This window comes from Trichomycterus rosablanca, chromosome 4 (assembly GCF_030014385.1).
Source record: "Trichomycterus rosablanca isolate fTriRos1 chromosome 4, fTriRos1.hap1, whole genome shotgun sequence".
Lineage (NCBI taxonomy): Eukaryota > Metazoa > Chordata > Actinopteri > Siluriformes > Trichomycteridae > Trichomycterus > Trichomycterus rosablanca.
Window position 1 is genome coordinate 46871257 of NC_085991.1, and position 72089 is coordinate 46943345.

The 72089-nt window shown below is 40.5% G+C and overlaps 1 protein-coding gene across 1 annotated transcript; it reads right to left on the bottom strand.

Annotated features, from left to right (window-relative positions):
- Window positions 1-4784: 4784 nt before the first annotated feature.
- On the bottom strand, window positions 4785-47974 carry LOC134311965 (desmoglein-2-like protein). The gene is made up of 14 exons (XM_062993617.1): window positions 47945-47974; window positions 47423-47551; window positions 44637-44792; window positions 43702-43843; window positions 40893-41056; window positions 40153-40293; window positions 35025-35210; window positions 33599-33864; window positions 25777-25919; window positions 23607-23828; window positions 18165-18392; window positions 15915-16042; window positions 13466-13741; window positions 4785-5582 (listed from the first exon to the last, which is right to left on the bottom strand). Exons 1-14 carry the CDS (start codon window positions 47972-47974, stop codon window positions 4785-4787), a joined length of 3009 nt encoding a protein of 1002 aa, XP_062849687.1.
- Between the last annotated feature and the right edge of the window lie 24115 nt (window positions 47975-72089).

Sequence of the window (72089 nt, forward strand, 5' to 3'; positions counted from 1 at the left end):
TGGTCCCAAGCCCAGATAAAAAGTGCATTTGGTGTAAAAACTGTAAAAACTGCATCTTAATGCAAAAACATATCTGTTATCACAATTTACCCCAAATCGCTTATAAATCAAGTAGTTTCATTAAACTTAAGTAAATTTTCACACAGTTAAAGCAGTATGCATAACAAAAACTAAATAAAACATAAAAATAACAGTTTACATCACGAGTGGCACGGTGGGTAGCACTTTCGCCTCACAGCAAGAAGATCCAAAAACATGCAGTCAGGTTAATTGGAAACACTGAACTGCCCTATAGGTGAATGTGTATGTGTGTGTCTGACCTGTGATGGAGTGGCATTCCGTCCAGGGTGTTACTGTGTGCCTTGCACCCATTGAAAAGCTGGTATTGGCTCCAGCACCCCAGCAGAAAGTGAGTGAGTGAGTTTACACCACTGTAAAATGCGCTGGTGGTAGCATCAGTTTGTCAGCAGAAAGGTTAAACAACAAAATGCAACCAAGAATAAATAAATAAAACCACACAGAGCAGCCAGATTTCATACAAATAAGGAAGTTTATTATTTGTTTTTCAAGTTCATAAAAAGGATTAACCTGCACCAACAACAAAGACAAACCTTCCCAGTTTATTATTAGTATTAGCATTTAGGTCTGAAAGTAAATGATAAAGCTGCATGTTTGGTGTTTATAAGGCACAACATAGTCAGGTTAAAGGTGATGATTATCTTAGGAGACCACTTTGGAGGGAACCCGAAGTAATATTCTTTCAGGAGAACAAACCGCTGGGCGTTTGTATTGATCTAAGCACCTCCGTGATCTCTTGATGTGATTTAGGAGCATTTATGATTTACAGAGTGGAGTGAATGTAAATCCTTTTTACACAATAAACACAATTAACGTTTCAGGTAAACATTGTACTCGGTCAGAATTACAGCAGTCAGACAGATCATCAAGCAATATAAACAAATCACACAGTAACACAAAATATAAAGACAGTGAGTAGTTTTCTTAAAAACAAAAACCCTAAATAAGTGTGTGCCTATAAGGTTGGGCCAGAAAGTACTGGTGGCTGTGTCCCAAATACATTCAGTTAGAAAGCTCATTAATCTGAATCCATTTTGGCCACACACATATAGCACACTTGGTCTAGAGTCACATGTTTTAATAACATTCCCAGAGAGCACTGCTTCTCCAACGTTTTGCGTATGTTTAACTGGGCTGAGAGCTGATGGTTGCAAAGAACGTTTTTAATTGTCCAGGGTGTCATCCATCTGTACACAAGTCCCACTGTTTTCCAGTGTTACTGGTTTCTCTGATGGGTTACAGAATCATACCCACATACCATGCCATTATGACCGGTGCAGATAATCAGACAGTCTCTGCACCTCATCGGTGTAAATTTACCGCAGCTTGCTGGGAGAGCTCTTTAAATACCGGGTTCATTGGCCTCCTCGCTGTAGGGTCAGTTCATTGTGCTGTATGATGTTCATGCCTATCTGAAACCTGTGCATGGTCTCCCTAAGCCACTCATAGAAGAGTGTCAACCTGGTTTTATGTAAAGCAGCTTTGTTCGATGGTAAAAATGCCTTACAATACATACAATGATATTTATATCAAAATTATTTAGAGCTACAATATTTAGTATGACTTTTTTCTTGGAGACCCTATGGAGTAATATCAAAATATGCACATGCATTAATGTATAAAAATAACAGGCCTATAGTATAGAACAGCAGTCCAGACCTCCATGTGTTTTGGGTTGCAATTGGCCAGTGACCTTTATTAAAGTGTCTTCTATAAATGTCAAAGCAGGAACATTTAAAGATCAACAGAACAGCTAATTACACTGAGATCTAGTAAGATCTACTTTGTAATATTCAAAAGCAAATTCAGCAAATTAAAATATTTGGTTCGTTCAATTCAACCGATTTAAATAAACGCACCTTCCGGCGTTGAATTATTAGTATCAACAGATAACTTCAGCATTGCTCGCTGAAGTTGAAATCAAGACATTCCCTTTTCCTTTGCTGTTTGTCAATTTTAGTGCATATTACATTTTTATTTTATTTCTAATTAAATTTTTTTCTGTTATAAAAAAAAAAAAAGTTAACATATGCTTAAGAGAAACAAGTCATGGCAACCTTGAGATTTAACATTTTCGTGCAACTGTTCTTTTTCTGTGACTTCTTAATTTTCAATAATTATTTTAGAATTTATTGTGGGTTTCCTAAGGATTGCCTGCTAGGGGGCACCCATCCGACCGTTAGCAGAGCTGAGATTCGAATTCGGAAACTTCAGAACCCCTGCTCTCATGTCCTCGATCAGGGGTGTCAAACTAATTTTCACCGAGGGCCACATCAGCATTATGGTGGGCCTCAAAGGGCCGGTTGTAACGTATCCTGCTGTGATTGCAGTCTGCCTGTTAAGTCTTGGACAATTTGTTGTTTTTCTTGGAGGCAAAATTCTGTGTTTGGTGTCAAAATGCCAAATTTATATTGTATATTTATACTGTATATCTACATTTATATTGTACATCTTTAACACAGACATGGCCTCATAACACAAGAGACGTACCGGTTTTTCTTCTTGAAGCACCCTCCTTCTGCTTCAATTTTCTCTTCTTGTACATTTTGGGATTATTTGTAAATATTTCTCAACATCACTTGTTGGCAAACTGCCTCAGTTAAACGCTGTTGTGGAAACACTGCCATCTAGTGGCGGGATGTGGTCACTTTGCGGGTCACAACATCGGCATGCATTGTGGGAGGTGCAGTTTATGTACGATTTTACAGTCTATTTTAAGACAATCATACGTCTTTTAAGCTCTCACAGGCCACAAAAAATGACGTGGAGGGCCGGATTTGGCCTGCGGGCCTTGAGTTTGACACGTGTCCTAGAGGAATATCCTGCTGCGCCACCTGGCTGCACAAACTGATTTTCACAGTGTTCTCAATGCCCATGGTAATGTATAGTTCACTTGACCATGGACAGTTTCAGCACGCATGGACATTTCCACCAATTCTCATACAAGGCAAATGTTTTTGAGTGTGTGGTTGAACTAGCCTTATTTACACGAGCAAAGAAAAGACTCCCAATGTAGTCAGTCATAATAACTAACAAGATACTAGTAGGTCATTAAACAGGAAGTTAAATGACAAGAACTTTCTACACCATCAAATTAAATACAAGAATATTTTAGTATGCATATATTTGACACCTCAGATTTTTATAAAACCACAAAAAAACTGTTTATAAACATAGTTACAAAAAAAAGACCAGTTGCAGAAATGCTTGAAATCCCAAGATTGCCCTGATGTTACCCTGTAACCTGTAGCTAAAGGTGTTTTGTACAGACATGGGCCTGTTAATAGTAGTGAAGTAGAAGGTGGGTTACATGGTACATGCTGGGAGAAGGGGTGTAACTAATTAACAGATTATGAAAAACCACCAAAGAAGAAAGAATTGTGTCATAATGGACTTTGAACCCCTGACAAACAGTGAATCTATCATTACCACAAAGTCACTGGTAAATAAACTACATGGAGAAATTATCATACATAACTCATAAAATTATCTTCCAACAAATTTAATTAGATATTTAACCTTGTGCTCCAATACACACCGATCAGCCATAACATTAAAACCACCTCCTTGTTTCCACACTCATTGTCCATTTTATCAGCTCCATTCACCATATAGAAGCACTTTAACAAAGCACTTTCTCTACATGCTTTGTTAGCCCCCTTTCATGCTGTTCTTCAATGGTCAGGACCGCCACAGGACCACCACAGAGCAGGTATTATTTAGGTGGTGGATCATTCTCAGCACTGCAGTGACACTGACATGGTGCTGGTGTGTTAGTGTGTGTTGTGCTGGTATGAGTGGATCAGACACAGCAATGCTGATGGAGTTTTTAAACACCTCACTGTCACTGCTGGACTGAGAATAGTCCACCAACCTAAAACATCCAGCCAACAGTGCCCGGTGGGCAGCGTCCTGTGACCGGTGATGAAGGTCTAGAAGATGACCAACTCAAACAGCAGCAATAGATGAGCGATCGTCTCTGACTTTACATCTACAAGGTGGACCAACTAGGTAGGAGTGTCTAATAGAGTGGACAGTGAGTGGACATGGTATTTAAAAACTCCAGCAGCACTGCTGTGTCTGATCCACTCATACCAGCACAAAACACACTAACACACAACCACCATGTCAGTGTCACTGCAGTGCTGAGAATGATTCACCACCTAAATAATACCTGCTCTGTGGTGGTCTTATGGGGGTCCTGACCATTAAAAAACAGGGTGGACTACAGTCAGTAATTGTAGAACTACAAAGTGCTTCTATATGGTAAGTGGAGCTGATAAAATGGACAGTTTTAATGTTATGGCTGATCGGTGTAAAGGAAGGCGAGTGCTGATCATATAATACTAACACATTTCTTTATTTTTATTTAAAATTTAACATCTATTTAATTAGTGCATTTAGCTTTAACAGACTGCTAGCTTCTGTCTGTATAAAATACTGAACGCTAGCTCTGGTCATGCCATTTATGTTCATGTTGCTGTTCTACATGACTGTCGCTCTAAGCCTTTTTGACATGACATGAAACCCACTGATATGTTTAGTATTAAACAGTTGACCAATGATGGTCAGTTATCGTTGCACCGTTCTTGCCATCCAATAACCCCTTCTAACCAATTACAAAAATGTAGCTTTTAAGAAATATTTGTTGTTGTTGACTTCATGAAAATTGCTGTATGCATGTAGCATGTGAGTTTGGGGTTACATTAGGTCGCAGAAGTGGACTGGAAGCTTTTCTTAACCACAGAAATTATCTCCTCTCGCACCATTTGGTGAGTGCCATCAGTTGGCACAGTAATCTGTGGCACATCGTGCTGCATCAGGGTGAGGGTGGCAGATATCCCTGATGCGTCCCCTAATGTAGCGAAGACGAAGCCTCCGAGTTGCTCACCGGTCTGCATGCTCTGACCCTTGCTGATGCTGGAGTGTGAGGAGCTGTGAACGACCTGAACCGGCTCGACGTTCTGCACTCGGTCGCTCCTGACAATCCGAACGCTGCTGGAGATGCCACCCTGAGCCTGAGAGACACCGGAGATGTCCTGCAATGAGGCTGAGCCGCCCTGCACCACCTGTAAGTTGGTCTGTCCATGCAGTAGGCCCAGCCTATGAAGGGTGTTCTGGTCTGAGACTGCCATGTTGGTGTCAATGATCACGTTGCTCTCCTGGGGGCCCAGTATTGGTTCGGTCACCAGGAGCAGAGTGGGTTGAGGCTGCGGCTCTACCATGTACATCGGGTAGACGGTCCCCTCTCGGTAGCCGGATGAGACCGTTTGTGAAAGCTCAGAGGTGGATTTGACTTCATGGTCAAAGCTGGAGCCGGAGCAGAGCTTGGCCAGTGTCTTGAACTGAGGCCCGAGGTCGTCGAGGAAGGCCAGTCTGTTTTCCTCCTCCTGCATGTCGTCACAAATGTTCTCCAAGGAGCCTGAGGGAGAGTTACGGCCTTCATACTCGTACTGAATCGATAAGTCGTCTTCAGCTTGCTGCTGCTTTATGTATGCCACCTTCTGCAATAAAACACAGGATATCAGAGGGTCTGTTAGTGAGCTGCCTTGCTGCCTACTACCTACCTGGGCAGCTGCCTCAGTAGAGAGGATTCTAATAAGACTTCGACTTATAATGCAGATTAATCTTACTAGTGATTACTTAGCGATTACGTCAAGCTAACACAGTTAGCCTCAGACCATTCAAACCAAAGGGCTGAGGCGGCACAACCCGATAGCACGCCAGCTAACATCTCCTTCTGTGTACCGAAAACGGTTAAACTGTCTCTGATGAGCCCAAATTTACAAATAAACAACACTTGTATAATTGCACCTTTATACAAATTAAAAATCAGTGAGAATTTATTTACATTTAAAAAGAACTCTGTTAGTTGCTCTGCATTCGTGCGGCATGTTTGTATTTTTTTTTGTAAGAAAGGTTGTGCTGCACTGAATGCTGGGATTGCCTTCACTGCTAAGGAAGCATCGGACGCTCCCCTGTTATTCAGTCAGATTATCACTCAGAATTAAGGCACCTCAGTAAGAGCATTTTAAGGTTTCTAAGAATTTAGACATGCCCTCTTCTCAGGAGCGTAGGATGGCGTAAAATGCGTCTATGTAGAGAGAACAGTAGGTCCTTATGCCATTATGCCATCTTAAAGGGAACCACTTGACTTTTTTTGAATACCGGACCATAACAGGCAAATCAACGGTCATTTAAAATTGAGTATCATGTATATAGTCATGATGTAGAACACATTAATTCTGTAAACCAAGCACTGCCTAGTCATCACTATCTGGCTCTTGAGCAAGGCCCTTGACCCTCAAGTGCTTAAACTGTATCTGGTCATACTTGTTGATCACATTGGATAAAAACGTCCGCTAAATGCTATAAAAGTGATTGTTAAGAAGGAATTTGAACCCATTTTTAAATAAAAACAACGAATTATTGGTTTGGGATAAAATATTTAAATGAGTTTAAAGACACCTGACGATGAGCTTGTTGATTCAAAAACAAACTTTATTAGAATAAAGTGACCTCTATGTGATCTTTTCGGCTATAACAACAGCCAAGAGTTTGACCTGTCTGTGTGGATTTGATAAGATAAGATAAGATAAGATGCCTTTATTCTCATTGCACAGTGTTGAGTAGCAATCAAACGGTGCTTACACATACAATAAGTAAAAATAGAAGCAAAAAAATTATATATATACTATATACACCATAAGAATCTTAAATATAAAGAATAAAGACTAAACTATAAAACACACAGCATTGTATGGTAATGGTATTGCACATGCCCTGATTGGCTTAGGATATTGCACAGAATAAATTGCACGTTCTAAAAAAAAACAATAGTGCAGCCATAATAGATATAAATACTGTCAGAAAAAAATGAAGCATTGGCCATGTTTAAAGAGAGTCCAAAGTTCAATGTTTGTTTAGTTTTTTACTTGTGCAGTGATTTATAAGAGTCAGTCAGTTGTTAGTGTGTGGTTTGGGAGTGTTCAGTTCCTGTATGGCCCTGGGGTAGAAAATGTTTTTTAGTCCCTTTGTCTGGGCTGTGATAGACCTGAAGTGTTTTCCAGAGGGCAGCAGGTCGAACAGATGATGTCCATGGTGAGATGGATCTCTCAGTGACAGTGGGCAGCCGATGATCTTTTGGGCTGTGTTGATGACCCTCTGAAGATATCTCTTATCTGCCGCTGAGCAGCTGCTGTACCATGTTGAGATGCAGTATGTCTGCACACTCTCGATGGCGGAGAGGTAGTAGGACACCAGCAGCTTCTCCTGAAGGTTGTTTTACCTAAGGATTCTCAGGAAGTAGAGTCTCTGCTGTGCCTTCTTCACTACTGCCATGGTGTTGGTGGTCCAGGAGATGTCTTCAGAGATGTGTGTGCCCAGAAATCTGAAGGAAGGGACAATTTCCACGCAGTCTCCATCGATGATGAGAGGTGCAGAGTCTGCACGCTTTTTCCTCAAGTCAGTTATTAGTTCTTTTGTTTTTGATGAGTTCAGGGTGAGATTGTTCTGTAAACACCACTCAGACAGTCCTTGAACTTCACCCCTGTATGCGGTTTTGTCTCCTCCCCATATAAGTTCAACTACAGTTGTGTCATCTTTAAACTTGATGATGGTGTTGCTGGAGTGGGTGGGGGCACAGTCGTAAGTGTACAGAGCATAGAGAAGTGGGCTTAGCACGCATCCCTGAGGAGCACCAGTGCTAAGTGTGATGCTGGAGGAATAAAGGCGGCCTAATCTAACAGACTGGGTGCGGTTTGTCAGAAAGTCCTTAATCCAAAGGCAGGTGGCTTGAGTTTCATCACCAGTCTGCTTGGTATGACTGTGTTGAAAGCAGAACTATTAGCTTTGTAGGCAAACTGGTGTGGATCAAGAGCAGGTGGGAGACTGGCTCTGATGTGATGTAGAGCCAGTTTCTCAAAGCACTCCATTATGAACTGAATGGGCACTTCATTGTGCCCATTTAGACAAAAGATCGCAGCATTTGTTTGGCTGGGCACTGATGTTGGTTGAGAAAGTTTTAATTGATGTTCCGGTTCATTCCAGAGCTGTTCAGTGGTGCTGAGGTCTGGGCTCTGTGCAGGACACTGGAGTTTCTTTTTTTTCTATTTTATTTAAACATTTTTTCCCAATTCAGCAAAGTCAATTTATCTTCCACTGCTGTGGATCCCTGATTGCAGTCGGGGTGGGTATATTGCTGCTTACGCCTCCTCCGACCCGTGCGCGGTCCTTAGCGGAACCCTTTTTTACCCATGCATTCTGCACAGGCGCCTCATTATCTGCTTAATCAGGGTCCTTACACAGCGTTTGAAGACCCCACCCACATAGTCCGGTCACCCCGCCCTAGCAGAAACGTGTCTGCTGCAGGCACTGCCAATTATGCCCGCTAGATGGCGCCCAGCCGACCGGTGGCAACGAGTTTTTTTAAACTGAGATTTACTTCATGTCTTTATAGAGCTTGTTTTGTGCACAGGAGTACAATCATGCTGGAACAGGAAAGAGCCTTCATTAATGTCAGAAGCATATCATTTTCTTTATACAGTATAATTATACTTGTTAGCAATTGCTGTTGCTGAAAGACAAGAATTCAAAAATTAAACGTGGTGTCACAACACTTTTGTCCATATATAGTACATACGTAATGCTGTGCTATGTGTTGATTTCTCGTTATACAATGCTTGACAGAAGGTTTGACACTTTTATTCAAACGAAACTAGTTCATCTAGTCAGTTGACACGAAAACAGCTTCATTAACCAAACAAAGAATCTTGCTTTACAAGCTGGTAAAAGGTTCACTAATCTTTCTGGAAACATTAATTAAAAGAAGATAAAAGCAGGTGGTTCAAGGTTTTATATCCACCCTTTTTGTGCATTACCTAAAACATGTTTGGATTCGTGCTTCTGTATATCACTTAGGTTTGAGGTCCTTTTTCTGGCACACCTTTTAAATAGTTTGTTGGTGTGTAGATGTACAAGCTTGGTGACCCCAAAAGGTTTTAATTTTTTGCAAATCTCAGTGATCAGAAAATGTTTTGCCTCTTAACCATCCTCCTCACTCTGTGTAGAGGGGAAATACTTTTTCACAGCTTGGAATATTTTTATTTAAAGGTGTTTTATAGTCTGTTTTATATCATTTGCCTGATTTACGAAAATCAACAAGACAAAAGACTTTCTAGACAAAAGCATTGAGGCGACCTTGCTAATTATTTCAGCCACAATAACTGCTACCAGGTATAATAAAAATTATTTAAAGGAAATCATATGCTTTCAAATTTTAGCAACAGTTTAGGGAAGGCCTTTTCCTGTTCCAGCATGACCGTGCCCCTGTGAACTTAAAACACTGTTGTGTTTTGGAGAATGGTTTTAGAATTATAATAATTTTATAGCCATAGTGAGAATTCCACACCACATGGAATAGCTTGCTGAAGTCCACTCCACAGGTGTATTGTTTTCTTTTACACAGGAGCGCTCCCCCCACACACAGACACACACAGCTATGCTGTACTCAAGTAGAGTTTCCAACCATCCCGGATTTTCCTGTCGACTCTGTTAAAGCTTCTTTGTTTCTGAGAATTAAGAAAATTCACATTGTCTGAGATTTGTTTTCCCCTAAATCACTGGGCGCATTGCAGAAACACACCCTAAACTGGACATAAATCCATCACAGGGCCTCGCAACCCCCAACCCCCCAAGATCCCCCCCCACACCAGACCTGTCTGACCGGCCGATAGCACAGCTTGGGATTCAAACCCTGGATCCCAGTGGTAGTGGCCTAGCATAATGCCACCCAGTGCCCTACAGTAGATATTTAACGAGGAATCTTCAAAAAGTATGCCCACTTTTATATTTTGGTTGGAAACAGTGAGGGCGGGGGGAGTAGTAATCGGTCGTGTCTAAGAGACTGAGAGAGAGCTTGTAGTCTGGATTTAGCTCCATCTGATTTCCATCTTTTTGAACCACTTAAAGAAGCTTTCAGGCTTTTTATATACTGTGTATTTTGTTTATAGTATATAATTTATTACTATTACTATTATTAAATATTACTGTTTTTTATTTTATTTTTATTTAATTTTTTTTTAAATACAGTGGTACCTTGTAACTCAACGTCCCCTAAACTCAAAATCTTTGATCTTTGAAATTTGTACCCTTAAACTTAACGTTTCCCTTAAACTCAACGTGTTCAGTTTGTTTTTTAAAAATGTATTTATTTAATTTCAAATTAACAATGAATAGTCACTTTGTTCAGTGCTCGGCTTGAGCAGTTTCGGTAATACCTCATCATCAACTCAATCCCAGAACCAATTGATGTTGAGTTTCAAGGTACCACTGTATTTTCTAAACATGTTACTAAACTTTGGTAATACGAATGTCCATACTTTGTCATGCCAATAAAGCTACGTTTGAGTTGTATTTTTTAAGAGAGTGTGTGTGTGTGTGTGTGTGGTTTATGCTGAAATAAACATTGGACAGCCTGGAGCTTTCATTGTTTATCTTAAACAGTAGGAGGTTATTAGATATCAGTTGAAGGCAGTGAAAGTAGCAGACAGTTACTGTTGTATTTGGATAAAATCACATCTTTTGTGAGACTTTCTTAATGCTTAATAAAAATAAAAAGCTTAGTGCGACCTATTGTACCAAAACCATTAGCTACATTATATGGACAAAAGTAAGTTCTATAAAGTAAAAGCAAGTTCTATAAAGACATGAAGAAAAGCTCGGTTCAAAGACCTCGGTTTATTGCACCTTGGGACACCCTTTCTAATTTCCTAAATTTATATACAGTATGTGTTTCAGGTGTAATAAATCAATTATATTCCTAACTTTCTTAGGAAAGTCATCTTTTTGATGACTGCTCCTGTAAGTTTGCAGGAGCAGCAATTTAAGTGGACAAAGTAAGCTCTACGAAAACATGAAGAAAAGCTGGATTTAAAGAAACAGTGGGCAGTGGTAGATTAGTGGTTAAGATGCTGGACTAGTAATCATAAGGCTGCCGTTTTAAGCCTCACCGCCAACACTGTTGGGCTCCTGAGCAAGGTCCTCAACCGTCAATTGCTCAAACTGTATTCAGTTATAATTGTAAGTCGCTTTGGACAGAGCTCTGACCTCAGTCCATACTGTCCCAAATTTGTTTGTAATCAAAAAAACTACAAACACAAATTCTTTGGAATTCTTTAGGAACAGGGAGATTAGACACAGAGTAACAACAAACAACTGTCCAGTCGAAGAGGGAGGTGTAAGTTCATTATTTCCTTTTATACAGCAGGTAGTCCTGACAAAACAATCTGATATTTGATATCTGTCTGATATCTGAATTATCTGATAACAGTATGTTTTCTTGTACCACACTTGTGTCACTTTGCTATAAAAATACACTATATGGACAAAAGTATTTGGTCACCCCTTCTAATTCTAAATCTATGTGTTTCAGTCACAACAATTATTTTACGAGGGTTCTTCAAAAGGTTTCTGCACTTTTTAAACTATTTCAAAAAATTTCAAAACAAATCACATCACGTCGTACCAACGTTTTTAATGCTATCAGCAACAAAATGTTTTTGTTTGGAGGGCGTGATAAGTCGCTAACACACCAGCGCCGAGATTCTGAACTCCCAAATTCGAGTCTCAGCTCTGCTACCGGTCGGCTGGGCGCCCTCTAGCAGGCATAATTGACTATTGCCTACAGCAGACAAAATTGGCCTCCAGTCTGCTAGGGTAGGAAATGACCGGATTTAACAGAGGGGTGGGGCTGTGTAAGGATCCTGGTTGCCCAGAGCACCTGCACAGTGGTGGAGGAGCGCAGAGGTCGGGTTTTGACTACGCTAAATGAAGAGAAAAAGGGGGAAAAGAGCAATGCTTATAATTTTTCGGATTATAAGCATCTCTCTCAGTCTCTCATACACAACCAATTACTACTTCTCCCACCCTCACCATTTCCAACCAAGTGTAACACTGAGCTCCTGTGTGCCACGCCCCCCTCTCCATGAGCACACTGTGCTCCAGTGTGCCACACCCCTTTCTCCTGAGTCTCCAGCCTATGCCCCCTTTTCCATTGGTTCTCCTGGACTAATCACCTTCAGCTGCTCCTTATTTAAGGAGGCAACTTTTGTACAGAGTTTGGGAACTATTGGACTTCAGTTGGACTTCAGTTGGACTTCAGTTGGACTTCAGTTGGACTTCAGTTGGACTTCAGTTGGACTTCAGTTGGACTTCAGTTGGACTTCAGTTTGGTTTGTGTGCTTTGTTTGGGGTTTGGTATGGTCTTTTGTTTCTAGGTCTTGTGTAGCCATGTTTCTAGGTCTTGTTTTAGCTATGTTACTAGCCCTTGTGTTTAGCTCTCGTTACAAGCTATGTTACTAGCCCTTGTGTTTAGCTCTCGTTACAAGCTATGTTACTAGCCCTTGTGTTTAGCTCTCGTTACTAGCTATGTTACTAGTTCTTGTGTTTCGCTCTCGTTATTAGCTATGTTACTAGCCCTTGTGTTTAGCTCTCGTTACAAGCTATGTTACTAGCCCTTGTGTTTAGCTCTCGTTACTAGCTATGTTACTAGTTCTTGTGTTTCGCTCTCGTTATTAGCTATGTTACTAGTTCATGAGTTTAGCTTGTGTTAGTAATAAAACCTTTGTTCTATTTTACATCTCTGTGTATGTGTCCGCCCCGCCGTGTCTCGGCCGTTAGCCCCCTCGTGACACCAAGATATAAAAGTGCGGAGATTTTTGAAGATCCCTCATATTAACAGGTGCAAAAAATCCGTTTTTTAAAGGAAATGATCTGCTTTCAACTGCAGATCTGTTGGTTTTTTAGTGCAACTCTGCAGCCTTTACACCTGACACCAACACCTGACCATGAGCTTGCTGGACATCCCATTAAATAAACAAATGGTATTGAAATAGGGACCTCCATTTGAACTTTTTAGCTATAACAAGTATAACTCACAAGATTTTCAAGTTAGTCTGTGGAAATTTAAGCCCATTCAGGCAAATTAGCATACGTATGGATGGGCACTGATGCTGGTCAAGAAAGCCTCAGTTGATGTTCCAGTTAATTCCAGAACTGTTCAGGGGTGCAGGACACTGGAGTTTCCTTAAACTTAGCCTATCTTTATGTCTTTTTAGAGGTTGCTTAAAGCACAGGAGTGCAGTCATGTTGGACCAGGAAAGGGCCTTCCTTAAACTGCTGCTGCAGATGGATTGGAAGCAAGTAATTTCCTTTATATAACTAATTCATTAAACATGTTAGCAGTCATGGCTGAAATACATAAACATAATAATTGAAAGGTGTGTCCCAATACTTTTGTCCATATAGTGTGCTATTAATGTACAGTATGACATGGTATAATTTTGTATTCTGCATGTGTTCTGTGTACAGATGTAAAAAATTTACCAACCTTTGAGTAGTAGCTTCTTAGGAAGGCCTCAGACAACGCAAGCCAGTCATTTTGATTCCAGAATTCAGAATGTCCCCTGATTAAAGTGCTGCCGTGCTCACCATGAACGTATTTGATGTCATACATTCTCTTAAGGCGACGGTATTCTTTTTTCTGGTACTCTTGAGTTTCCCATTCCAACTTTTTTATGACCTCTCTTCGAGATTCCCACGCACTGTCCCGTTTTTTGCCGCCCTTAAGGTCTTTATGTTCAGCAAACCGCAGCTCTCCTAATGACTGCACAGACACAGAAACACAGTTAGGTCCGGGAACTGGACTAAAACACACCTGCAGACTGTAAATGTAATCTTAAGGTGTTCTGTCAACAACAGTTATCTAATTTAAAAATTAAAGCCGCTCAGGTGGCGCAGCAGTAAAAACACACCCTGCAACCGGAGCTGGATTTCAAATACATTGTATCGAATCTCAGCTCTGCCTTACCGGTCGAGGCTGGGCGGCTATATGAACAACGATTGGCCTGTTGTTCAGATGGGCGGGACTAAAGGCCGGAAGTTGGTCTCTCTCTGTCAGAATGGTGCAGTTACGACCTCTGCTGGCTGATTAGAGGTGCCTACACAGAGATGAGGAAGGAGTGCTCTTAGAGTGTGTCTCTCCGCACGCAACACTAGGTGGCACATCAATGTGTGAGTGATAAAATGCAGGCGGCTGCTGCTCACGTTTCGGAGGGGATGTGGGTTAGCTTCGATTTCTTCGGTCAGGTCAGAGATCGGCAGAGGCAGAGAGGAAGCATGATGCAATTGGGCAAAAAGTGGATGCGCTAAAGGGGGAGAAAGAAGAGAAAATGCAAAAAAAAAAAAAAAAAAAAAAATAATAATAATTAATGCTGGTCACTTAAGTGACGCAGCGGTTAAACACGGTGGGAGGGGGGGTATCTCGAATACATTGTATCGAGTCTCAGCTCTGCCTGCCGGCTGAGACTCGATACAATATATATATTAGGGTTGGGCGGTATTGCCGATTTTCATACCGTCTTCAGGAAATACTGCGGTATACGGTATTACTGCACGTGGACAAACTTTACAGTGTACACACTTGAGTGTAATTACAATATTTCAATGTTTTATTATAAAAAGATTTAACAATATGAACGTCAAACATTGCTTATCTTGTCTGATCTATAATAAATACGCATAAGTATAAATGCATGTGTATCAATTACACTTTAACACAAACATTAACACAACATTTTGGCATTGTAATCTCTCTCTGCCCACACAAAACAGAATAATAGCAGCTACACACTTCAGTATATTTCAAAAGTTAAGCTTAGTTTATAGTTACAGCTGTTTCTTAAAAGTGTATGAACGTGTACGATTAGTTATGCCTGTAATCCAGAATTAAGTTCTATACCGTAACAAAAAATATGAATGTAAATGTTAATGTTGCGATGACGGGGATGTAAAATAATGTTAAAATAATTCAAAGTCCAAACATTTGAGTGGTTAACGAGAACGCTACTTTAAATTTCACACAAGCTCAGTGCAAAACACGAGCACGGAAACGGTACAAATCCGATCTCTTGCCTACACACTCGCTCCCTACGCCCTATAGTGCACTTAACATTCTTAAAGGGCCAGACTATATATTTTATAATTCACATTACACGACAGGTGAGACATTCTTTTTTCTTAATATAGCGCTTTTATTTAGGAAAAAATAGTTCTTACATAGGCAGGAAAATCTATGGCAGACAAGAATCAGAACAGCGGATTGGGCGTAACGTTATTATTACTGTTTGCTCCTTTTTCTCAACACTTGTGCTTGATTTACACTGAAAATATATTTAGTAAATAAGTACATGTCCGCGCATGCACGCGCTCGTGTTCATTTCCGCTTGAACTGATAAAAAATGTTGATTTTGAAAAATTAAAAGACGAGCCGTTTTTCAGTTTCTGCTTGTTAGCTCACAGCTAACGCTAGCCAGTGTGGCTCTTCACTCGTCTCTCTGTGTTATCACCCCACAGCCAATCAGCGAGCTCCAACCGCCTACCCCTCCCACCCCTCCCTCACTGTGGATGCGCGCATGTCCTAAAGTCTCAGTTTTCAAGGTAAACCTGAAGCAGCATTTAAAAAATACCGTCACCATTTTTGAATACCGTCACCATTTTTAAATACCGCGGTATACCGTAATACCGTCATACCGCCCAACCCTAATATATACAGTATATACTGTATATACGTATATATATAAAGATGCAGTCGGCTACTGCACACGTGTCGGAGGAGCCGTGTGTTAGTCACGGCTCTTCTCGGTCAGAGTGGAGGTCAGCATCAGAACAGAGAAAGCGAAATGCAATCGAGTAATTGGATACGGCTAGATTAGGAGGAAAATTGGAGAAAAAATGCAAATAAATAAAACAAATATTCAATGCCATGCTCCACACACTACCTTATCCTCTCCTTGGCCTTCAGTGTGGTAGGTTATGAGCTGCTGTTTATGGTCGAAGGGAAAAGCCTTGAAAGCATCGACTCCTGCAGCTCCTCCACATGTACAGAACAGCAGCAGCAGAGGAATCACTGAGAACACATAAAACACTTTTACTGCCTGAAGTACACGCACAGTGATGTGAAATTGTAATAGCTACATGCTACTGCACGCTTTGTGCATTTCTCGTCCTGATTTTACCTCACTGAACACCTCTGGGGTGAGTTAAAATGTAAATTGTGAGCCAGGCCAAGCCTACTTTTGACTGCATGGGCACAAAATCCCTCAGAAGCCAAACCTTTTTAATCAGATGACATGCTCATGATAATGATCAGTTTTTTATATAATTTTGGGTATACAGAGTTCTGATTTGATCACAGCTGCTTGTCTGGGATCTGCCTGGGTTTTACAGTATTAATAGAGCATGAATTCAACCCTGTCAGGGTGCCAGTAAATTGCATTACACACTCACCAATTCTCACCCAGGGATAATATTTCACATGTACCGACTTGTTGGGAGGCTGGAACAAACCCGAATATCTGAAGTAAACCCACTCGGACATGGGAAGAACCAAACTGGATTGTAGGTGGAGGTGAGAACTAAACCAGAGGTCCCCAACCACCGGGTACCAGTCCGTGGGTAATTTATTATACTATATAATATACTATACTAATATACTAATAATAAAAATAAAAGTTAGAATTATAATAATAGCAATAATTATTATAATATTAGCAATAACAACAACAATATTAATAATACATATGGCCGGTATTAAAACAACATTTTAATAAGTATTAATAATATGATTTAAAAAATAATATTTGTGCATTTTAAGCAATGTGCTAGAAATTGTGTTTACCAAACCGGCTTTATCTAATTACAGTTACAAAACTAAGTTTAATCTAGATTATTATTAAGCGTGTATCATGTCTGTAATATCTGAGGTTTCAGGTTAGAAATGTGCAGGAAAGCAACACATACTAATGCCTAGTTCACACTACATGATTTTGCCCTGATTTTCGCTCAGTGGCTAGATTTGCCGGTTCGGGAGCAACTTGGCGTTGGCTCGGCATTTAAAACTCGTCTCTCAATCGCTGTGTGAGAACTTTTTAACAACTCGATTTGAGTGGCTCGCCAAGCAGATTTGTTGAGAAATATATCTTAGCTTGTCAAATATCTGGATCTGAGTTGCCCGACTGGCAATGAGTGTGCTGTCAAACAGCCAATGAGAACGCAAGATACGGTGTGAGGGGAAATGCTGGAAGGAGTTTAAACAGGTGGGACAGGGGCATAATATAGTTTATATCAGAATACATCGGCACACACAAGTTTTACAGTATTTCTGACCTGATTGTTCTCTACAAAACACCCACGCTGCATTGCAAAAAATATTTATTAACCTCCATTTCACTATAGAACAATCCCTGCTGGTCATGTAGCCAAATCCACTCAGATTCATTTATTTTTCCTACTTGATTTTACGCTGCACATCAGCGCACAAATTTTGATCGCTCGCTACTTGCTGACATGCATTTTTGGACGTGGTATCATTAAACCTTCCATCACTTCTCACGTTTGTTTTCGTGACAAAATGTATTTTGGGAGACCAGAGAAGCTCGCCTGCGATTCCAGTTGGTGATAGATGGTGTAGTGTGAAACCCCCTATCGCCGATCAGTCGTGTAGTGTGAAAGCCACACCGACTTGAAAGACTCCCGATTACAAGAGATCCAGTCGTGTAGTGTGAACTGTACAGCGACCTGACGACTTAGACAATCGTGTAGTGTGAACTTGGCATCACAGTCTTGGATAAAATGTTGGTGAATAATAAAGTTAGAAAATAATTGTATTTGCATGCGAAACGGTCTGAAGAATAAGTGTCACCTTTTTCTCTCACTCCACTTTTAAACAGATAAAACAGGTTGAATTTTAAAGAAACTATGACTAAAAGCATCATGCAGCTTTGCTCAAATCCCTGTTTTTGCAATCATGATATCTTTTAAAATGCAGTTTTCACATAAACGTTTCACATATAACAGTCTTCTTCCTCGGCCTTTGTCCCTTTCGGTTGCGGGGTCGGCTCTCGGCGGATCATGATCCGCATTGATTTGGCACAATTGACAGTGAAACCCTAATACTGACCATCCAACATAGCCAATCAGTTGATCAGCTGGGTCTTAAGTGATATACAAAACATCAAGCAGACACTCACATAGGAGAAGCAACAATCCCAGCAGCATGGCTAATATTCCAATTCCTCCAAATACAGAGCCTTTGTTGACCAGCCTCTGGGGGTTGCACAGCCGCTCCTTGGTGCAGGTACACACAACAACCTGCAGGTTCTGAGCGCAGGACTTTCCTTGCTGGTCCTCCACTACTAGACCCACTGTGTAAGGTCCAGGCCACGGGACATCCGGGCTGCGCAGAATCACTGTCGTTTCTGGACAGAACGATACATGAATCAGTCATGAGTTTCACAAACTGCACTTTAATATAAATTAAAAGCTGTAGGATATTCAAACATTCAGCTCATCACTGTGGAACATCAGTCTCTGGAACATAAATCTGGCTGCAAGAAGCTTTACTTGCCATTTCAGGTATAACATTAACATTATGATCACCTTCCTAATATTGTGTTGGTCCCCCATGTGCTGCCAAAACAGCCCTGACCCATCGAGGCATGGACTCCACTAGACCCCTGAAGGTGTGCTGTGGTATCTGACCAAGATGTCAGCAGCAGATCCTTTAACTCCTGTATGTTGTGAGGTGGGACGTCCATGGATCGGAATTGTTTGTCCGGCACATCCCACAGATGCTCGATAGGATTGACAGCCATCAGGGAATACCGTTTCCATGAAAGGATGAACATGGTCTGTAACAATGCTTAGGTAGGTGGTACGTGTCAAAGTAACATTCACATGGATGGCAGGACCCAAGGTTTCCCAGCAGAACATTGTCCAAAGCATCACACACACACACACACACATGGCCATCCACATGATGTATCCACCTTCTTCCATTGCTCCGTGGTCAAGTTCTGATGCTCACGTGCCCATTGTTGACACCTTCGATGGTGGACAGGGGTCAGCATAAGCACCCTGACTGGTCTGTAACTGTGCAGCCCCATACGCAACAAACTGTGATGCTCTGTGTATTCTGACACCTTTCTATCAGAACCAGCATTAACTTCTACAGCAGTTTGAGCTACAGTAGCTCGTCTGTTGGATCGAACCACGCTGACCAGCCTTCGCTCCCTACATGCCTTCCAGTCAACCTTTCCTTTAACTTAGAGACTGTCCAGGACCCAGGTGCAAAGATGGGCGTGGAAGCGTAACACTCCTTCACTTATTCTATACTAATTTGATACTGATCCCATAATGATCCCTCACTTATCCCATACTAATTTAATACAAATCTCATAATGATCCCTCACGTATCCCATACTAATCACATAATGATCCCTTACTTGTCCCATACTAATCTAATACTGATTCCATCAGTCTATACAGCAAGGTGACTGGGACAGTGGGGCTGAAGCTTATCTCTGGCTGCAAGTCGAAGACACTCATCACGATCTTGGGAATGATTTGTTATGACTTGTTTATACACAGAATGTGATAACTTTTAAACCAATTACAATTTTAATATATTTATTAAGGTGGTAATCTCTGATCCTCTACCATACCGACTCAGTCAATCCACAAGCACAATAATATAGAGCTGAGCCCTGGTGTTGTGAATCTTATCTAACAAGCAAAGTAGCTACTGGTATTTGTAGTCTTTTTTGACAACAGGATGTCACTCCACACTTCATGTTTGCCACAGAAGCGGTGGATACCAACCGTCCAATTACATTGTTCTGTCTTTGTATTTTTTCCCCCTAATTTTCCTCCCAATCTAGTTGTATCCAATTACCCGATTGCATTATGCTTCCTTTCTACTGATATTGATCTCCACTGCTGATTGAGGTGAGCAAGACTAATACACGCCCCCTCCGACACGTGTGCAGTAGCCGACTGCATCTTTTCACCTGCACGAGGCGAGTTCATATGTGTATCAGCTTTGTGTGCGGACAGCCACGCCCTGATCACATTATCCCTCGACTCGGTGCAGGCGCCATCAACCAGGCAGTAGAGGTCGTAATTACATCAGTTATTAGGTCCCTATCCGGCCTCCCACCCTGTATGAACAACAAACCAATCGTTGTTCATGTAGCCACCCAGCCCAGCCGGATGGCAGAGCTGAGTTTCGAACTGACAAGCTCGAAATGTCAGCTCTGGTGCCCTAGTGTGTTTTAACGCTGCGCCACCTGAGTGAGTATCTATTTTTTTTACCAGGGGAGCCCATAATTCATTGACTGTAAGGACTATAAACTCATTGTAACACAGAAAGTGAGATTTCTTAAAATACAGATTACAGTGGGGAAAATAAGTATTTGATCCCCTGCTGATTTTGTAAGTTTACCCCCTTACAAAGACTTGAACAGTCTATAATTTTTATGGAAGGTTTATTTTAACAGAGAGAGACAGAATATCAAAAAAAATCCAGAAAAAAAACATTAAATAAAAGTTATAAATTAATTTGTATTTAATTAAGGGAAATAAGTATTTGATCCCCTACCAACCAGCAAGAATTCTGACCCCCACAGACCGGTTATGTGCACAAAAGGCACACAAATTAGTCCTGTCCCTGTATAAAAGACTCCTGTCACAGAATCAGTTTCTTCCATTCAAATCTCTCGACCACCATTAGCAAGACCAAAGAGCTATCAAAGGGCGTCAGGGAAAAGATTGTAGACCTGCACAAGGCTGGAATGGGCTACAAGACTATCAGCAAGACGCTTGGTGAGAAAGAGATCACTGTTGGTGCGATCATTCGAAAATGGAAGAAATACAAGATCACAGTCAATCGCCCTCACTCTGGAGCTCCATGCAAGATCTCACCTGGTGGGGTAAGAATGATTCTGAGAAAGGTGAGGTCAGTCCAGAATTACACGGGAGGAGCTTGTCAATGATCTCAAGGGAGCTGGGAGCACAGTCACCAAGAAAACCATTAGTAACACACTTCGCCGTAATGGACTGAGATCCTGCAGTGCCCGCAAAGTCCCTTTGCTCAAGAAGGCTCATGTACAGGCCCGTCTGAAGTTTGCCAATGAACACCTGAATGATTCAGAGAAAGCTTGGGAGAATGTGATATGGTCAGATGAGACCAAAATTGAGCTCTTTGGCATCAACTCCACTCGCCGTGTTTGGAGGCAGAGAAATGCCCAGTGTGGATGGTGTTCTTGGGGTCATATCCAGCATTTCTCTGCTCCCAGCTCCCTTGAGATCATTGACAAGCTCCTCCCGTGTAATTCTGGACTGACCTCACCTTTCTCAGAATCATTCTTACCCCACCAGGTGAGATCTTGCATGGAGCTCCAGAGTGAGGGTGATTGACTGTGATCTTGTATTTCTTCCATTTTCGAATGATCGCACCAACAGTGGTCTCTTTCTCACCAAGCTTCTTGCTGATGGTCTTGTAGCCCATTCCAGCCTTGTGCAGGTCTACAATCTTGTCCCTGATGTCCTTTGATAGCTCTTTGGTCTTGCCCATGGTGGTCGAGAGATTTGAACGGAAGAAACTGATTCTGTGACAGGAGTCTTTTATACAGGGACAGGACTAATTTGTGTTCCTCATGGGCACATAACCGGTCTGTGGGGGTCAGAATTCTTGCTGGTTGGTAGGGGATCAAATACTTATTTCCCTTAATTAAATACAAATTAATTTATAACTTTTATTTAATGTTTTTTTTCTGGATTTTTTGTTAATATTCTGTCTCTCTCTGTTAAAATAAACCTTCCATAAAAATTATAGACTGTTCAAGTCATTGTAAGGGGGTAAACTTACAAAATCAGCAGGGGATCAAATACTTATTTTCCTCACTGTATATACCAACAGTGGCAATTTTAAAAAGAGACAGAGAGTTTATCAGGGTTTGTGGGCTCCAGTCCTAAAGGACCAGATTATATGACAGCCCCACTATCAGTGTAGGATCATATAGGTTGTGTTCGAAAAGCTAGTGCGCTCTCTACATAGGCAGCAATTTACGTCATCCTATGCGCGCTCCCGAGAAGGAGGCTGTTCGAAATCTTAGATGCCTTAATATCCTCACTACTGAGGCATTTTAATGTTTCAATGTTATTTTGGCTCAAGAACGAGTGAGCATCCAACGCTGCCTTAGTGATCAAGGCAATCCCAGAATTCATTGCGGGTCGGGTGCTCTTCTCTCACAGAAAAATAAACATGGCTGACGGGGCGGAGAAACAAATTGAGTTATTTTCAAACGTAAATAAAATATTACTGATTTTTAACTTGTAAAAACTTGTACCGAGTGTTTTTATTTGGAAGTTCGAGCTTGTCAGGAAATGTAAGCGTTATCGGTACCTGAAGGGAGATGTTATATTGAGGTTAGCGTGCTGTGCTACCTCAGTTCATTGGTTTTAATGGCAAGATGCTAAATGCTAAACGCGAAACCCGATGGAAGCGCTATCTAAGTAGCGCGTTCGAATAACCTGCCTTATAAGTCATTGACCACTGATGGTCTGTAACTCTAATCTGACCACATTTTTCAGTAACGAGTAATCTAACGCGTTACCATTTCCAATCCAGTAATCAGATTAAAGTTACTTATCCAAGTTACTGTGCGTTACTATTTTTGTCATTTTCCTTAGTGAAAAGATATTTTTGCTTTCTTCTTGGCAGGGGCGGAGCCAGGGGGTGGCCAGTGGTTGCCATGGCCACCATAAAGTAATCTTCGGCCACCCCCTGACCCCCCCACCACCGCTTTGCCGGCAATTTTTTTGCGGAAGCATTTCTGCAGGCAGGAGCAGCGCACCTCAGATGAGTAGTTCTTCACCAAAACAGTGCAGTAACACACTCAACATAAATGTCAACCACCAACACCATTACAGAAGTACAGTAGTACTATTTAGTAGTATTCGTGGCGCGATACGAGTAAAAGCGCCAGCTGGCTCTGCGCATTCCAGTGTTGCCAGATTGGGCGATTATCCGCCAAATTGGGCAGATTTTGTTGGAAAACAATTTAATAGCAGGTAAATAACACTTCTATTTAAAAGAAAATCTTCCGTTTTAAGAAGCTCCAGCATTGTAGAAGGCTATTAAAAGTAAAGTCAATTTTCAATGCTGATTTAGCGTAATAGTGTTGGTCAGTCTGTATCATATTCTTGAAAGAAAATTACAATTTGTTTTCCATGCATTCACACTAGCATGTTCTGGGATTCAATTGAGTCTCATCAGTACACACAAGTTGGCAGCCAAATGATAAAGTATTGCAAAGGAATATCTTTGAAATATTCCGCATTATATAACTAATAAAGTAACTTGTAATCTAACTTAGTTACTTTTAAAATCAAGTAATCCATAAAGTAACTAAATTACTTTTTAAAGGAGTAATCAGTAATCAGTAATCAGATTACTTTTTCAAGGTAACTATGCCATCACTGCCATTGACTTATTAGAATCCTCTCTACTAAGGCAGCTGCCTGTGTAGACAGTAAGACAGCAAGGCAGCTCCCTAGGTTTTCGAACACACCCATAGATTGTTACACATTCCAAAGTAATAATAATACAGTGTACTAAACATTAATGTTACCATTGATTTGCTCAATGTTCCACTTCTGCTTGGTGTTTGTGCTGAGCACTTCAAATGTAAAAGGTTCTGCATTAGGGAAATGATCCAAATCTTTAGCCGTCACGTACACCACATTGTCGCCATCGCATATAGTTTGGCTTGGGCTGGTCAGGACGGGACAGTGGTCGTTATGATCCTCCACTTGAATTGCAACAGTGCCGGTCGCAGTTTTGGCTGGAGAACCTACAGAATCGAGTGGGACATACGAAAAAGACATTATATTAGTACAGGGTGTGTAAGCATTTTTTTTGGCTAATTAAAACTAATGCTGAACAAATAAGACTTGTTAAGATATGTCAACAAGTTGTAATGGGACGGGTTGTGCCATGGCACCATGTGTAGCCCAGCACCTGTAAGAATTGAAAATGAACACAATGTACAAGGTAGAACTATACAGTGGCTACAAATCCACAAACAGAAGAGGTCATGTAAAAATTAATGGAAACAAAGAAAGTAACACATGAAAATCAAGAAAACATCTGCAGCCTGCAACAGAGAAAGTGGATAAGAAAGATACAGCACAGGAATTAAAGTTCTCGAAAAAGAGTACAAACAAAGGAAACCCAGAACATGCAAGGGATGACAATGCACAAGCGGCACCCCACCGCACCCCCAATTTTTGACATTGTGGGTCTAAACATGGCATTATCAGAAAAAGATAAAAGAGTGTTGGCATCTGCACCAGCAGAAAAGTGTGGTATAATGGTTTCGAGAGAAAGAAAGAGGAGCTGGTAACTCAGTGAGGGAGAAACCAGGATAAATAGTAATACTTCCACTTGGAGCAAATTAATGCTCAATGAGGCTCCTGTGACTGTCAGATAAAAGGAACCAACAATCATCTGCACCGTCATGCCTCATCTGCCAACTGTAAATGACAGTGCAGATGGGCATGATCATGTAGTTGTGCCCAACCCACCGATCTCCTGTTACACAAGTATGCAATCTGGGATAGTTGAACGATTCTGGTAAAAAGTATGTACATTGTGTTTTGATATTAAAGTAAAATTGTAATAGCAAATATGTCATTATTTTTATGTTAAATACGATTTGGTTAGAACTTCATTTATATTTACAACTTGCAATAGTCCGAGGAAGTACTTTTTGCTGCTTTACCATGGTGGCCCATTTCATGCATCATGTGTTAATTGTTGCTAGTCACCCATTTTCATCATCTGTGTAATTTTTGATTTTATATAGTCTCAATATAGTCCACAATTTTTGACAACCCATGTAAAAGTGAGTAACAAGGTTTACAAAAAGGTGAAATAGGTTAATCTAAAGCCTAAATATTGTAATAGCGCTTTAAAACAGTGTCTAAGAGTGGCACTGAGGCTTTTGCCTCTTGTAGTCAATTTTGCTTTCAATGCTACATGAACTGAGTCAGTTCATTCACTTGCCTTTTCGAGCATTGAGTCGCTGCACTTTATTGCTTGTCGATTATCTCATGCTATAGAGCTCATTCTTGAAGCTCTATAGCCACATATCCAATTGTGCCTCGAGTGATTGCTATCCATTCCTTTTTTCCTTTCGTTTTTTATTACAAGGTGGGTATAACTGTTCTTTTGGCTACCTGTTTACATTTTTAGCCAAGGGCGCCAATACCTGTAATCAACAGAATGTCAATGTTTGTTTGTTTATTAGGATTTTAACGTCATGTTTTACACTCTTTGGTTACATTCATGACAGGAAACGGTAGTTACTCATTACACAAGGTTCATCAGTTCACAAGGTTATATTGAACACAGTCATGGACAATTTAGTGTCTCCAATTCACCTCACAAGAATGTCTTGGACTGTGGGAGGAAACCGGCGCACCCAGAGAAAGCCCACACGAACAAGGGGAGAACATGCAAACTCCACACAGAAAAGACCCGGACCGCCCCACCTGGGGATGGAACCAAGGACCTTCTTGCCGTGAGGCGACAGTGCTACCCACTTAGCCACCATGCCGCCCAACTATCAATGTAAGCACACAGGTCACCTGCATTTATGGGATATCAGGAAAACAATGTCTGAGACCTTGTATATTTTAAAGAGGGTAGAGAGGTTTAGAGAGGTTAGAGATTTTCCTGGAATTCAAATTAAAGCAACAACTACATTTCTTCCATCAGCTCTGACCTGTCAAACTTACCACTGGAGCTACAGGTGACTTCGACGTAATAGGTCCCATTGACCAGGAATGTGGACTCACGGTCCGGATACTTATTAAGCCTGATCTCGGCTGTATTCTCATCAATGCTCAACCAGTTGTCAGGATCTTGTTTTTTAAAATACCTACAAAGATAAAATAATACCTTATTAAAAAAGCTTATTAACATTTAGTCCTATCATTAAATCAGGGTGTTTTATAAACCAAGCAAATCATATTGGACAGTGATACATATCAGACAAACACTATATGACCAAAAGTATGTAGAGTATTATATATTTTTAAATAGCAAGGTGCTTTCCTGTTTCAGCATGAATGTGCAACTACAGATGGATTAACAAATTTGGTCTGAAGAGTAGTCTGCCCTCAACCCTGAACACCTTGGGATGAACTTGAACATCGATTATGAGCCAGGCCTTCTTGTTTAATCCCAGTGCCTGAGCTTATATTTTTATAGGCACAAATTCCTATAGTCTTACACAAACAGGTTAAAACAGACATTTTTCCTATTATTCCTATGTTTTAAATTCGGATTCATACTTTTTTTTTTGTTAATTTTAGTATTTATTTCAGGGTTCCAGGTAGTTTATTTATTTATTCGGATTTTAGTAATAAAAAAAAAAAAAAAACCATTTATACCCGATACCCGATTGCATCCGAGGAGAGCACGTTGCTGTACACGCCTCTTCCGACACGTGCACAGCCCTAGGCATCTCTTCCGCCAATCAGGGTCCTTACACAGCGTATGAAGACCCATTCCACCCACCCACCCATAGTCAGGCCCCCACCCTGCAGATAGGGTGGCCAATTAGTATCTGCTGCAGGCACTGCCAATTATGCTTGCCAGATGGTGCCCAGTCAACCGGTGGCAGCACAGAATCTTGGTGCTGGTGTGCCAGTGGAATATCCTGCTGTGCCACCTGGGCGACCGAGTATTATATATTTTTAAATAGGGAGGTGCTTTCCTGTTTCAGAGTAGTCTGCCCTCAACCCTGAACACCTTTGGGATGAACTGGAACAACTGGAACTTTTTTTGATTAATAGGCACAAATTACTATAGACACACACCAACAGGTTAAAACATACATTTTTCCAACTGTGCCAACTTTTTAAATTTGGATTTGGACTTTTTTTTTTTTGTAAGGGTTCAGGTAGTTGTAGTGTTTAATAAGGATCTACGTCCTATAGCGGAAGCACACCCTGGTGTAATTCGTTTGTGAGTATTGATACGTTGTTGGAAAAAGAAAGTAAAAAGGAAGTTCAGCTAATAGATACCTCTGTGTGTGGTCGTGGTTATTTCTTATATGTAGTTGTAAAACACAACAAATTGGCGACGAGTTATTTATGACAAGTCAAGTCAGAAAGAAAAGAGAGAGAGAGAAAAATAAATGCGAAGTAGCACTGGAGGAAAATCAAAAGGATATTTTCATCGGAAAATAGGTGAGTTTGATGGTGCCAATGAAGACTGGGAAGCGTATATTGAAAGAGTGGAATTGTATTGTGATGCCAATGATGTGGAAGAAGAAAAGAAAGTTTCCGTTCTCCTCAGTCTGATGGGAGCTAAATCATACAATCTCCTACGCAACCTAGTTAGCCCAGACAAACCATCCAACAAGACATTCGACGACATTGTTAAAATTTTACAAAACCACTTAAACCCCAAACCTCTAGTAATAGCAGAAAGGTTCCGATTTCATAAAAGAAATCAAGCAACGGATGAAAGCATATGTGATTATATGGCTGAACTGCGCAAACTTTCACAAAATTGTGATTTCAAAGAGGGACTTTCTGATGCATTAAGAGACAGACTGGTATGTGGCATGCATTGCCCAAGCACACAAAAAAGGACAAAGCACTGGCTATTGCTATTTCAATAGAAACAGCTGCTAAGGATGCATCAGAGCTACAAAAGAAAAGTGTAGAAACAGAAATGCACAAAATGTCTATAAATAATGCAAAAAGACAGAAATGTTACAGATGTGGCAAATCTTCCCATGATGCAAATGACTGTTGGTTTAAAGACGAGACCTGCAGAAAATGCCACAAGCAAGGCCACATTGAAAGAGCATGTAAAAGTGACAAAAAGCACAGCCAAAAAGAAAAACTTGAAAAAAATAGAAATTTCAAGCAGAAGGCAAAATACATGCACAAAGTGACAGAATGTGAAAAATCAGATAACACAGATACCGATGAAGATGACTTAGCATGTTTAGAGCTACATAACATAACATAACAGAAACAGACCGGAAAATAATATGGATAACAACAGATGTGTCTGGAGTAAAACTGAAATTGGAGCTGGACACGGGCTCAGCCTTGTCTATAATTTCTGAAGCCGATTACAAAAAGCTGTTTTCCAAGCTACCATTAGAAAAGACCTCGTTGATGTTAAAGACATACACTGGCGAGGAAGTGTCTCCTAAAGGAAAACTTAAAGTGGACGTGACTCATGGTAACAAGACACACCAGTTAGAGCTTTATGTCTTAAAAAGTGGAGGACCTGCTCTTTTGGGGCGCGAGTGGCTAAGAAAAATCCAAATAGACTGGCATGAAATTAAGGCCCTCAGCATATGTATGCATTGCGTCAAAAAATGGACACAGAACTTCAGAGCCTGGAGGCATCTGGAATCCTCTCAAAGGTTGACTGGAGCGACTGGGCCACACCAATCGTGATAAAGAAAGGAAAAAGTGGAGGTGTTCGAATATGCTGCGATTTCAAAGTGAGCTTAAACCCAGTGCTGCGTACCGTACAGTACCCTTTGCCACGTATTGAGGACATCTTCTCTTCACTAGCTGGAGGTGAGAAGTTTTCAAAAATCGACTTGTCTCAGGCCTATCTTCAGATGGAAGTGGAGGAGTCAAGTAGGAAGTTTTTAACCATCAACACGCATAAGGGGCTGTACCAGTATAACCGGCTTGTGTTTGGTGTCGCATCAGCGCCTGCCATCTGGCAAAGTACTTCAGGATATACCAGGAACGCAATGCTATCTTGATGATATACTGGTGACAGGAAAGAATTATACAGATCATCTTCAAAACCTCAGCAAAGTGCTCGAAAGACTCAGTGATTACGGCCTACGGGCGAAAAGAGAAAAATGCGAGTTCTTCAAGAGTGAAATATCATACTGTGGCCATGTCATTGATAAATTCGGCTTACGCAAATCGCAAGAGAAAGTTGAGGCAGTGCTAAAGGCACCCAGGCCAGAAAACGTGTCCCAGCTAAGATCATACTTAGGTCTTGTCAACTATTATCACAAGTTCCTCCCAAACCTTGCCTCAGTTTTACACCCGCTGAACAAACTGCTACAGATAGGAACCAAATGGGAGTGGTCTGAAAGATGTAATAAGGCATTTAAGGAAACAAAAAGTCTGATAACTTCAGATGAACTGCTCACACATTATGATCCATCACGGCCCATCCGCCTGGCATGTGATGCGTCTCCGTACGGTATTGGTGCCGTTTTGTCACACACTATGGCTGATGGATCTGAGAGTCCAATTGCATTCGCTTCAAGGTCTCTAACAAGCGCCGAGTGTAATAATGCACAAATCGATCGAGAGGCCCTTAGCCTTGTGTGGGACATAAAGAAGTTTCACCATTAACTTCATTGGCAAAGATTCACATTAGTGACAGACCATCAGCCTTTGGTATCCATCTTTAACCCCCGGAAAGGAATTCCTGTCATGTCAGCCACCCGACTGCAACGATGGGCATTGTTCCTTGGGGTGCACTCATACGACATTGAGTTTAAGGGTACAAAGCAACATAGTAATGCTGACGGCTTATCACGCCTGCCGCTGCTGACGACTGAGGAAGAAAAGACTACTGCGCTAGATCCAGCGGATGTGTTTCACACAACACTAGTGGAACAGCTTCCAGTGACTAGTGCTGAGATTCAGAGAGAAACACGGAATGATCCTACAATATCCAAAGTGAATGACATCACGGTACAAGGTTGGCCTGCACATGGAAATACCATGTTTCCTGACTTTTCTGCAAGGCGTGGTCAACTTTCTGTTTGCCAGGGAACCCTACTGTGTGGATCACGCATAGTAGTGCCCTCCAAGCTTCGCACTAGAGTACTGGAAAATCTACATGAAGGTCACCTTGGCACAGTAAAAATGAAAAGCCTAGCCCGTTGTTACGTATGGTGGCCGGGAATAGACAGACAGATTGAGGACATCACTAAGACCTGTCCAGGATGCCACAGCATTCAGAACGCACCCCCACAGGCACCCTTACACCCGTGGGAGTGGCCGTCTACACCATGGCAGAGCGTGCATATTGATTTTGCTGCACCATTCATGAACTCCATGTTTTTAATAGCTGTGGACGCCCACTCAAAATGGCCAGAGGTCATGCGAATGAAATCCACAACCACAGAAAAGACTGTACTGAGAAACATCTTTTCCAGAAATGGTCTGCCTGAACAAATTGTGAGCGACAATGGCCCACAGTTCAACGGTCCAGAGTTTAAACTTTTCATGAAAAAGAATGGCATTAAGCACTTCAAGTCAGCACCACACCATCCTGCAACCAACGGCTTAGCCGAACGGTTTGTTCAATTCTTTAAAAGGTCAATTAAAGCCTTGGAAAAGGAAAACATCTCTCTTCAGCATAAAGTGGACAATTTCCTTTTTGTGTAACAACCAATCAAGCTCCAGCAATGCTGTTTATGAAAAGAACTGTGAGATCTCGCATTGACCTCCTGAAGCCTAATTTATGGAGGGAAGTGCAGAATAAACAGTTCAGCATGTTGCCAAGTGAGGCAACAAGAACTTTTGATGTTGGACAGGAAGTTCTGGCATGTGATTATTGAAAAAACAAATGGACACCAGGAAGGATTGTCACAAGAAATGGTCCACTAAAGTACGAGGTGGACATTGGGGAGCAAACTACGTCATGTGGATCAGCTGCTGAATGCTCAACCAAACATCACCCCCGAGTTGCGTACGTCAAAGCCCCAGGACACAGTGAGTTCACCTGACCTACCCAGTCCTGTCCATGACACCTCAAAAGGGATGATACCAGCAAAGGAAAGTTTGCCCGCAGAAGAGAAAAGTTCCAAGGCGTTACCCAGAAAGAAACGGGGCACCACCTAAAAGACTGAACTTATAATGGACTGTTTTATGGACTGTCTTATTCAGGCCTACAGGTGGCTGTAATAAAGTTATGGACTGTTTAATTTCAAATGTGACCTGTAAAGCAAAATGTTTGTTGTATTTTTAAGCATTGCAACAAGTTGCTAAACAAGTTAATTATTTCGATGTGTGATATCAATCTAAAAGGGGAGGAGTGTAGTGTTTAATAAGGATCTACTTCCTAGTGGAAGCACACACTGGTGTAATTCGTTTGTGAGTATTGATACGTTGTTGGAAAAAGAATGTAAAAAGGAAGTTCAGCTAATAGATACCTCTGTGTGTGTTCGTGGTTATTTTTTATATGTAGTTGTAAAACACAACAGTAGTTTATACAGTTTAGTTTATACAACTAGTTTACACAAGATTCACCAGTTCAAGTTTTTAATGTCAAACACAGTCATGGACGATTTTGTATCTCCAATTCATCTCACTTGCATGTCTTTGTACTCACTCACTCAATTTCTTAACCTCTTATCCAGTCAGGATCGCAGGGGAGTGCTGGAGCCTATCCCAGCTTTTCAATGGGCGCAAGGCACACAGTAACACCCTGGACAGGGCGCCAGTCCATCGCAGGGCAAACACGAACACATACACACACCCATTCACCTATAGGGCAATTCAGTGTCTCCAATTAACCTGACTGCATGTTTTTGGACTATGGGAGGAAACAGGAGCTCCCGGAGAACGCAGAGAACATGCAAACTCCACACTCAAAGGACCTGGACCGCTTCACCTGGGAACCAAACCCAGGACCTTCTTGAGGTAGATATTTAAAGTTGGAAAATTGTTTTGCTTTTGTAATAAATCAGAGGCAAACCGTATTTTTTCAAGAGGTGTAAACCACAGGCCCTTTCCCCCCCCTTTTAGTTCTATAAATGTGTAAGCTGCTTTTTAGTAGCACCAAATTGTATGAAATTCTATTGCAAGCAATTGTAATGAAAAGCATTGACCTAAATTTAAGTACATGCAATATACAGGCATGTTCACACAGACTTATAGCCTACACTGTATACACAGGGCTTTTGTTATCAGTGGGATGTAAATGAGATGTGAAACTGTAAACAGTTTCCTGTCAATCAGAAAATCACAAACATAAATTCTTAGCAAGATAAGAGACAGAGCAACAACCAAACAATCCAAGTCGAAGAGGGAGGTGTACGTTCCTTATATACAGTATATTTCCTTATATACAGTAGGTAGCCCTAATAAAACAAACTGATTATCTGATATCATGTTTTCTTTACCACACATGTATCACTTTGCTATAAAAACACACTATATGGACAAAGGTATTGGGACACCCCTTTCTAATTTTGAAATTCGTGTGTTTCTGCCACAGCAATTGATAACAAATGTAATAAATCAATAATATATAGGAAATTATATGCTTCAAACTTTGCACCAACAGTTTAGCGTTTAGGCCCTTTCCTGTTCCAGTATGACATGAAGAAAAGCTTAATTTAAAGAAACTCCACTGGCCTACCCAGAGCCCTGACAACACAGAGAAGAATATGCAGCTTCCGTCTTGTATTTCATCTACAATAAGTGCCTAATCTTAAGATTAAAATAATGGTGGGTCTGTTACTACCTACAAACTTTGGGCACAAGTTGTAAATACACCATGGACAGGACACCAGTCCATCACTGGGCACCACACACTCAACCAATTGTTTAATCACTCATATCTAGTGGAACATTCAAAACAGCTAATTCACATTTTGTATTAGTATTTGGGGGAAAAAACGGGGAAAATTAAGCTTTTTGGAGGAAGAAAGCAGATTATTTCAAGAACTATTTAACTTTACATTATTAAGACATTAGCATTTTCTGCATTTAGCAGACGCTTTTATCCAAAGCAACTTGGAGTACAGTAACAGTATACAGTCTAAGCAATTAAAGGTTAAGGGTCTTGCTCAAAGGCCCAACAGTGGCAACCTGGCAGTGGTGGAGCTTGAACCAGCAATTTATTGATTACTAGTCCAGTACTTAAACGGGCGGCATGGTGGCTAAGTGGGTAGCACTGTTGCCTCACAGCAAGAAGGTCCTCAGTTCGATCCCCAGGCGGGACGGTCCGGGTCCTTTCTGTGCAGAGTTTGCATGTTCTCCCCGTGTCTGCGTGGGTTTTCTCCGGGTGCTACGGTTTCCTCCCACAGTCCAAAGACATGCAGCCAGGCTAACTGGAGAGACTGAATTGTCCTATAGATACCTAGTCGCTAGGATGCATAAACCAGTGCATTGTAGTGCCGCTCCCAAACCCGGATAAATAGGGAGGGTTGTGTCAGAAAGGGCATCCGGTGTAAAAACTGTGCCAATACGGATCACGATCAGCCGGCGATCCCTAACGGGAGCAACCGAAGGAAATAGATAGATAGTCCAGTACCTAAACCAGTGAGCTATGACTGCCCTACTGCCCTAAAGACAAGCTCCTTTCATGGCCTTCACAATCACCTAATATATATACAGTAGTACAGAAGTGGAATGGGAATTTTCTAGACTTGTTTAAGATAAAAATACAACAAAAAAATATTCTCATTCATTGCTCAATAAAATTGATGAATTACTTGTTTCTGATAATTTAACCACCACGTGTACAAGATCATCTATGTTAAAATAAAATAAACAGGTTATTGAAACCCCCCGAAAGCCAGTGGCTCGGATTTACCTGACGTCAGTAGCAGTTAGGAGTGTATCGCTGTCTATGGCAGGGTAGGTGGTGACGATCTTGTTTAGGTTAATAGTGGACTTGTCCTCAGATATGGAGATGACTTTGACACTGGGTTGGAAACGAGGACCTTCAGGCACATTTACCACGTTGACCTTGATGGGGTAGCTTTTAGCCTCTTTGACCACCACAGACGAGTGATATTCTGCTTTGTTAGAAACCACCACTTTCAGATTGGCAGTTTTCTGCTGCTCGTAGTCAAATTCCTTTCACACACCGAACAAAAACACAATTATTATTCGGCAATAAGTATTTTCCAACCATTTAATAACAGAAACAGAACAGTTGCAGAAGTGACACGGCCCCTTGTAGCTAAACCTTTGATTGGCAAAAAAAAAAAACCTGTTATTAATTAAGCCCTGTGTTTTACTTTTACTTATGTCCTGTCCAGGGTATTCATGCGTTGTGCACAAACCTGCCGCAGGCCTGACCTGTCACAAATTCAGCCCCTCTGTGCTGCCAGAGCATGTTTAATGTGTAGGTGCCACGCCCTTGTCTCTGGGGGCACATGTTGGAAGTGGTTTGTTTTAAGTCTCAAGCCAACGCCCCCTCATCATGATTGGGCAATGAAACTAATGATCCACAGCTGCTCCTTGTTTCAGGTTCATGTAGTGGTTTCGTTGTCATGTCATGATTTTGCTATTAATGCATTATGTTTATTCTCTTTTTTGGTTTAGTCTTGTTCATGTTGTGATCGTTTAGTTCATTTTTAGCATTAGCATTGTTCATGTGTGTTGATATTAGCATTAGCAGTTAGCATAGGTCATGCGTTTGTGTGTCTTGTCTTGTCCAAACCTGGCTTGTGTCTTTTGTTAATATTAAACGTTTTGTTATTTGTTTGTCTCTGCGTGTGTGTCCGCCCCCCTCTTGTCACACCATAGCCCATTCGTTACATGACCAGGATAAAGCAGTTAATGAAAATGAATTGAAATAGACAAAAATACCAAGAATTTGAAACTCAGATAAATGTTTTAAAGAATTCACTTTTGTACTGTAACTGTTATGCTGATTAAATGATTTGGAATGACAGAAACTGTATTAAATATGAGAAAAATGCTAAATAAAAGCTCTTTTTTTTTTACTAGTGAACTCAGACTTTTGGACTCCACTGTAGTTTGAGAAGGTTTTCCTTGCCATTGTTGCTCTAGATTTGTTTATTAGGGGGTTTGGACCCTGAATCTCTGAAAAGCTGCTCTATTAAAGTTCTGTACAAATAAATTTAACTTGATGTAACTCGAGTTCTCAGTAGAGAAATTGCCGAAGTACTTAAGTAGCTAAATTTACAGTAGTTTAGACAGGTAAAAGTATGGATGTTGTTCTAAGCGCTTTATTTAAGAAATAAAAGCTAATATGTGGACTAACTCACCTTGACAACCATCAGGATACCCTCATTGGTTTCGGGGTCCGTGGTAATATTGAAGTAACCGGCCTCATTCCCAGAGATGATCTTATAAACAGCATTCCAGTTGTCTGTGTGGATAAGATCGCCGTCTGTGGTCTTGATCCGGAGAATTTCCACGTTTGCTCTGTTTTCTGTCACTTCGGCTTCATACTGCAAACACACCCAGGTATTAATGCTTGTTTTGTAACAGTACATTCATTCTAAAATGTTATCTTTTAGTAGCAGTGTGCTTTACTCAGTGCTCTAGCTGATGCTTTGTTTTGATAGCTGCGATTATTTTATTCCAGGTTTTCATTTGTTGTTCTTCTTTTACATATAATAATAATAATAATAAGAATACATTTTATTTATAACGCACTTTACATTTGAAAACAAATCTCAAAGTGCTACAGAAAAAGGGTAATATAAAAAAACATGAAATATAAAACAAATATAAACATAGCATTATGAGACATACATCAATACATACATACAATCAGCGGTTATCTAACAGTCATAACATCTGTTAAAAAGAAACGTTTTTAGACCCTTTTTAAAACTCTCAATCGTCTGTGGTGCCCTCAGATGGTCGGGGAGGGCATTCCATAGACGAGGAGCAGCAGAACAGAAAGCCCGATCACCCATGGTGCTTAGTTTAGTTCTGGGAATGTGGAGAAGATTTGATTTTGCAGAACGGAGCGATCGCGATGAAATTTTAGGGGTAAGAAGTTCTTTCATGTAGGGTTGGTGCATTTCCATAGATGCACTGATATGTAAGGAGAGAAATTTTATATTCTATCCTTGCAGAGACAGGGAGCCAGTGGAGTGAATGAAGGATAGTTGTAATGTGCTCGTGTTTCCGTACTCTCAGCAGGATCCGTGCAGCACTATTCTGGATATACTGTAATCTCTGGAGACTCTTGGTAGAAATCCCGATGAGAAGTGCATTTCAGTAATCCAGCCTGGAGGAAACAAAAGCGTGAACCAGCTTTTCAGCATCTGAGACGGTGATGATAGGACGAAGTTTGGCAATGTTTCTGAGATGATGAAAGGAGGTCTTGCATAGATGTTTAATATTGGCTTCAAAAGTTAGTTGAGGGTCGAATTTTATGCCAAGATTGATAACCGTTGAAGAGGGAGAAATAGTTGTTGTTGTTTGTTTGTTTATTAGGATTTTAACGTCATGTTTTACACTTTGGATACATTCATGACAGGAACGGTAGTTACTCATTACACAAGGTTTATCAGTTCACAAGTTTTATATCAAGCACAGTCTTGGACAATTTTAGTATCTTCAATTCACCTCACTAGCATGTCTTTGGACTGTGGGAGGAAACCGGAGCACCCGGAGTAAACCCACGCAGACACGGGGAGAACATGCAAACTCCACACAGAAAGGACCCGGACCGCCCCACCTGGTGTTCGAACCCAGGACCTTCTTGCTGTGAGGCGACAGTGCTACCCACTAAGCCACCGTGCCGCCCTGAGAAATAGTATGACCAGCCAGTGTAATACTGGTTATAGGGGATGACTGGGTCTAGAGTGAGGTGCCAACCAACATCACTATTTAGCTGAAGAAAGTTGTGTTTCATCCACAAACTTATCTCCTCCAGGCAGGCAGAGAGTACTGAAAGAGATGCTGATGAAGATGATGATGCGGGAGCAGCAGAATGGAGGGAATTTGAGTCAATTTTCATGTAAAGTTGTATATCATCAGCATAGCAGTGAAATAAAACTCCATAGCGCTTTATAATTTGGCCAAGGGGAAGCATGTATAGGGTGAAAAGGACTGACCCCTGGGGGACTCCGCATGTCACATCATATGATTGGGACCTTGCATTTCCAATAAAGATGTACTCTGTTCTGTCAGTAAGATAGGACTGAAACCAAGCCAGAGCAGCATCAGTGAGTCCAATGGTGTGGTATAACCGGCGTAAGAGCATACCATGGTCAATGGTGTCAAATGCTGCCGATAAATCAAGTAGGACAAGCAGAAAAGGTGAGCCAGCATCAGCCATCATCAGAAGGTCATTGGTAACTTTAACCAAGGCCGTTTCTGTGCTATGAGCAGAGCGGAAACCAGACTGAAAGATGGAGATAAGTGTCAACTACTTTTTCCAATACCTTAGAGAGAAAAGGAAGATTGGAGATAGGCCTATAATTTGCCAAAACTTCAGGATCAAGTGCTGGTTTTTTTAGAAGTGGTCTAATTATGGCAGTTTTTAGAGAAGGTGGAACATAGCCAGCTTGGAGGGAGTAATTTACTACAGTTGTAATCAGAGGACTTATAGTAACGGTGTGCACTTTTACTAGAGCAGTAGGAAAGGGGTCCAGGGCACAGGTGGAGGATTTCATCTTCCTGATAATGTCTTCAATCTGTTGTTGTGAGACTTCTGGGAAACAGTTAAGGGGCTGGGAAACCTCTGCCTGTGTATAAAAAAAGAGTCTGCACTTGTAGAGAGTTGGTGCTAGAGAGATCAGAGCGGATTGAGTCAATTTTTGTTTTGAAATAAGTCATAAAGTTATAACAGCGCTCTTCTGTAGCTGTAGTAATTGAGGGGACCTGTGGGTTGAGGAGATGATTAATAGTGGAGAATAACTGTTTAGACTAACTGGACTGTTGTTAATGATGCTTGAATAAAATTGTGAGCGAGGGGACCTTGAGTATGCCTTCTGATGTTCCCGATAGGCCAACTTGTGGACGGTGAGACCGGAGGCTTTGTAGCAGCGCTCGAGGGCACGCCCAGCTGTCTTCATTTTCTGTAGTTCATTAGTGAACCAGGGGGCTGAGCCAGAGAAGGTGACTGTCTTGGTTTTAACAGGGGCATGGAGATCCAAAATGTTGCTTAGTGTGCTATTATAGAAATCCACTGCATCACTGACTGATGTAAAGTTTCCAGGAGGATTTGAATGAAGAAGATGCTGTAGATCAGCTGTCATGGTTTCTTGGTTAATATTTTTCAAATTCCTAAAACAAATTTGGCGTTTGGGCCTAAGGAGAGGTGCAAGAAATGGCAGATCCATAGACACCACCTTATGATCGGACACACCCAGATCAAAAACAGATAGTCTGCTGACAGTGGTGGTACCAGTAATAACTAAATCAAGAGTGTGCCCCGTAGTATGCGTGGGGACATTAACAAGCTGCTTGAGATTAAAACAGTCAATTGTTTGCAGAAATTCAACTACTGAGCAACATGAGGGTGTGTCAACATGCATGTTAAAGTCCCCTAGTATTATAATGTTGGCAGAAGAAGTGCAGAATGATGAGAGAAGGTTGTACATCTCAGAGAAGAAAGAATGGTTATATTTAGGAGGGAAATGGTTATATTTATATCACAGGGAAAGGGGGTTTACATCTGAATGCCAAACATTCAAAAGAAGACAGCTCGGGTAGAGGCAAAGTAAACAGATCCAAATCACTCCGGTAGATAACAGCCAGGCCACCACCATGACCAGTGCTACGGGCTTTCTGAAGATAACAATAGCCAGGAGGACACGTCTCATTTAAAACAGAAAAAACCTCTGGTTGATGCCAGGTTTCTGTGAGACACATTAAATCCAGATATTTGTCCAGGATATGGTCGTGTATGAAATGAGATTTGTTTGTTAATGATTGTACATTAAACAGTTCAATTTTGGAATTAGATGATGCAGTGAATCTCGGTAATCCACTCCGCGTTTCCCATCCCACTCCGTGGACAGCGTTGTCATGGAGACTACACCGCTACTAGTGTGCAAGGCAGCAGCGCTCTGATGACGTGTTTGCAGAGCGACAGTGCGCACAGCTGACCAGAAGGATGGAATAGCATTACCGTTTCGAAAATAAACAAGCTTTCTCCGGGAGCCCCTGTGAATATAACGAGGCCGGCGAAGGAGTCCAAGCTGTTTGATGACTAGAATACACGATGGTGTAGTGCAATTGTTGAACTTCATCAGCTGGTCAACGGAATAGTTCAACATTGTGCCGATCCCAGGAATCAGCCGGCAGGCAGAGCCCAGACTTGATACAATGTATTCGAGATCCCAGCTATGGTGTTCAGCGTGTGTTTTTACTGCTGCGCATTTCATCTGTTCTTCTTTATATCATCTTTAAGGCTAGCTAATGGGTGACTGTACCAAGAACTACTTACACATAAAACAGATCCAACAGACTGAGTAAAGATGGAACTATATTTACACTAGACATTTATTGCTATTTTATTCATGTATTTTCTCCCTTTCTCTTCCAGTTTAGTATTGCCAATTAGACCCCACTGCTAGGGACCCTGATCGATGCTCCCTCTGACGTGTGCACAGTTCACTGACCCCTTCTTATTCGTCTATACTTCAGTTTGTCTTTATTTACAGGTTAAATGTCCTTCACTATCTAGTATCATAGTTGAGTTCATATATTAGGTTACTGCTGTTTACAGTATTAAAATCCTACTGGGGCGGTCAGGCGGCACAGCGGTAAACAGATGCTAGCACACCAGAGCTGACATTTAAAACTCGTCGGTTCTAAACTCAGCTCTGCCATCCTGTTGGACTGGTCACCTACACGAACAACGATTGGCTGTCGTTCATCCAGGGTGAGAGCTGGATAGGGACTCTCTCATAACTGAGGCAATTACAACCTCTGCTGGCGGATTGATAGGGCAGTTGTAGTCTAGTAATTAAGGTACTGGACTAGTAATCATAAAGTATCTGGTTCAAACTCCAGCACTGCTAGGTTTCTGCTGTTGGGCCCTTGAGCAAGGCCCTTAACCTTGATTGCCCAGACTGTACACTGCCACAATACTGTAAGTCGCTTTGTAAATGATTGATGGTGCCTGCACGGGGTCGAGGAATAACGCCTTGATCAGGGTCTCTGTACTGAACTCGTCTAGTGCAGGTAAAAAGATGCAGTCGGCTACTGCACACGTGTCGGAGGGCGTGTGTCAATTTCGCTCTCCTCAATAAGGGCAAGGATCGGCATCAGTAGAGAGGAAGCATAATGCAATTGGGTAATTGGATGTGCTAAAAGTCGGGAGAAAAAAGTCCTACCTGAGACGTTTTTAAAGAACCAAATACATCACCCAAAAGTCCTGCACTGCTGCTGTATAAGAACATAAGTAAGCAGTAAAATTCTTACAGACTCCTTTTCCAGCACAGGGACGTTGTCATTGACATCAAGAATGTTGATATACACGGTGCCCATTCCTGTGTTTGTGGTCGGTCCGGACGTTCCATTCATATCTGTACCAGTGATTATCAGCGTGTACCTGTCTTGTACCTGTGAAACAAAAGACAACAGACATAAAGATTACACTTAAAGATGCACCGATGAACATTTAATTGATCTTATTATTGCGAATAGCTTGGAAATATCTACAGAGCAAAATAAAAAGAGACATTTTACGCAGGAATAATTAAGAATGAGAAGCCTGTAATTCACTGAAATTCTTTTTCCACATATCTTAGCTTGTTTGGAAGCTGGGGTCAGAACGCAGGGTCAGCCATCGTACGACACTCCAGGAGGAGACAGGGTTAGGGGCCTTGCACAGGGACCCACTAGTGAATTTAAACCTTTTTACCATGTTTGAATATGGCTGAGTATGCCACAAAGGTAAATTTAATTACAGAATTTAATCTACATCACCAATTTAATTATGTGAATTGATGCTTTAGTTCATTCAAGTGGGTTTCTGTAACATTCCACTATGCTTCATTTCCTGCCTCTAAAAGAACCTAAAGATCTGATAATGAAATGTCATAAAGTCATGAAAATGCTTAAATTGTTAAAAAAAAATCATCTGAGAGTATAAGAGTCATATAACAGTCCCTGAGACTAATCGCTGATGTTAAGTCACTGCACAGTGACAGATGCCTCACCTCTCTGTCCAGGGTGTTCATTGTAACGTAAATATGTCCTGTTTTACTGTTGATGTGAAACATCCTTCCTGCTGGAATCTGCTCGATTATCTTGTAGAAAATCTGTGAACGAAGTGTTCCTTCTTCATCATCGTCAGTTGCTGTGAAGTTAATCACGTAGTGGTCTGAAAAAATAATTTTTTTTAAACTGAGACAGATTCATGAGAGTTTTTTATTAACCACTAAATCATGACTCTACTGAACTGAGAACTGAATTCGACTTTTCCTTGAGCACATAATGAGGTCCTTATAGCGGTGGTCTTTTTGACAGGTTTGGTGTGAATTTCCTCTAGCGGACTGACCTTAACCCCACTAAAAACCTTTGGGATGAACTTGTAGGTCAATTACAGGCCTGAGGCCGAATTCATAAATATTCCTAGTGCAAAGACGTGCTCCATGTGAACAAATTCTAAGAAGGTTTTCCATCAGTTACACCTTAAGTTAAAAGTAGACATTAGTACAGATAAAAGTTATTCATAAAGGGAGCTTAGGTGGCGTAGCGGTAAAACACACTAGCACACCAGATCTGAGATTTCGAACACGTCTTTCGAATCTCAGATCTGCCATCTGGCTGGGCGGCTATATAAACAATGATTGGCTGTTGTTCATACAGGGTGGGAAAGCCGGACCAGGGACTCCTTATGTACATTTACATTTTTAGCATTTAGCAGACGCTTTTATCCAAAGCGACTTACACAATGAACTGAACACGATGAGCAATTGAGGGTTAAGGGCCTTGCTCAGGGACCCAACAGTGGCAACTTGGTGGTGGCGGGGCTTGAACCGGCAACCTTCTGTTTACTAGTCCTTTTGTTTACTAGTGTTTACTAAGGTCTAGTAAACCTTCTGTTTACCTTAACCACTGAGCTATCACTGCCCTAGGCGGTGCATTATGCATCCTCATAACTGATGCAGTTACGGCCTCTACTGGCTGATAATAATACTGCGTCGTATAGGGTGTGGCTCTTTGTGCACAAGGCTGATCCACATATGAACTCGCCTCCTTCTTAAGCAGAGGACAAAATAACAGAAATATGAAGAAGAAGAGAGAAGAAGAATTCTTTTAATAAAACGCTACAGATTCAATCACACAGGAATAATGTTTGTCATCACAACTTTAAGATATCTGGAAAATGGGAACATGCAATAATGCAGCAGTGATGACTGGGGTCTGTCACCACTTTTCATCATCACAGTGATCACGCAAACAATTACAGAAGTTCATATCATGTCATCATTTATTTTGTTTCTACTGGACATGCACACCTTGCAGCAATCACAGTAACTTCATTCATTCATTCATTCATTGTCTGTTTTACCACCACTTTGTCCTGGTCAGTGTCGCAGTGGGTCTAATTTATTGGGCAAATTTCAAATAGACCTAAAATGCAGTAATTTCCCAGAAAGAAATACAACTGGACTGAACTGAGCAGCCTGGTATCAAGGTTTCAGACAAGGCAGGTTTGTCACGCTGAGGAGCTGGCAAGTCTAAGAGAGACAAACCGTGATTTATAGAAAAACTCCCACCTGTGGTAAATTAATGTGCCTCTGAGTCCCCTCGACTGGCCATAATGGCAACACAGAAGGCAACACAACATCAAATAGATCCTTTTATTTATTCATTCATAAATCCTTTTATTCATTGCTGCTTTATCTCCAGTTTATCTTGGTCAGATAAAGTGGGCAAATATCAACTGTATTAAAAACAAAAATGACCAGCATGGTAAACAAACTGTAAATGAAGCAAATAAATGTGTGTGTGTACGTGTGTGTGATTAGGGTAATACAAATTAAAAACCCTTTTGTTCATGGGGTGACAACCAATCACTGAGAAAAAATGTTTGTCTTTTCCTTGTTCTGAGTTGCGCAATCGCTATTAAGCTAAAACTCCCGGCAATAAGTTTTTAAGCGTAGTTAGCAGCTCTCTTGATGGATTCATGAATACGATAACTGGTCTTTTTCTCCAACATCAGTGAAAAAAGCAAAATGAGGCTTCACAAGGATGATTTGGGTGTTGCATAACTTTGGCCCCTACATCAAGTTTAGCTTATAAAAAGACTATAAAAAGACTTACCTTTGTGTAATAATGCTTGAATTCTATGGGTGTGTTCAAAAACCTAGTGCGTCTCTACATGGACAGCATTTTACGTCATCCTACGCTCCCTCATTTGAGAAGAAGGCTGTTCGAATTCTTAGATATCTTAAATACTCCCTACAAAAGCATCTTAAATCTGAATGGTATTTTGACAGAATAACAAGGGAGCATCTGATCCTGCCTTACCAGTGAAGGCAATCCCAGCATTCAGTGCGGCACAACTTTTCTCACAGACAAATAAAAAATATGGCAAAGGGTGCAGAGCAACTAACGAACTTCTTTTCACATGTACATAAATCAGCAAATTTAGCGCATTGTGCCACCTCATCCCATTGGTCTGGATGGCATGAGGCTAACTGTGTTAGCTTAGTTAGCAAAAAATGATGGAATCGCTGTCTAAGTAGCGTGTTCAAATAACCTGCCTTATGAGTCGAAGACTTATTAGAATCCTCTCTGCTGAGGCAGCTGCCCATGTAGGCAGTAAGACAGCAAGGCAGCTCACTAGGTTTTTGAACACACCCACTGTCCAAAATCATTCAATACACAAATATGCAATAACAAAGTCAATTAGAGAAGGGGCACTGACTTTCTCATAGCACGTTATTCTAAAAAAAGATAGCAAAATGCAAAATGTCTTAAAAGTGCTATTCAATGTGAAACCAAAAATCCATGTACCTCTCGGACTGAGTTCTTCAACGTCACCTGTTACCGAACTGTTAAACACGGGTGGACAGTCGTTCTCGTCTAAAACTTTGATTTTTAATTCGATGTCCTTCTCAACAAAGATGCCATTAAAAAGCTTGGCTCGGCCTTTGAGCTGCAACAAAATACACACAATGTTATTAAACATGCTGAAAAGAAAAAGCAAAATGATTAAGAAACACTGTCGGCATGTTGCTCAACTTATATATATATAAGTATTATTATTATTATTATTATTCATTAGAATACAAAACAGACACAATTGTCTGTGTAAGTGATGATGGAATACAAAAAGAGTAGTAGGGTCACATGGCTTAAAGGTGATTTGGTGACCTTCCTTGGTCAACGTGGGTGTCATGCAACTGCCAGAGGTAGACGGGGGAACTAAGCATGTCCAAACTGGGACAATACAACTTTTTACATCCTTACATACTTTAACCAAAAGGTATAATACTGATCATTTGTTTGTAACTGAACTTGCTTCATAACAAACACCAAACTAGTGACACATAAAACAAATAAATCCTAATTATTTCCTCTGGTTTATAACACAGGGTCCAAGAATGGTGGCTCGGTGGGTAGGACTGTCGCATCACAGCAAGAAGGTCCTGGGTTCAATTTCCAGGTGGGCGGTCCGGGTCCTTTCTGTGTGGAGTTTGCATGTTCTCCCTGTGTCTGTGTGGGTCTCCTCCGGGAGCTCCGGTTTCCTCCCACAGTACAAAGACTGGCAGTCAGGTTAATTGGAGATACTAAAAACTTGAACTGATGAATCTTGCGTAACCAATAATTACCTGTCCTGTCATGGATGTAACCAAAGTGTGTAAAACATGACGTTTAAATCCTAATACATAAATAGTCAACAAGTACAAGGTAAGATGGTAAGAAGTTTTAGCACAACATGCACTCACGAAGTAAATGGGAATTTCCTCTCTGTCCAGGATCTTGTTGACCTTGACTAATCCCGTCGTTCTGTTTACGGTGAAGACATTTACTGGTTCTTCATTTGCTCCAGGTCCCGTCAATAAGTATTCAACGATGTTCCTGTTCTCATGATCTGATCGAATCTGAAAACAACGATTACAGGTAAAAGTGTAGTTAATACATTTAAACAGGATCAAGTAAATGAACTTGGGTGCACATACAACATGTTTAAATCTGAAAGACATTTACAAACATGGTAAATAAACATGGTCAGTGTGTTCGGGTGGTGCAGCTCACTATCACTGGGATTTAGGGATACAGATGTACAGTACAATGAAATTCTTTCTTCGCATATCCCAGCTTGTTTTGTAAGCTAGGGTCAGAGCGCAGGGTCAGCCATCATACGGCGCCCCTGGAGCAGACAGGGTTAAGGGCCTTGCTCAAGGACCCAACAGTGGCTGCATAGCAGAGCCTGGATTTGAACCCCCAATCTTCTGGTTGATAGCCCAAAGCTCCACCCACTAGGCTACCACTGTTCTACCAGCCGGTCAGGTGTTATACAGAAATGATTGGCTATGTTTGAGATGAGGGATGGATTGGTGTCATGGTGGTGACTGCATTGCGCCCAGTGATTCCAGGGACCCGCTATGACCCAGACCAGGATAAAGAAATGGTAAAACATAAAAAATTAAATGATATAAACATGTACTTATCATTCTAGCACATGTTGAACTGCTCCTAGTTCCAGCCTTAATCTGACACCTCTGTTCCTCTACTTATATCTTCTTTTAACAGTGTATTGTAATAAGGTTTACTACGGATACATGTCTGTAAGTCATTCACAGCTATAATAACAATGAATTAAAACACAATCACACAAAGGAGCTGCTGCTTTTGCACATTAAAGCTGAACTCTTTGATCACTGAGACAAAACACTAAACAGGGGGGTTATTATTTATTGTTTTTACATTTTCAGCATTTAGTAGACGCTTTTATCCAAAGCGACTTACATTATACAGTCTAAGCAATCGAGGGTTAAGGGCCTTGCTCAAGGGCCCAACAGAGGCAACCTTCTGCTTACTAACCCAGTACTCTTAACGGCTAGGCTACAACTGCCTATGGAAATTTTTTTGAAGGTAAAGGATGCACTGGTGTCTGGCCAACCACATGGTCTTGATGGTGGGCAAAAGTTAGCATGGTACCTTGACTGACCTGTTAATACACAGCCCCCTATACAGAAAAGCTGGGTATGTCTCTCTCTTTGGTCAGGGTCACAGTGGGTCCATACACTTGTCCAGGGTTTCTACCTTTCGCCCAGTGAAATGTGACCCTGAATAAGATAGTAAAACAGATATCTCTCTTTCTCTCTCTCTTTCTGTGTGTGTGAGTGTGTGTGTGTGTGTGTGTGTGTGTGTGTGTGTGTTGAAGCCGTTCTTTGGTATGCTCTGGGTCATTAGGTCATACCGAAGAGTGAAATTCCTCATCGTCTTAAGCTTTTTATTAGAGGCCTAAAGGGTTTGTGCCAAAATTGATATCTGGAACGGTTCATAAATCCCTCAACTGCAGCAGGACGATGCCAGGCCTGATTACAACAGTGTGGCTTTATAGACATAGAGAGGGTGTGCTTGACTGGCCTGCCTGTAGATCTGTCTACTATTGAAAATGTATGATGCATCATGCAGAGGAGAATCAGACAATGGCGACCGCGGACTGTTGAGCAGCTGAGGTCTCGTATGAAGCAAGAATGGAGAAAAATTCCACAATTAGTGTTCTCAGTTCCCAAACCAATAAAAAGTCTCATTAATAGGAAAGATATCATCTTTCACACACAGAGGGAAACACGCCTCTGACCCAACTTTTTTTTCTGAGTGTGTTACAGGCATCAAATTCTAAATGCATTTTTATTAAAATATAATTTCAATTACAATCAAAATTCGTCAGCGAGTCTGTCCTGGGTAGGGTCATGGTGGGTTTGGTTTTGAATCAAAGTACAACTTTTCTTTGAATATTTTTAGAATATTAACAAATATGAGGGATCTTCAAAAAGTTTCCACACTTTTTTAAACTCTATTTATTAAGAATTTCAACAAATCACATCACTTTTCTACACAGTCACATTCAAATGCATTTTTCTCAGCGTCGTACCAACTTTTTAATGCCATCAGCAAAAAATCTTTTGGTTGAGCGAGTAGCCACTGATGCAGCACTGTTTTCACATCATCATCACATGGAAATCTTCTTCCCCTCAAAGTTTTTTTGAGCACCGAAAATGTGGGAATCAGATGGAGCTAAATCCGGACTATAAGCGTCTCTCAGTCTCTCAGACACGAACGATTACTCCTCCTCCCACCCTCACCGTTAACCAAAGTATAAGAGTGCGGAAACTTTTTGAAGATCCCTCAGATATGTAGCAAAAGTCACTGTATTATGCACATTACATCAACAGAAACTAAAATTAATGAACATTGTAGTAACTAATCATAAGTCTATAATAATGTTGACTTGGGTTTGCATGCATACATATCATAATTTCATTTAATCATTATAGGTAATTAGGTGTAGCCTGATAAATGGATATTTTATGTTTTTATTTTATTTTTTTATTTAACATCAAATCCACAGCAGTATAAGTCATGTGGTCTGAATACTTTGTAAATCCACTGTACAGAAATACAGTAATAGACAGATTACAAATCTGTGCTTTCTGTTGTACATTGCTGACAACCACTGAACGCCTTTTAATTCGTCCTGAATACAGAGAAAGAAACTTACTTTAGCAATGTCTGCTGGCTCCTGTGCATAATCCTTGTTCTCCAGCACATCTTCTGGAGGGGTATACCACTCTCTTTTCTTCCTTTGTAATGTTTGCTGCTCTCGTCCATCAGCTTCAGCCTGGATTATCTGTTCATACACAAGTGCACAAATTAGGGATGTCCCGATCCGATCCCAAAGATCGGGTTCGGAGCCGATCAAGGCATTTTTTAATTGATCGGAATCGGCTTTACTAATGCCGATCGTAATCCCGATCTTTTGTTCTACGTCAGCATGTCCGCTGTGTGGAAATAGTTTCAAGTGAGAAGTAAAACAAGTTCAATGTGAGCGCTTCACGAGGCGGTGGGAGCAGAGCTGCGTTCATTACTGTAGAATTTTAGTATTTATATGGTGTGTGAGTCGAGGATCACTCCGGTTTACAAAACAACCTAGTGATGCACTCGTTTAATAAAGAAATAAATACACGGTATATTTCAGAATAGTCGGGAGCAGAACACTTTATTAACTTCTCCTGTTACGTACCGAATAGCGGAGAGCTAGAGTGAATTTCATGTTCTATGGAAGGCCTAAAGAATCAAAACACACTCACTTAGTGTACAAACGTCCCTTGTCACAATACAAGCACTTTAAGAACTGGCTTTCCTTCATAACAAAAGAGCCTTTCCATTTTACTGTAATGCTTTTAAGTAACTTTTTTTCTTATATTCAAGTTAAGCTGCTACACAGATTTCTGTTCATTTTTAGTGCATCACTGCATTAAACAGATTTTTTTTCTTCGAATGTAAAGTTTAAAGTAAAACTGTAATTATCTCACTCATTTTGATTGATTTTGTAAAAATACAAAAACATTAAGCCAATAGCTTGGATGCAGCATTTTTTCCCTACAGCACTGCAGAGCTATTTAGTTGTTAAACATGTACACTGGATTAATTTGAATAACTGTAATGTACTTGAAGTGTGCACTGTGTGAACAGTATTATCTAGTTCTTATCTAGACAATATCTAGAAAATACAAGTATCGGTTTGAGTATCGGTATCGGATCAGGATAAAAATTAATAATCGGGATCGGTATCGGAAACAAAAAAACGTGATCGGGACATCCCTAGCACAAATACATTCATATAGAGCCATGGTTGTGTTAGAATTCACATAAATCATTAAATAAAATACATAATCTATGTGGTCAAAAGGGGGCGACATGCTGACTCGGTGGGTAGCACTGTCACCTCACAGCAAGAAGGTCCTGGGTTCGATCCCCAAGCGGGGCGGTCCGGGTCCTTTCTGTGTGGAGTTTGCATGTTCTCCTTGTGTCTGTGTGGGTTTCCTCCGGGAGCTCCTGTTTCCTCCCACAGTCCAAAAACATGCAAGTCAGGTTAATTGGAGACACTGAATTGCCCTATAAGTGAATGTCTGTGTATGTGTGTGTGTGTGTGTGTGTGTGTGTGTTTGCCCTGTGATGGACTGGCGCCACATCCATGGTGTTACTGTGTGCTTTAAGCCCATTGAAAAGCTGGGATAGGCTCCAGCACCCTTCTTGCTGGAGGCGACAGTGCTACCCACCAAGCTACCCCTTACCCCACCACTTTCAGTAAATGGTTCTACCAAGATTTTAGAGCATCTGTGGACATTTGTGGTCAATTTCGCAAAATGCCATTTGTGAGGTCAGGCAATGATGATAATTATTCATCAGGGGTCAGGGTTCTGTGCAGGACACTGAAGTTCTTTCACAGCAAACCATATCTTTACAGCTGAGAGAAAGTGGAGGAAATCTAAGCTCAGTGGTGATCTCCACTCCTACCACGATCTGCTGTCCAGGTTCTCATCTGACGTGACTGCTGCAAAAACATCTTTTTACAAAGCCAAGCTTGAACAATCTGCTGCTGACCCACGTAAGCTTCATGCTATCTTTTCCTCTCTTTTAAACCCTCCTCCTCCTCCCCCTTCTGCCTCTCTCACTGCTACTGACTTTTCAACATTCTTTCAGGACAAGATCGACAAAATCAATCAATCCTTCTCTCCGACTGACCCACTTTCAACTGACCCTCAACCCACCAACACACTCACCAGCTTCACCCCACTCACCATGGATGAGGTTACACAGCTCCTCTCATCCAGCAATCCCACTACATGCGCACTTGACCCTATACCATCCACCATCCTCAAAGACATCTCACAGGACCTAATCCCCTTCATCACACCCATCATCAACAACTCCCTGACATCAGGTGTTGTCCCTACTGCATTTAAGAAGGCTCAGGTCATCCCCCTTCTTAAGAAACCTACACTAGACACTACAGACATCAACAACTACAGACCTGTCTCACTCCTCTCTTTTCTATCCAAAATTCTTGAACGTGCTGTCTATAACCAACTATCTGCCTTTCTCACTCAGAATGACCTCCACGATCCGTACCAGTCTGGCTTCAAGGCAGCGCATTCTACGGAAACCGCTCTTGTAGCGGTTACTGAGAAGCTTCATGCAGCCAAAGCAGCCAAACTGTCATCTGTCCTCATTCTTCTTGACCTCTCTGCAGCCTTCGACACAGTGAATCACAGCATTCTCTTGTCCACTCTCTCCAACCTTGGAGTAACAGGTTCAGCATGGCAATGGATGGCCTCCTACCTGGAAGGGCGCTCCTACCAAGTGTCATGGAGGGGATCCATATCTCCCCCATGCACTCTCTCAACCGGTGTTCCTCAGGGCTCTGTACTTGGCCCACTTCTTTTCTCTATCTACACCCGCTCTCTGGGCAAGGTCATAGCCTCCCATGGCTTCTCCTACCACTCCTATGCAGATGACACTCAGCTCATTCTGTCATTTCCTCCTTCAGACACGCAAGTCTCAGCTCGCATCTCAGCATGTCTGCAAGATATCTCACAATGGATGTCAGCTCATCATCTGAAACTTAATCCCAGCAAGACAGAGATGTTGCTCATTCCTGGAGATCAGTCTCCAACCCAGGACCTAGTAATTTCTCTGGATGACTCCCAGATCAGACCATCTGATAAGGTAAGAAGTCTTGGTGTTGTCCTTGATAACCAGCTGACATTCTCTCCTCATATAGCCAACATGACAAGATCATGCCGGTTCCTCCTCTACAACATCAGGAAGATTCGTCCATTTCTCTCCAGGGAAGCTACCCAGATTCTGGTGCAATCACTTGTAATCTCACGGTTGGACTACTGCAACTCCCTCCTGGCTGGAGCACCCATGTCCACGATTAAACCCTTACAGCTCATTCAAAATGCAGCTGCACGTCTGGTTTTTAACCAACCTAAACACTGCCACATCACCCCACTGCTGCGTTCTCTTCACTGGCTTCCTGTAGCTGCTCGCATTCAGTTTAAAACACTGACGCTCGCCTACAAAGCCAAAAATGGACCAGCCCCAAACTACCTTCGTGGCCTAATCAAACCCCGCTCTGTACCACGCAACCTCCGAGCCTCTAGTCTCGCTCGACTTGAGCCCCCATCCAGGACTAAAGGAAGACAAGCATCAAGGCACCTCTGTCTGTCCGAACATCTGAGTCTCTTGCTGTCTTTAAAAAACGATTAAAAACCCACCTTTTTACTAAACACTTAGGCTGACTTGTACTTATTTACTAACATTTTGTTCCATTCTTTTCCATTTAAAAAAAAAAAAAAAAAAAAAAAAAAAAGGCACTTTGGTTCTAACAGGTTTTAGCAGATTTGTGTTCTTTGACTGTTGTTTTCCCAAACTTGAGAAATGAAATGTTCACTATAGAAGCACTTCTGTAAGTCGCTCTGGATAAGAGCGTCTGCTAAATGCTGAAAATGTAAATGTAAATGTTTACAAACCTCGCCTTCTGAACAGGGTACAATTACATTTATGGCACTTGGCAGACGCTTTAATCCGAAGCGACTTACAACCTATACAATAAAAGCAACTGATAGTTAAGGGCCTGGCTTAACAGTGCACAACAGTGGCAACCTGGTAGTAGTGGGGCTTGAACTGGCAACCTTCCGATTGCTAGTCTAGTACTGTAGCCACAGAGCTACCACTGCCTCAGCCAGGGCTACAATCCAAAATGCATATATTTATATATTTTTGTCTTATTTAATTGATTTTATATACCTGTTAGTAATGGGTGTGGCTGAAACACATGAAACTAAATGAATTCAGGAGGGTTGTCCTGTCCACATACTTTTGGCTATATAGCGTTTATTGTGCAAACCCTATTCCCGAAAAAGTTAGGACAGTTGAATGCAATAAAGACAAGACACTTTTATTTCAGACGTAATGATTCACCTAGCAACCTAATTGTATTTTTAATGCCTGCAAGGGTTAGGACAGGGGCGTGTTGACCACTTTGTAACATCACTTTACCTTGAAATTAATAATTTTTTAAGGGCTTAGGTACTAAAGACACTAATTGTTGCCTTTCATGCATTGCATTTTCAATAGGACACAGATCTGGACTGCAGGCAGGCCAGTCAAGCACATGCACTCTGTGTGTAGAAACCCACACTATTATTTTAGTGAATTCAGAATGTGGCCTGGCATTGTCTTGCTGAGATAGTCATGGACTTCCTGGGACAAGACGTCACCTTGATGATAGCACGTCTCTCTAAAATCCCAATACACATCTCCACATCAATGTGCATGTCACCCATACCATGAGAGATGTTTTTGCACCTTTCACTGATAACAGACCGGAACACCCTTCCCATCTCTGGCGTAAAGATTTCGACATCCATTCTTCCCAAAAACAAGCTGAAACATGCACTCATCTAACCACAGCTCAGGTTTCCAGTATCTAAGATAAGCTAAGGCCCGAATAACTCAGTGGTGTTTCGGCATCTAATTGATGGATGACTGTCTATAGCATAATAAGAGTTTAAGGTTGACGCAGTGGTAGACTATGTTAAGTTACAACAGTTTTCCGAAGTACTCCCAATCCCATATGGATATATTCATCACGAAAGAATGATGGTTTTTCAAGCTCAGACCCCACACACATTCAACAGTGGTATATCCAGTTAATCTGACTTTATGTCTTTAGACTGTGGAGGAAACCCACACAGACACACAGAGAACATGCAAACTCCATACAGAAAGGACCAAGACCACTCCACCTGAGAACAGAACCCAGGACCTTCCTTTTATACCCAATCATGATTACCTTCCTAGTTCCTATAGTTGAATGTTTTATTTTTGTGGAAGTACATTTTCAGACCCATGTTGTCTTAACTTGGTCCCAATAAAGCTAATGTTTAAACAACTTAGACATTGTTTACACCAACATGTCAATTAGTTCTCTGAACCAACAGGATTGGTAAAGGTCACAGTGGGTCTGGTTCCACTGGGAAACAATAGGTGCAAACTATGAGTATCCTGGACAGATTGAAAAAAAATCTCATGCCTTCGGCCATTCACCACCAGACATAGCCAATCATGACTGTGTAGATGCCCGGCAGATAAGATCACAAAATCTGGACAGGAAACTGAAGGTCTGGTTAAAGGAGAGGGTTAAAGTAAATGTATATGCCAAAAAATCTATGAGGAATCAGCTCCAGGTAAAAATAGACTCATGGTAATGACGTGTTCTAATACAAAAAGTGAAAGTAAAGTTATATAGAAAATAAAGTTGCCCACTAAGGCACACTTAAATATAATTAAAACAATGTAATCATAGTGTAAAACAGTCCTTTTGAACTCTTTCAACATATTTCAAAACTTTTTAAATTAATATAACACTGCCCCTCCCGCTTGTCGCTGTTACAGCCTCCACCCTGTCTGGGAAGCTTTTCACAAGATTTTGGAGTGTATCTGAGAAAATTTGTGTCTTTTCAGTCAAAACAGTATTTGTGAGGTCAGGCACTGATCTTGAAGGACATGACTTGACTCACAGTTGATGTTCCAAATTAATCCCAAAGGCGTTTAGTGCAGTAGAAGTCTGGGCTCTGTGCAGGCCATTGGAGATGGTGACGCAATGGGTAGCGCTGTCACCTTACCGTAAGAAGGACCTGGATTTGATTCCCCGGACAGGTGTTCAGGGTCCTTTCTGTGTGGAGTTTGCATGTTCTCCTGTGTATGTGTGGGTTTTTCCCCGGCTGCTCTGATTATCTCTCACTAGTCTTTTAACTTGTAGGACAATTACAGCCTATGTGTGTTTGTGTGTGTTTGTGTTTGTCTGTCTGCCTCATCATGGCCTGGCAACCATTAATGCTTTTAGTCTAATTAATCAGAGCCTGATAAGAATAATGCAGTGGTAAAGCAGACAATAAATCAATTAATGATTTTACGCAGATGCAAACAATGGGTGTTGCCAAATCACCTAAACTTAGAAACAGCGTCCACAACATGCTTCATTAAAGTAAGTATCATTATTGCAATTGAAAAACTGCAATATGTGCACTTCCCAAACCTACGTTTTTAAAGTGCTTTACAGCAAAAGCGTGGCACTGTTAATAGAGGGGGTCCATTAGGAACAGAGTAGGTGCTGCACAACAACATTGGAGATGAGTACCTGGGTTCAATCCCCACCTCTAATCATTCACACACATTTCCTCTGTTTTCTCCCTCTTCCCAAAAGCATATCGGATGTGAATTGGGAATTAGGTCAGGTATAGCCTATTCAGGCAGCATTTCTGACGTGTTTCAACTGCTGCCACCCTGACTGAAATTAAGCGGTTGATGAAACGAAAGAATATGTACAAAAATTACATCGCTTATTTTTCAAAGCCAGGTTTAATTGTGTAATTACCCTATTAGTGATGGGACAGTGATAGCCTAGTGGGTGGAGCTGTGGGTTACTAACTGGAAAGTTGTGGGCTTGAATCTTGGCTCTATCGTACTGCCCCATTAGGCCCTTAAGCAAGGGCCTAAACCAAGGGTGCCCAATACACCGATCAAGATCTACCAGTCGATTGCACAGTGCAGGCTGGTAGATCGCCTCATTTAAACAGGTCAATGTGATTGACATGAAATGTGGCCACTGTTTCTTTAATTTGCGGTTCGTTACCATAACTACGGCAAGAAGGTCCTGGGTTCGATCCCCAGGTGGGGCGGTCTGGGTCCTTTCTGTGTGGAGTTTGCATGTTCTCCCCGTGTCTTCGTAGGTGTCCTCAGGTGCTCCGGTTTCCTCCCACAGTCCAAAGACGTGAAAATGAGGTGAATTGGAGATACTAAACTGTCCATGACTGTGTTTGATATAAACTTGTGAACTGATGAATCTCGTGTAATTAGTTACTACTGTTCTTGTCATGAATGTAACCAAAGTGTAAAACACGTTAAAATCCTAATAAACAAAAAAACAAACAAACCATAGCTATGCCTCAGCCAGCCTAAAGCCCTGCTGATCCAAAAAGTTTCATTCATCTTGCTGGCTGAGGAAAAATATCCAAACATAAGAAAATGTGCCACCTACTTATGTGAATCAGCCTTTTCCCACATGAAAATAATTAAGTCTAAATATCAGTCCACCTTTACTGATGAACACTTGGAAGACTTGAGCTTGAGAATTGGCATCAGCAGCTATTGTCCAGACTACATAAACCTGGCTGACACCATGCAGTGCATATCATCAGAATAAGGTTAGTGTGATTTCTCAGTCACTTCCCCTGTAATGCTGAATATCAATATAGGAACTAAAGTGCATCTGAAAAATAATGAGGCCAACCCTAAAAAGTAGATTGTGATGTCCTGTCGACTGAAATAGTAGATCTCAAGCCACAAACAGTGTGGGCACCCCTGCCCTAAACTCTATCGTCTCCAGGTTTGCTTCCAAAGAAGCGTAGATATAGTAGACCTAGGGTTGGGCGGTATGACGGTATTGCGGACGCCAAATTTCTGCTTCAAGTCCTTGAAAACTGAGACTTTAAGACATTCGTGCATCCACAGTAAGGGAGGAGTGGGAGTGGTAGGCGGTTGGAGCTCACTGATTGGTTGTGGGGGTTAGGGGTGTGCTTTATCGTATTATTTACGATAATACCGGTATAATTTTTTAAACAATAAAAAAATCCCATATCGTCATAATAGCGGTATTCTGAGTTGTTTACGTAATGACGTCACGCAGCTACGCATATGGCGTACGTTCGTTATGTGGGTCATTTGGGCACAGTAACAAGTATGGCGGAACGCGGCTCTGCGGTGGAAGAGCTCGTTCCAAAAAGGGGAGTGTGGAGGTGGTTTGGTTACAAAATATCAGATGCACAACAAACCACGGTAATATGTAAAGTATGTAAGAAGCATGTAACGACAAAAGGGGAAAACACAAGTAATCTGTTTCACCACCTCCGGCAGAGGCACCCGGTTCAGTACGAGGAAAGTCAAAAAAGCCGCGAAGAGAGCGCAGCGGCCAATGTGAGTAACGCTAACCCAAGCAGACAGTCTACGCTGACTCAGCACAGCATCGCCGCGTCTTTGGAAAGCTGCACTCCGTATGACAGAAACAGCAAACGCTGGAAAGAAATTACCAAAGCTATTGCATTTTGTTTAGCTATAGACATGATGCCAATTCAAACTGTTGAGAAGCAAGGCTTTATCCAGCTTATTAAAAGGCTAGACCGGAGATACAGAATCTCTACAAGGCAGTATTTTTCAAAGACAGCACTCCCGGACATGTAGAATCTCAGAAATGAAGGTGCATGTTTTGCACATCATGCCTTTTTTTGAAGGCAGTCTAGTTTGTGTTTGTTTTTCTGTTTACTGTGAAGCTTTTGAGTATCTTTGTATAATTGTTACTGTTAAAATTAAAAAATGTACTAAATTTTAGGCACTTTTGTTTTTTGAAGGATTTTTTGATACATTATTTATGTTACATTATTTTTATCGGAAAGACAAAATACAGAAAAGTGTGCGTAATTCTTACATACTTCTTACATATTTATATGAAGTGTTTGAAACATATTAATTTCTAATAAAACTTGAACATGTTTTCTTGAAATGAATAAAATATTTTTCAGTGTTTTGATATATCGCCAAAAATATCGTTATCGCAAAAATACCCTGAAATATCATGATATTATTTTAGGGCCATATCGCCCACCCCAAGTGGGGGTGCTCACTGTTTGAGGTGATAACACAGGGAGACAAGTGAAAAGCCACAAGCGCTAGCGTTAGCTGTGAGGTAAGCGGTCCGTGTACCTTTGGTCATTTGTTTTTCGCTTCAAATCCCAAGAAAAACAAGAAAACGGGTCGTTTTTAATTTCAAAAAACAATATTGAAAAATTTGAAAACGGGGCGTTATTCGTTTTTCATTTCAAGATCAAAAATCAAATAACAAACGAGCAGAAATTGAAAAACGGCTCGTATTTAAATTTTCCAAAATCAACATTTTTTATCAGTTCAACCGGAAGTAAACACAAGCGCCATGTATATTATACGCTTCATATAGACAGGGTAAATTAAGCACAAGTGTTGAGAAGACTGAAAAAAACATGTGCTGACATGTATTATATGCTTCATATAGACAGGGTAAATCAAGCACAAGTGTTGAGAAGACGGAGCATAAAGTAATAATAACATTACGCCGCGTCCCCTATTCTGACTTTTGTGTCTGCCAAACGGAGGCATTAAACGTAGCGTTCTCGTTAAACCCCCACTCAAATGTTTGGACTTGGAATTATTTTACATCACCGTCGCCACAACATTAACATTTACATTCATATTTTTTTACCGTATAAAACTCGATTCTGTAATACAGGCAGAACTAATCGTACACGTCACTGTGTAACTATTACAACATTTAATGCATTTTCATCAGCATTCTGCTTCATGCACTTTTAAGAAATAGCTTTAACTAAAAACTAACCAAATAACTTTTTGAAATATATTGAACTGTTTAGCCTGCTATTATTCTGTTTTGTGTGGGCAGTGAGAGATTATAATGACTAAATGTTATATGTTAATATGTTTAAAAGTGTAATTGATGACATGCGTAAAATATTTATTATAGATCAGATAGGATCAGAATTTGACATTCTGATTGTTTTATTGATTGTAATAAAACATTTGATTACACTGTTAAGTTTGTCCGTGGTAATACCATATACTTGGGTATTTTCTGAAGACGGTATGACGGTATGAAAATCTTCAATACCATCCAACCCTAAGTACACACTTGAGTTATGAACGGTTTACCATACAAACATTTCGAGTTTTGAACGATCTTTTTCAACTTAACGTACAAACAAATTTTGGATTACGAACAGAAATTCGTGAAACATGTGATGTCACGAACAAGTTGACTCCAACCGTCTCTCTCTCTATATATACAGTGAGTGAACATTCAAACAGCGGATGGTGTTTTTTCAGTGTTTTCTTTATAATTTGTAAAATTCAATATTAAAATGTCCCCAAAGAAGGTGCAGAAAAAACACAGTGATGAGAAAATGAAAAAAATCCCTATTTGTGTTGTATAATTACACGTGCCAGTAGATGTCACTGTGTATCAGACAGAGGGGACAGTGAGCGAGAGAGAAGAAGGAAGTCGCTGAGTAAAATTTTCTTTTTTTTCGTGTAATTACACCTACAAAATACAACACTATTGAAATAAAGAAGGAAATAATAGAGAAATATGAGAATTATTGTTGTTTCTGGTAGATACATTTTGTGATGTGATGTATGTGTTTTATGTACAGTACTACTGTTTACTGTTGCTTATTGTTATTTATTACAGGAATGTCTATTAAATAATTTAAGATTTAAGGGAAAATACACTTGTATTTATAACAAAAAAGAGCATTTAAGACATTAGAGAGGTTAGGTAAGGGTGTGGTTTGGGAGGTCTAGCACGGATTAATTCTATTTACATTATTTCTTATGGGAAAAATAGGTTTAACTAACGAACAGCCCTTCAGAACCAATTAACTAAATAAATAAATTAAATAAATAAATAAATGAAACAAATAAAAGCATCACATCTGCCCCAGATGTCATTTATCCTATCATTTAGTAAGTAGACTGTAAATGAGAGAAAAGGTGAAAGATTAACCATACATGTTTTAAACCTTTTTCTTTAAAAGGACAAACAATCCAGGTACAATATTTTAATCCTGCTGTTTTTAATTGTAACATTAAGATTACAATTAAGATTAGGATGAGGAACTAAGGATTTAAATAGAGAATAATGGGAAAATGAATCAACACGGATGGGTTTAACCAAGCCAAGTCATTTCCTCAGAGGAAACATCAGATCAACATGAGCTGAGCATTACAGAATCTGTTAAAAACACAACAACAACATAAACAGGCTGTATTTGTACTAAAACTATAAAAACACACATGCATTCCTACAAACCAAAACTAAACGACGTTTTTACTATCCAGTGAACTTTGGTACTTACATCAGTGCAGCACACAGTGTATAAAAAACACAAAATCATCCACGTCGCCATTTAATCCACATTCACAACAAAAGCATCCAAATATTAATGATCCGGCGTTAGGAGGGAGCAGGGAGCATGGAACGTAGTGGTGGGCAGATTGATCCAAATATCGATATTATCGATACCAACGTTGGTATTGGTATTGGATCGATACTAGTGTGATGGGATCGATACTTTAGTTTAACGTTTTCTCCGCTACATTCAGCACGTTTCACCCGTTTCGCCAGAAAGTAAAGACCGTGTCTGTACAGACTTGCTCCTCTCACATCTTACATGCTTTTACCTCGCTCCTCCCCTCCGGCTCTGCTGTGTTCTGTTGTGGTACCGTCACTTTCTTCTGTTGTTATAATCCTAACATACATCAGTACATTGGTAGACATTGGAAGATATTACGTTTTTGAATACTTTGCTTTGCAGATACAGAAATTGGGGCCAAGGGGGACCAACACAATATTAGGAAGGTGGTCATAATGTTATGCCTATGATTTAAATGAACTATACTGTAGCTGGTGACTTTTCAGTACAGGAATTACATTTTTATAATGTGTTATAAAGTGTTATAATGTATTTTTAAACCCAATATTCTCATAGCAGTGCAAGAGAGAAATTATACATACAGGTGTAAATTATTTTTTTAAAGTAATAGATAACCTGACTGATCTTTCTTATACCTAAGGACATATAATCAACCTACAATAACTTGCTCAGTCTAAAAACTCAGAGTAACTAACACACACCGAGAAATCACTAAATCTGGAAACCGCTGAAGCTACAGGTCTCATCACACATAGTGCTTGCTGTTTTGCCCATTTTCCATTCCAGACCAGAGACTCCACTGCATGCCTATTAGCAAACGTCAAACTGCTAAATGCCTTTTACTAAACAATAGCTCAAGTCTTACCACTATACCATAATCTGATCTGAACCTGTCCAGCAGGTTCTCTCATCTCTTCCGGTGATGTTTAAGGCTCCTATAAGTGACTTTTGACACGTATTGCCCACAGTTCTATGGAAGTTCAAAATCGTTCCATGCTTCAGTAGTTATTAAGGCCACTGTGTTCCTGGAAGCATTCAAAGTCTGAACTATTGTTTTAAATGCTTGACCTGATCAATGCCCTGAAACTTTTTGATCACAGAGATCCACAGACACTTCCTCAGACTTTTTAGCTTGGTTTTTGTCATGACAGTGCCAGGAATATTGAGGGAAGTGTGTGCCTTTCCAAACAATGGAAAAGTGATTTAATCTTATCACCTTGAAACTGGTGGATTCCATTTCTAGACAAATTTCAAGGGTAATTAAAGAAAACTAGATGCACATGACCAGAATTTGGAGAGGCACAGCAACGAATCAGAATACTTAGTTTTTCATTTTTAATACATAACAACAGGATTTTGCTTCATTATGGGTGATTAAGTGTAGACTAATGATACAAATGGCAAATCCATTAAAAATCTAATCTAATCTAAAACACTAAATCATTTTTGTAAAAATTTTTTTAGTTTGTTGGACATCCTAATTCACCAAAACATTCAATCACTGTCTGTCTCACTACGATTTTATCCTGGTCAGGATTGCAGTGAGTCTGATTCATTGAGTGAAAGGTTAAAAACAGCTGTTACCACAAGGTTAAAAGAACACATTTATTTAATATAATATATTTTTTAAATAGGTTGGTATGGTGGTTGCCTCACAGCAAGAAGGGCCTGGGGTTGATTCCCCAGCTGAGCGGCCAGGGTCTTTTCTGTGTGGAGTTTGCATGTCCTTACTGTGTCCATGTGGGTTTCCTCTGGGTGCTCCGATTCCTCCCACAAGTCCAAAGACAATGAAATTAATTGGAGTGCAGGTGGTGCAACAGGGTTTTCCGCTAGCACACCAGTGCAGATATTCTAAAGTTCTCGGTTTGAAACTTGGCGACGCCAGCGGTCGGCTGGGTCCCATCTAGCGGGCATAAGTGGCAGTGCCTGCAGCAGACACTAATTGGCCACCATATCTGCTGGGGTGACATAACCGGACTATGTTGGTGGGGTCTTTGAACGCTGTGTAAGTATACCCTGGGTAGCATACCGAGGCGCATCTGCCTCTGCAGAGCGCATGGGTGAAAAATAGGGGCTAAGGACTGCGCACGGGTCAGAGGAGGCGTGAGCAGGAAATATACCCTCCTCGAATGCATTTAGGGATCCCCAGCAATGGAAGACAATTTGACTAAATTGCTAAATCGGGAGAAAAATAAGAGAAAATGCATAAATAAATAGAAAACAATTGTTCTCTTTGTGTGTGTGTGTGTGTGTGTGTGTGTGTGTGTGTGTGTATGAATTGTGTGTGTCTGCCCTGAGATGGACTAGTGACCTGTCTAGGGTGTTTCCTGCCTTTTAACCAATGAATCAGACCCACTGTGACACTGACTAGGATAAAGTGATGCTAAAACAGACGATGAATGGATAAATGAACTTTTTCCATACCTGTCAGTTGTTCTTATTGTTTTAATGGCCTGTATGTAAAATGTTAGATTTCTGGCTGTGGTGTAAATAATATGCTGGCTTTGTAGGAACTACACAGATGACATTTCCACTTAAGCCTACAAAACCTGCTCCTACATCATTTCTACACTTCCATGTTTAGATTTTGTTATTTTCCTATGAATGCTAACGGCAGAAGAAGAAAACCTTGACACTTTGGAATAATAATTTATATTTTTTAAATTTACATGATAACACTTTACAATACGGGTACATAACTAAGCATATACTAACACTTAACTACCAGTGTATTAACAATGAGTTAATACCTCAACTAATAATTAGTGCATCATGAATTAATGATGAATTAATGATATGTATACATTAACAAATTAATGAGTGACATATGAATAGCCATTAATAAAGTCAGCTGTTAACTACTAACATATTATAAGTAATGCTGTTAACTAATTAATTACTTACTGTATTAATTAACATTCTTTCAGTAATGCACAATAAGTTGTATATGTGGAGAATATTTAAATTAGACACTGTTTATAAGTATATCATCTTTATATATACACATGTATATAGGTCAATTTATATACCTGTAGTTATCAGGTCTTGAACAACAGTTGTAGTTGGTGTTTTTGAGAAGGTAAATGGAATCAGTATTCCACAGTTTTCTTGTCCTTTTTGTTTCACACACAACACTGAATAAAGCTGGGAAATGCATGGAAAAAAATATTGACATTTCTATTATACATAACCCATCACTGACCAACTATTTTTGGATGGTAGACCATTCTGAACATAACTGTGGCCTATCCTGGTAGTGACATGTTAATGTGTGTTGCAACAACATGAATGTTTCTGGAAAAACAGCATTGCTGAGATGTTGTAGTGTATACTTACCTGCCCTTTTATTAGCCATATCTACCTTGCAGCTCCACCCCACTGTTATGCTATAGTTAGAGACTAGAGGATATTTTGGTTTGGTGCACTGTTTCATGATTCAAATTTCAATTTTTAAATAAACTATCCATTTATTAATTAACTACATATTTACACATCATTAGTTAATGTATCTATGCATCATGACATTTGTCTACATTCAGCATGAATTCATGATAATGTGCCCCACCAAGTAAAGTCATGACATACATATACATTTACTAGTCATATGTATATTTTAATAAATCATTAATTAAGTATGAGTAACTTAAAAATTAGTGAAATGTCTGCTAATAAGTTGCATATCTTTTGAAGTCCATCTACTAAAATGCACAACTTTCAAATGTTTCTTGCTACATAAAATATGAGATAATAAGAAAAAAAACTGAGCAAACCAGCATGACAGACTATGTTTTACTTTATTGTCTTTAGCATATACTTATAACATATACAATTATACAAAAACATCTTTACACTGTAAAATGTGATAAGTTGATCTTACTTAAAGAAATCCAGGAAACCGGTTGCCTTGAAAAAGTTAAGTAAATATAACACTTATTTTCAAGTTATGGTTACTTAATGTCTACCATTAAAGTCTACTTAAAAAAGTCTTATTTACTCAATTTAATTCAGTAGTTACTACTTTAAACAGAATATACATGTAACATGTAAATAACATTGAAGAGTTATTATTAATTACACAAATAAAACATCCACATTTAAGACAATCAAAATATTACTTAATTTGGCACAGTTTAACAAGCACAAATGTTCAATCATGTTTAATGTATTTGTCCACAAGTCAAGCAAATAGCTTGAGTGTGATTTGCAATGCCATCCATAATGATATTACATTCCAGTATAATACCAGTGCTGGATGGCTCAAGGTGCAGGGTATTTGGACCTGGTTGCTAGCTGTCTTCATGTATAACAGTTATTATCCCAACAGGAGTCTGCAAGAAATCCGTAACAGCATCTGAATCCTGCTAAAAAATACTGTAAAGGATCTGGATAATCTAGGGCAGATGGAATGATTTTGTCATTTATACATATGCATGTTTACAGTACAGTAAAATTATTTATTCGCATTATTGTGTCTCTGATGTTTGTAGACCTGTTGCAGTATGTGCACAGAGTAAAATTTGAAGTATATTTAAGCCGTTCTCTTATTGTGTATAGTGATTCTGTCAGACTAAAGCAATGCTGTTATAAACATCAGAATTGTAGCAGTGCAGAGATTACTGATTAGTAATGAATCACATTTCATTAAAATTCATACTCGTCCTGTCATCTGACTAGAGAAACAGTAACTACACTAACTACATTTAAAATAAACACATCAAATTATCACTTCAAGTCAATAAAAATGTTCTGTTGAGGCTGTGTGACATGTCAGCTAGCAAGCTAGCTGCGCTGATTGTTTAATGTTCGAATTTTAATTACTGGCAGTTATTGCTTTAGACAAAAAAATTGGCATATGAAAAGCAGTTGCGACTAAGGAAACAACTAACAAATGTTATATATATACAGTATATATATGCTGTATATAGTGAACGGAACCGACATCTGGGCTGAACACACATACCAGACACAGGCTTAGTCGGATAGCATAAGGTTTATTAACATAAATTTGACAACCATAGGCACAGAGGTCTGCTAACGGATGCAAAGAAAAAATGAACAACACCCCAAGTGAGGCTGCAAAGAAACACTCTGCATCGTAGTCCTGGCAATAATTGACAGAGAGAGAGTCAGCGGCAGCCCCAGAGATAGCTCAGCATGCAGAGAGTGAGAGCGGAGTCAAACGGGACTTGTTTAAGGGTCCAAGTCCGTCATGTTGCCTGTTGCAAAAGGGAGAGAGAGAGAGAGAGAGAGAGAGAGCAGAGGCTTTCTCCTCTTCAGCCGGCCCCGCCCTCTGCCTCCAAGTTTTGTGGTCCACAATACTGGTGCTGAAGGTTGTTTTGCTTGGGGTTTCAGCTCCTTGGCGAACGCTTTGGGGCACTGGCATGGCTCGGCTGACCTTTGGTGTTGGTCAGTGATGGGTTATGTATAATAGAAATGTCAATATTTTTTTCCATGCATTTCCCAGCTTTATTCAGTGTTGTGTGTGAAACAAAAAGGACAAGTAAACTGTGGAATACTGATTCCATTTACCTTTCAAAAACACCAACTACAACTGTTGTTCAAGACCTGATAACTACAGGTATATAATTTGACCTATATACATGTATATATAAAGATGATATATGTATAAACAGTGTCTAATTTAAATATTCTCCACATATACAACTTATTGTGCATTACTGAAAGAATGTTAATTAATACAGTAAGTAATTAATTAGTAACAGCATTACTTATAATATGTTAGTAGTTAACAGCTGACTTTATTAATGGCTATTCATATGTCACTCATTAATTTGTTAATGTATACATATCCAGGGGCGGCTCATTCATTAGGGCGATCGGGCGACGCACCACCAAAGGGCGAAAGGGAAGAAATTTTTCTAACACATTCAACCAGTGTTAAACTAGCTGTGACTGTTCTGGAGTCTGTCTTGCCTCGGAATATTGTAGTCCAATCAGCGTCGAGTTCCGTACAGTACCGCCCCTTTTGGGGCGACTTCACTCTAACTGAAAATCGCCCCAGATTCTCTCATAGACTCTCATGTTAAAGCTCTTTTTTACGAACTGCAGGCTAGTGATGGGAATTATGGCTCATTGAAGGGAGTCGGATCTTTTGGCTCCGTTCCTTTAAAAGAGAGTTCAAAAAATGACTCTTCGTTCTTCAGGATGCGCTACTGGGTAAACTATAAGACAGCCCCGATATTAATATCAATGATGAACAATCATGCAAATTTTGCTACTTTGCCTGAAATGTAGGCCTAATTCAAACAACACTTAAATGAGAAAAAACTATTATTTCAAAAGGAAAAAAAACTACAGGGAAGAGACATACTGTGGTTGCACTGCATTAAGACTCAGTTCCTTTTGTTCATTTTAAAGAGTCGTTCAATAGAATCGGATCGTTTGCGAACGATTCCTCACTAATTGGAGCAGCTAGTGATCTCGTCAACATGATTACCATTACCTCAGGATCTGCTGCACCTAAAATAAAATGCTATCTGATAAAGACTGAATTAAATTGTTAGTGTGAAGGCTTTACTTCATTTTATGATTAATGGTAAAGCTGGTCTCTCTCCATGGTCCCCCCCCCGAAAGATTTGGCAGGAGCCGCCACTGTACATATCATTAATTCATGGTGCACTAATTATTAGTTAATGTATTAACTCATTGTTAATACACTGGTAGTTAAGTGTTAGTATATGCTTAGTTATGTACCCGGAACAGGTGTAATACTGATTGACTTCATGATCCATTGTGTATAAAACACTTGCTTTTATTGTATTTAATGAAGTATATTTACGTTAATCCACAATATTTAAGTTGAATAATATACCATTTTATATGTGCAGTATTGTTAGAATGACTGTTGTAGTCATTTGGATAATAATGGACTCTTTATGATTAAACTTGAGATGCTAGTAAAAGGAACCCTTTTAATTGTGTTGACTTCTTCTTGCTCTCTGATCTTATCTAAAGTGTCTGGAAGTGATGCTTGGTGAACAGTCATGGACTGGTGACCTCACCCTGGCTGGCTGGGCATGAAATGAAGGGAACTGTTGTTGATACAGTAATAGTGGCTTTATTATTCTATTCTATTATACATGATCATACATTTTTGTTTTGTGAACTTTTCATCACAGTTTATATTTTAAAGGAGGCTAATATTTAATGTAGGGTCCTAAAAAAACCCAGGTTGACTTAAAGGTTTGATGTAGAGTAATACAGCTTAAGGGATCCAGCAAATGTGACATTCAATAAATGGCACTGGACAATGACAGTATAATTATATTTATATACATATTTAGTTCAATACTGATTCTCACGTTTTAAACACCCAGAAGATATTTTCCAAACAAACAAAGCTAGCAGTAATGGCTAATCTTAATGACCTTATACTGGCCAAACCATGCATGACCTAAGATGTTAAATCCATTTTGTTGTACTATATGTAGAGAAGTAAACTGGAATTTAGCCTAACTTGGTATTTACTACTACAAACATGATGAAACAATAATCCATTTTTAATTTATTTGTAATAATGATCTTATGGGACACACCAATTCACACTCCTTTGCGGCTATGACACTTTTCTGGGAAGACTTTCCACTAGATTTTTAAATGTGTGTCTATTGAAATGCGTGTCCATTAAGTCAATAGAGCTTTTGTGACCTCAGGGACTGTTTACTTCACTGTTTATTTCAAAGGTGTGATGGATTTAATTGAGAAAAAAGCTTTTAATACAATAACAATCGAAAAGGTTTAAAAATCTTAAAGGCCTCTATTTGTTATTGTTAGACCTAGAACAGAAAAAATACCTGCAGGATTAGAACATGATCATTCATGTCATTCATTTTCTTATCCGCTTATCCAATTAGCCCCGCCTGGGGATCGAACCCAGGACCTTCTTGCTGTGAGGCGACACCTGCTGGTTGGACATAAGGGTGGTCAAATAGGCAAGGAAGGTCATAAAAATAGTTTTATGGATATAAGAGTATTCAGATTTAAAAATGAGATGCAAATGAAAGGGGTGATTAACTTCTCCACATAGAAAATGATATAAAAGAAATATTCACTGAATCTGTACTTTGCACATTCTTGATCATAATATACACCGATCAGGCATAACATTATGACCACTTCCTTGTTTCTACACTCACTGTCCATTTTATCAGCTCCACTTTAGTCAGTTCTATAATTACTGACTGTAGTCCATCTGTTTCTCTACATACTTTTTTAGCCCCCTTTCATGCTGTTCAATGGTCAGGACCCCCACAGGACCACCACAGAGCAGGTATTATTCAGGTGATTGATCATTTTCAGCATTGCAGTGACACTGACATGGTGGTGGTGTGTTAGTGTGTGTTGTGCTGGTATGAGTGGATCAGACACAGCAGCGCTGCTGGAGTTTTTAAATACCGTGTCCATTCACTGACCACTCTATTAGACACTCCTACCTAGTTGGTCCACCTTGTAGATGTAAAGTCAGAGACGATCGCTCATCTATTGCTGCTGTTTGAGTTGGTCATCTTCTAGACCTTCATCAGTGGTCACAGGACGCTGCCCATGGGGAGCTGTTGCCTAGATATATTTTTGGTTGGTGGACTATTCTCAATCCAGCAGTGACAGTGGTGTTTAAAAACTCCAGCAGCGCTGCTGTGTCTGATCCACTCATTGCAGCACAACACACACTAACACACCACCACCATGTCAGTGTCACTGCAGTGCTGAGAATGATCCACCACCTAAATAATACCTGCTCTGTGGTGGTCCTGACCATTGAAGAACAGCATGAAAGGGGGCTAACAAAGCATGCACAGATGGACATGTCAGTAATGGTAGAACTACAAAGTGCTTCTATATGATAAGTGAAGCTGATAAAATGGACAGTGAGTGTAGAAACAAGGAGGTGGTCATAATATTATGGCTGATCTGTTTAGATGCCCAGTTAGGATCTTATCTAAAATAAAGCTTGGAGTCTTTTTTCTCTTTAACCGAATCCAGACTATGAAGTTTTTATTGAAGAGTTTGATTGGTGTCTTTGCAACCCGACAAGTGTTTGGTGGGGTTGAGGTTAGGGCTCTGTGCAGGTCACTAAAGTTACCCTACAACAGGCTCAAACCATGTCCTGTTTACTTCAGCTTGACTTGATGGTAAGATTTAAGATAAGTGAGAATTCACTCACTTACTTTCTTAACCACTTATCCAATCATGGTTAGGGGGTTAGAGAGCCTATCCAAGGGGGTTAGAGCCTATCCAACCTTTTCAATGGGCACAAGGCACAAAGTAACACCCTGGACAGGGTGCCAGTCCATCGCAGGGCACACAAACATACACACACCCATTCACCCACAGGGCAATTCAATGTCTCCAATCAACCTGACTGCATGTCTTTGGGAGGAAACTGGAGCTTCCGGAGGAAACCCACGCAGACAAGAGGAGAATATGCAAACTCCACACAGAAAGGACCTGGACCGCCCCACCTGGGGATTGAACTCACAACTGAGTGAAACTATGTGTGTGAGTGGGGGGTTTGGGGATGATGGAAAAGTGAAAGAGAAAATATGGAGGAGCTGTTTACTTCTGTTCTGTACTTATTTTGAATCCTTTTAAAACCACTGGGGTGATGGAAAACTTCAGCTACACAAATCTTGAGATTCTAAGAATCTGATTATTGTTTTATTGTTGAATGTGGTAGGTCCACAAACCTCTCTACTGCATCTATACCAATATCTACTGCTAGAACTTACTATGGGTAGAGGTTAGGGTTGGCTCGATACCACTTTTTTATGTCAGATACTGATACCGATACTGCAAATTGAGTATCTGGGTCATTGAATTGACGCCTAAATTTTCTGTCCGACTGCAAGAAAATGTTTAAATGCATATAAAGATGCCATATGTACAGTGTATCACAAAAGTGAGTACACCCCTCACATTTCTGCAGATATTTAAGTATATCTTTTCATGGGACAACACTGACAAAATGACACTTTGACACAATGAAAAGTAGTCTGTGTGCAGCTTATATAACAGTGTAAATTTATTCTTCCCTCAAAATAACTCAATATACAGCCATTAATGTCTAAACCACCGGCAACAAAAGTGAGTACACCCCTAAGAGACTACACCCCTAAATGTCCAAATTGAGCACTGCTTGTCATTTTCCCTCCAAAATGTCATGTGATTTGTTAGTGTTACTAGGTCTCAGGTGTGCATAGGGAGCAGGTGTGTTCAATTTAGTAGTACAGCTCTCACACTCTCTCATACTGGTCACTGAAAGTTCCAACATGGCACCTCATGGCAAAGAACTCTCTGAGGATCTTAAAAGATGAATTGTTGCGCTACATGAAGATGGCCAAGGCTACAAGAAGATTGCCAACACCCTGAAACTGAGCTGCAGCACAGTGGCCAAGATCATCCAGCGTTTTAAAAGAGCAGGGTCCACTCAGAACAGACCTCGCGTTGGTCGTCCAAAGAAGCTGAGTGCACGTGCTCAGCGTCACATCCAACTGCTGTCTTTGAAAGATAGGCGCAGGAGTGCTGTCAGCATTGCTGCAGAGATTGAAAAGGTGGGGGGTCAGCCTGTCAGTGCTCAGACCATACGCCGCACACTACATAAAATTGGTCTGCATGGCTGTCACCCCAGAAGGAAGCCTCTTCTGAAGTCTCTACACAAGAAAGCCCGCAAACAGTTTTCTGAAGACATGTCAACAAAGGACATGGATTACTGGAACCATGTCCTATGGTCTGATGAGACCAAGATTAATTTGTTTGGTTCAGATGGTCTCAAGCATGTGTGGCGGCAATCAGGTGAGGAGTACAAAGATAAGTGTGTCATGCCTACAGTCAAGCATGGTGGTGGGAATGCCATGGTCTGGGGCTGCATGGGTGCAGCAGGTGTTGGGGAGTTACATTTCATTGAGGGACACATGAACTCCAATATGTACTGTGAAATACTGAAGCAGAGCATGATCCCCTCCCTCCGGAAACTGGGTCGCAGGGCAGTGTTCCTGCATGATAATGACCCCAAACACACCTCTAAGACGACCACTGCTTTATTGAAGAGGCTGAGGGTAAAGGTGATGGACTGGCCAAGCATGTCTCCAGACCTAAACCCAATAGAACATCTTTGGGGCATCCTCAAGCGGAAGGTGGAGGAGTGCAAAGTCTCGAATATCCGCCAGCTCCGTGATGTCGTCATGGAGGAGTGGAAAAGCATTCCAGTGGCAACCTGTGAAGCTCTGGTAAACTCCATGCCCAGGAGAGTTAAGGCAGTTCTGGGAAATAATGGTGGCCACACAAAATATTGACACTTCAGGAACTTTCACTAAGGGGTGTACTCACTTTTGTTGCCGGTGGTTTAGACATTAATGGCTGTATATTGAGTTATTTTGAGGGAAGAATAAATTTACACTGTTATATAAGCTGCACACAGACTACTTTTCATTGTGTCAAAGTGTCATTTTGTCAGTGTTGTCCCATGAAAAGATATACTTAAATATCTGCAGAAATGTGAGGGGTGTACTCACTTTTGTGATACACTGTATGTGGTATCTCTCCCATATATGCACTCAATTTAACTTTTTACAAAACATTAGTTAATATTCATTTGTTGGTTTTTAAAGTGTCAAAATATCATATGGTGCGACCGTCCAGCCATGACTTCTGTTTTAAAAATTTAATTGAAATTCTCTACACCTATTCATCTTTATTTTCTTTCCTACTCTGCATATTTTTTTTCAAAGTGTTTTGCATCCAGCCAACAGGGGCTAACAAAGCATGCAGAGAAACATATGGACTACAGTCAGTAATTGTAGAACTACAAAGTGCTTCTATATGGTAAGTGGAGCTGATAAAATGGATAGTGTGTGTAGAAACAAGGAGGTGGTTTTAATGTTATGGCTGATCGGTGTATACATCAACCTTTGACATTAAATATTTTTTTCAGTGACACCAAGTCTTTTGGATCTCGTTTGTAAGGAAATAAATGCCTCACCACAGTTTCCATATCAGTCCTGTGATACAAAGCGTCTGTGATCTCCACCGGGGTGTTTGGATTAATGATTACCCTGAGTGCAGCTGTAAACACAAAGATGGCTTCTAGGAACCCTTGAGCTTGAATAGAGCTTGATAGCAGGTCTATCATTGGGCAATGCTCGCACTTTGTTGTATGGGATGAAATAGAAAATGCTTTTCAGCTTGCTCAGACTGCAGATTGCACAATTTACAGTTTCTGTAGTTTCTGAATGAGGCTCTGCGTGGGAAAAATAACACTACATAAAAACGGAATTCCTGAGTAGTTTCTGGGTGGCATAATGACGTGCCGTTGGATAACACACAAACACAACAGGTTGCCATAGAGACAAAAAAAGTTGAGGCTTTCTTAAAGGTTCCTCAGCGCCAGTTTAACTTTATGACCCCTTTTTTTCTTAGATGGTTCCCTTACAGTATAATCCAGTACGTATCCAAATCCAGAACTATGCGTCTTGGGCAGTAGGAGGAGTTCGCCGAAGGTGAGGCTGTGACGGTTGTGACAGTATTCTCAACCAGATGCTGAGAGTGCACATGTTAGTGTTACTGTAGACAATATCAATTACAAGAACAAGATTTTTTTTCTCCCCCTTTTTCACTGTTTTGCTAAAATCTGGTATACTGTGTATCCCATGCTATGTAAAACTGTTTTGAAATGTCTTTTTTTATTTTTAATGTGTGACCTAATGTTTGGTAGCACTTCTGTTCTTCATTTTTCTGTAGCCCTGATTAAGTATTTAATGTATTTCATGCCACTGCTTTGCTAAAATCTGGAGCCATGTATATTTCGTTCTCAGTGAAATTGCTTTCAAAATGTTTTATTTTAAATGTAAGACTGTATGTTTGGTTGCACTTTGTTAACTGATCAAAATGAGTTCTTTATGTAAATTGTCCTGGTGTTTAACACAATAGTCAAGTAAATAAAACTGTAAACAATAGCAGAAGCAACAGGACGACTTGTGGTGTTTATGTCTTTAATGACACTGCTTTTATCAAATATATTGCAGTTGTGTTAAAATATGGTGCTTGTATTGTCTGTGATGATTGCATTGGACCAATCAACAGGCTGAACAGTTTCACACTCCACTCATATGACCTGCTTTAACATTCTTGGTCCCTGACCAGGAAGGGTAACCAAATTTAGCATGGGTACTTAGGTACACGATGGGTCCTTGGCAAGGACAACAACTACTAAATATGGTATCATGAATTTAAGAAAGGGTACATACAGGGGTTGCAGGTCTAGCT

Excerpts from the sequence above, each read along its gene's own strand:
- LOC134311965 (XM_062993617.1), bottom strand. The coding sequence starts at position 47,974 with ATGAAATTCACTCTAGCTCTCCGCTATTCG. Across the intron at positions 35,211-40,152 it reads CTGTGCTGGAAAAGGAGTCT|TATGAAGCCGAAGTGACAGA; the intron begins GTAAGAATTTTA and ends GTGTGTTTGCAG. Across the intron at positions 5,583-13,465 it reads TAAGAAGCTACTACTCAAAG|AAGGTGGCATACATAAAGCA; the intron begins GTTGGTAAATTT and ends GTTTTATTGCAG.